Source organism: Scardinius erythrophthalmus, assembly GCF_964197995.2.
Source record: "Scardinius erythrophthalmus genome assembly, chromosome: 16".
Taxonomy (NCBI): domain Eukaryota; kingdom Metazoa; phylum Chordata; class Actinopteri; order Cypriniformes; family Leuciscidae; genus Scardinius; species Scardinius erythrophthalmus.
Window position 1 is genome coordinate 12,429,985 of NC_138236.1, and position 59,695 is coordinate 12,489,679.

The following is a 59,695-nucleotide window of genomic DNA, read 5'->3' on the forward strand; positions in this document are numbered from 1 at the left end:
CTCACTTCAAGTTACTCTTTAATCATTTAACACTGTTAAATGTACTCTTTAGCAAATCTCAAAATCTTTAATGTTGTGATTCCTACACATCTTTATTTAGAAAAATATAGAATTTTATTATTAGTCAGCTAATGGTTATTCACAATAACATAAAAATTATTTTCAGCGTACCATATCAGCCATAATTTAAATATCCCTAATCAGTACCATCTAAGCTCTACGTGAACACGTAAACCCTGGAAAATGCAATTCTGCACTAAGTACTGCCTTATTTGAACAATTTGAGTATACTTTGTTCTGCCACCACTGCTATTACATAATTATCTTATTAGCTAAAAAGCCTAATAAGACTAGCTAGGCTTCAGTGTTGTATAGTGCATAGACTCACAGATTTATTGTATTTATTCCCACTCACACTGAGAACAATCACAGTTGGTCTATAGTCAGTGATCAATAACACATCAATTAACTATGTTGTTGCTGTGATTCAGGCTGTCGCATTATAACATATACAACATGCCACATACGCACATTTAACGTTATTTACTATATCTGGCCTTTTAGTGTTAATCTTCTGTGCTGAATGCATTTATTTGCAAATGGGAAGTTATTATACGTATATGCACTTCAAAAACAAAAAACTAGCCTTCACCTCACCAAATTAACAAACATCTTAATTTTCCTTTTCACTACCAAGCATGTTCATAATGTTCCCAGTATATTTCACGCACAGACTACAGCTGAAGCTGATTGTAAAGAGTGTTAATGTGTTTATATGGAATGTGCGCTGACACATCTGTGCATCGGCAGGAATACATCCACTGAGACTTGGAAACCACTGTGTTGGCTACAGCTGCACATTAAACAAAACTGCTCGCTTAAGAATACATGAAACTACAGAGGCAGTTGTAAGATTTCACATTCACATGAAGGTCTCATAAATCTTGAATGTGAAATCGGAAAACGCATTCATAAATGCCCAATTCAATAAAGGCAAAAATGTTGATTTTGGCACAGACCACATTTTCTGCATGCCAAGCAGATTTATATGCTTTTTATATTGTTTCGCAACCGTTCAGAGATTAAAATGTGCTTAAATCAAACTCATTATCTCCGTCCAGAATGCACGTAACCTTTTTTCCACAGCTCTGTCGGATTAATGTCAATCAGCGCACCTACCCTCACTCCTGTCAATCAAATCATTAGCCTTCTATTTTTACACATTAGGTCAGATTGCAGCAATTGACCAAGTGAATGCAGTGTAACCAAGCACACATGCTGCAAATACATATTTGAAGCACAATTAATCAACAAGCAAATTGCAATATGGCCAAGTGCAATTTATTAAACCACAAAGGGTGGGATTTATTTAAACAAAAAGTCGGTTTACTTTATTTCATAATGGACTATTGTCAATATGAACATAAGTCAATAGTGTTTCAAAAAAATAATGCCAACGACAAACAGAAACTCAAAGGTTCTTTAGTTTCCACCAATGATTGAGGGTTCAACCGGATCGCCTTGCAGTGCATGTGAATATTATGATATTAAGATGATGCCAAGTCAGGTTCACAATTGCATTAAAAACCTACATTTTATGGTTCAACTGTACATCACAGCCCAAAGCACAAGGTGCAGTGTGCAATCATGACATGGTTATGATGATAATGAAAACAGCCACAAAGTCCATGTAATGACATGGTGCCGTGGCAAATCATTAGGTTTAAGGAAAACGACTAAGACTGAACGAGCGGCCATCTTTTGTCAATTTTGCAATGGCATGTGGAGGCTGTGCAATAAAACATCAAAGTTGTTTTTACAGATTTTCCATTAAATATAATGGGCTTCCTAGTTGGGTTTTATTGACAGGACATTACTATCCGTTCAAACCCAGGCAGGTGGTGTATTATGTAACAGAGATTGTCAAAAGCTTGACCATTTATCACAGTCTGGATCAAAGGAGGGGAAACTGACAGATTCCACAGTTCATAGTTAGTTTCAATCTTCATTTAATTAGAACCAATAGGCTAAGGGCCAATCTTAGGCCAGTTTCTAAGATCTAAGAAATGTCACTGTATTACGCATTTTTGAGAACACTGAAATAAAAGATGTCAGATGTACATATATGATTAATGGGCGTATACACATTTTCTGTTCAACTGCAAGCACATTCTCCCTAAAGGACTTAAAACAAACCCTCTCTTGTTGGATGAAACCATACTACAGGAAGTTATCTGGAGAAAAGATCAATATCTGCTTGCATGTGTAGATGCAAACCCACACTGCTTGTGTATGAGAACAAGAATTCTTTTCATTGAAAAGGGGGGCATTGGTGCAGGTTATCACTGGACTAGCTCAAGCAGTGTTACACTGCATGGGATTAAGGTCGGTTGTGAGTCGCACTCAGTGTAGGATTCGTGAGAATGTCCAAGTCATTAACAAGTCACTTAAATTTGCTAAGTGCACAGTTTTCTGTATCTGCTGGAGGGCCAAAGGCTAAGAATGTTTTGCTTATCCTTGGGGGGGTTGAGACATTACACCAATAGTTGGCCATGCAGTGACAGGCCAGAGATTGAATTTCAGTTATCAAGATCAAATTTGAGTTTTTATTTTATTTTTTATTCTTTAAAATTAACTACTATCTATTCTTTCTTAGACTATGACTTTTTTTCTACAAGTAATCCAATAGTGACTAGCATCATTTACAATTGCACTTGTATTTTTTATTATACTTCCACATATTACTTGGCTACTAAACTATCAGTATAGTGAATAATACCTATTCCATTGCACATTTTTGCCACTGAATTCTGTGTGCATCTGTGATTCAGATATTAACTATTCACTTTCGATTATAGCTAATGTATTTAAAAAAAAATACTAGTAACTCTTCATTAGGTTCTAGTAGTCCCCGTAGTATTATCTATTCCAGCTTTACTTGCATTTATGAGATACTAGTATCCATCCTAGTTATAACTAGTTGCTTTTTACTTTATAGTTCAACTAAAAATCTTAAAAAACTGATTTAAATGTTAGCAACACTTGAAATACACACTAGTGGTCTAATATAGGACTGATAGGACTGAATGAATGTATATTCATTTAGTACTGGGACAATTAGTTACCATAACTTAGTTTTCAACTAAGAAATACATACTATTAGTAAATGAAAAGTTAGCAGTAGCCTAAAACTGGAAGGTACCGGTTATGCAACTAGATCGAAATGAATAGTTAGCTGATATTGACTTGTCACATTGGGATAGTGACTAGCAAGAGTCCTAGTGACTAACTGAATAGATATTAATCACTACTGGAATACTAAGTACCAGAATGTAGCCTAATGAAGAATAATAGCCAGTGAAACAGAAATAAGCAATACTAACTTACTCACTTTTGATTACTTGCTAGTAATTCAAAATAGGTAAGAGTAACATAAAACAAAAGCGTGCTAGTTTTAAATAATACATTTTAAAAGAATGTTAGACCCGTAAAAATGTATAGGCCTAACTAAATTAGGCTATAGTAATGTGCAGAAAAGGTATTCAGAGAGATGTGCTTTCATAATAACCTGAACAATCTGTCGCGGTTGCACCGAAAGCGTCGGGAAGTTTCCACGTCCGTGAACTGGAACCGTCTCGCCAAGAATAGAGTCCAAACGTTGCACCTGCTCCCAAGACAACACGCAAAACCGCCGACACTGCTCTGACACATCACCGGAGGACATGTCGATGGAAAGAACAACTAGCTTTAAAAAGGCAAAAACTTCTGCTCTACTCCCGCACAGATATCGCTGTCTTTCCAAACAGATGAAGCTCCAACGCAAAATCGTCTGTGAAAAGCTCAGTTATTTCACAGTTGCTCGCGTTATCAGCTATTTATAAATCGAGACGGCTCGTGAGGTTATCCAGCTGCGTTAGTGATTCACTTTTCCCAATCCACGCACAAGCATGAGTCGCTGTAAATAATGCAGTTATGCTACAAACGCACCATCCGAATGGTCTTTATACCTATTAGATTTGCATACATGTGTATTATTGGTTGAATATCTGCTCATGAATAATGTCATGACACCTTTGGATTGGATTGGCGGAAGCGTGCAGCTGTGACACACCCACCGGCCTCGGTTATCACATCAGTGCGTATGAGCTTTGTAAGAGTCAATGACTCACTTTTAAAGAGATGAACCAGAAACAAAACAGCAAAATAAGAAGAAATATATATATTTTTACTTGTAAGTTATCTGTATTTGTGAATTTAAACCTAGTCTTGCTTGGTACATTTATATGATGCAAAATTGGTAAATTTATATTATGTTGTAGTCAATGTATGTTTTTTCCCCTCATTTTTGGCATAGTAAAATAAAATCTGTAGCTGTAATGTGCTGAGTAATTTTGTCAGATAATTACATTAACCAGGTTTACCTAGTGTTTTGTTCTTCCCTCATATTTAAAAACTATATAAAATACTATTCTGGAGGTTTGATTGAACTTGTAGTTCTTTAAAAAAAAGCAAATATCTCCACCACACATCCCTTTTGGCCACTAATCTCTCTGTATGTGTGTGTATGTGTGTGTGTATTTGTTTGGTACATTTTATATTGCTAATAAAACACACTACTACTAGCATCGAGCAAATCTACAAGACTGAAAAGCATACTATTATTTGCAGATTCCTAGAGATTTTTTCACCTCAGAAAAATATTGCCATGCATGCCTTTAGGCCATTATTAACTATAAATGTTTTACATTTTATTTTTTATTATAGAAACATTTACAATTCTTATATTTTTAATGATATGAGCCAAATAATTGAATTAGCTTTTTTTTTTCCACAATAAAATAAATTGACATGTTCCAGTGGCATAACTAAGCAAAGATTAGAACAGGATTTTTCTTCACTGGTCTCAAATGAGAAAGAAAAGAGAAAACATAAACCCCATAAATCAGGAAGAAGCATCTGAACAAAAAGATGTTTAGTGAACCAAATCAGACTCAAACATCTAAAAAAAAAAAAAAAAATACATCTGGAACCATTAACTCCAACTGATGTTAACTGCAAATACACAGTTTATTACAACTGGCACTGTCCTAAATCTGAACTTATGAGTCTCCTCTGTATTAGTGAATGAAGAATACATGGTTAAATATGTCTGTATTCCCAATTACATGATAATGATTACTGTATAACGTTAACAGGATGTTGGTGTGGACCGCCTAAGAAAACATCCAAACATCTGTTCAGATTGAATTTATTTGGCTACACAGAGGATGAAAAGAAAGGCTGCTACGCACGATTCTCTGCAGCGTGGCATTTGTGGATGACTCACAGCTCGCAAGCTGTTGATCAGTCTTGGGGGCAACAGCAGCGGGGGTTTGTCATAATAGATTAATGTGTATGTGATCAGAGAGCTGAACTACATACCATTTCAGTAGGGGAGGTCCTGACGGTGTGTGTGTGATGTCAATTTCAGTTCCCCTGGCAACAGCATCCCCCGTCGCCAGGCAGCGCGAAAGAGGGAGCCCTCATCTGTGTTCTGAGCGGGTGGTGATATGAGACACCTGCGTCATTGGCCTAAAAATAGCTTGCCTTGAGGTAGGAAAGCATTGTTGGTGAAAATCCAGGGCTGGAATGATTTAGAAGGGTCCTGAACATTCAAATAGAGAGAAAGCAATTAAGGAAATACTTTAAATTCACCTCGTCATCAGCGAAGGCCCTGCTAGGTGGACATGGTTCTGTAATAGCAATCCGTGAAGCACACTTCTGGGTGTATCCATTCTGCATGTAGACAAATACCTTTAGCTTAAGTATCTTTTTTTGCAAACAACCAAATAGGCTGTTCCCAGTTTCACACCCAAGTAAGTGTGCATCTAAATCCCGAAACTGTTTATAAATGATTCTTAAGTAGTCTTTTTTGTTTGCAATGCAGTTCTTAGAGCATTCTTTACACATCGCCCATCACAGCTTAAGGTCATATTGAATTTTACAACCCGCATTTTGGTGTAATTGTGCTTTTCATGGTAGGTTCTGACAATGAACTACTCAAATCATCAGAAGAATAAACACAGATGGCTCAATACAGCACCATAATGTTGTACCATAACTAGTTGCAGTATGGAATGCATCAGACCACATCATTCACTTGATTGGTGGATTGATTGTTGTCATTACAAGCGTCTGATAATAAAGAGAAAATATGAATATGGCCATTCTTGAAGGCAAAAGGCCTATAAAAGAGCATACAGCTCCCTCACTAGAATGACAAATCCTGGAGAATGTCACAAGACTGACATCTCAATGTGACTAAGCAGGGTTTGACATGATGATCATGAGTACATTTTGTCCATACTTCATTAGATCTCGGGTGAGGCAAGGCTTTGTGAATAGGATAGAAACAATAGAGTTATGACGTACATTACATTACACTGCAAGAGAATAGTTGGCTGAAAGAAAGAAATTCATACAGGTTTGGGACAATTTGAGGGTCACACATCCGCTAAAACTATTTTGGAAACAGTGGACTATTTCCACATGCCAATTAGTTTGGTAATTAAATTAATTTGCATATTTTAGCGTGAATTACGTGTGGCTTAAACACGTAACAGTGAATTACCTTTCAAAAGTTTCGATTTTTTGAAAGAAGTCTCTTATACACTTAATAAGTCTGCATTAATTTGATCCAAAATACAGTAAAAACAGTGATATTGTGAAATGTTATTACAATTTAAAATAAGCTGTTTTTTATTTTGATATATTTTAAAGTGTAATTTATTCCATTGAAAGCAAAGCTGAATTTTTAGCATCATTCCTCCCGTCTTCAGTGTCACATGATCCTTCAGAAATGATTCTAATATGCTGATTTGGTGCTCAAGAAACATTTCTTATTATTATCGATGTTGAAAACAGATGATAAAACAGCAAATATTTGAAAATGGAAATCTTTTGTAACATTATAAATGTTTTTACTGATGTTTCACAGACTGACGCCAGTGGAACAGTAGTGTACTTTTGAACAGTATTCTTTTTGTAGATTATTGGTGCAGACACTTTTACCTCTTAAAGGGTTAGTTCATCAAGCAACGAGAATACTTTTTGTGCGAAAAACAAACAAAAATAAAGACTTTATTCAACTATTCATTTTCTTTTTCATTTGCCTACGTTCTGACGTCCAACCCAGAAGCGCTGCGCTGTTACACTACGTTAACTCACTCAGAGGCCCACACAAAAGAAAATGAATAGTTGAATAAAGTCGTTATTTTCGGGGGGGGGGGGGGGGGTTTGCGCACAAAAAGTATTCTCGTCACTTGATAAATTTAAGGTTGAGCCACTGTAGTCACTTGGACTATTTTAACGATGTCTTTACTAACTTTTCTGGGCTGGCAGATGAAATTACAGAGAAGCCTATGAAGAAGTGAGCCAGCTCTCAGATTTCATCAAAAATATCTTCATTTGTGTTCCGAAGATGAACGAAAGTCTTATGGGGTTGGAACAACATGAGGGTGAGTAATTACTGACAGAACTTTCATTTTTGGGTGAACTACCCCTTTAAACAGGTTCCTGAGAGATTCCCTATGACAACAATGCCATTTGTCTTTTAGTTTTGGTGTTATTAGGCCATTCTTTTAACTATTGTTGGGCTTGCTCCTGTTAATGTTTGATAAGATCCACAGGTTCTTATCTAGAAGTCCCATGAGACTGTTCAATTACTGGAATCACGTTATGTAAGCTTATCTGTGATGTAAAAACATTCTTGCTGACTGAGGGACTTTTACGTAACATAACGATGTAGTTTAAGTCAAAGTGAACATCATTTTTACACATTTGCTGCAGAGCTTATTATGATCAGTCTGAACGTGTATCTTATCTCAGGTTTGCTTTCATTTCCATTTTGTTACATTTCCAGATGTCATAGCTCATTGTTGCATAAGTGCAGTACACACAGGCTTCTTGTCTACCTGGTCATGGTGTACAAAAAACTAATTCTCCATGAACCACACAGACAAAGGAACAGCCCAACCCATGATAATCTCCCTTCAGGCCCTGTAACACTTTGCACTTAAAGTGGCCACTCTATTTGATTGATTAAAAGCTTATTTTTTTGTCATGTTTGCTTTACATTTGCGTCAAGGCAACAAGGTGTGTCGCCTGCAAATTTCCTTCAATTAACTAAGCTTATGCATTTATTTATGTAACTAAGAATTATTCTCTATAATTAACAGAATGCTTAGCACTGGTTTTATGAAAGATTATAACTTGTAGTTCAGCCCTATATAATATTCAATTTAGGTGGGAGGGGTGGATGCTGTAACAGTTGCTCTTTTAAGCACAAGTGTCAAATTTACTTTAGGCCACTTGTTAAGTAAGGATATTGTCGCTGGAGAAATGAAAAGTGTGGGTGGATATTCACAGATGAAAAAATGACTAGTACAACAGTCATTCTTGAAGGATTTATGAGCATTGTTCTTCTCTCACGGCAAACCATATGTAAAAAGATTGTTTATGTAATACAGTTTAGGAATCCAACTGGTTATATACCATTCATAAACCGTAAGACTGCAAATCTCAAGAGTGGCATGAATTGATTATATACCACATATCACATTTTACAGCACACTTCCTAAGAGAGAAGGAAAAGCGAACCTAAGATTACAGGACCTCCCCTGAATGGAACATCCCAGATCAGGGAGAGAACCCCAGCCTTAAAAGGAACCATTTCAGGAGTTACACAACAAGCGCACATCTGTCCTCATGTATTCGAGCTGGTTCTCCGTAGCCAGCCTACCTCACCAGTGAAACGGAAGAAGCAATGATGCATACTAAAGGCCAGAATTGTGCCCTGACACACCAGAGGAATCCTCTAGCAGGCAAGAAACTCTGCCAACTGTCACTGCCAGTGCAGACGTCATGTAAGCTCCTATCTCAGCAATATTATCCTGTTAAAAACACAGCAATATGTTCAAATTTGGTGCTTTTAGAAGATAAACAGACCGATAGACCGACAGATGTTATTCAGTGTTTCTTCTCAAATCCTAAAGGGCACATCCATCTTTGTGCAGCTTCCAGTCTCAGCGCTACTGCCAAAGTCCATAATGACAACGCATTGTCTTCCAATAAAAACAGTGAGATGCTATGATTATAGAACTATGTTCCATCTTTAGTGCTCACAAGTAAAGAGCAGTGACAAGAGATCCAAGAAAAACCACCATGATCTACAGTAGTTGCTTGGCCAATTGAATGCTTAGTAAATCTTCATAAGGCATCTATTTGTGTAGATCTGTGCTATCTGTGCTAACCACCATGGATTGAATAAATTAGATAATATATACCTTCATAATCTTATTCCTGAAATCATGAGCTTTCCAAGACAACAAAATATAGATTTTTAAATCCGAATTTTTGACTTTAGTAATTGGCTCTCAAGTACATGTATCTTGTTTTATGGATTTTTAGATATAAACGAGACAAAAACACTTTGTTTTGCAGTGAAGTTTCAGGTTCGGTGAACCTATGGTATTTCCATTGATAATTTTATACCATGCTAACCTCTCCAACCAACATCACATACAATTTAATCAGGAAGATATGATTATGTGACTCAGAATCTGTTTGCTATGCCATGAGGTCATTTTATGAGTCCTGGTAGACATGCACTCTATTTAGATTCATTAAGCATCCTTGCTGGCATATCAACCTCTGTTTTGAATGAATCAGATACTGTGTGCATATACACAAATAGAGCTAAATACACTCACCATGTGTAAGACATGTGGTTGTACTTTTTTTGGGATATTTGTTCATATATTACACACAGGGATTCATCAACCACATTACTGAGATAGCCTGAATCTCCCGTTACCTAGATAAACACAACAAGGTTTATGGAAACACTTATCAGGCCTTTCTTTATTGTTATTGCACCTGCTATGACCTATTTAACGTGTAGTCCGTTACATAACCTTTAATGTCTCTTCTCATGAAAACATACCTCTTAGTCACTGTAAACAGATGTGCTGTAAAAATGATTTTATTGTATATGTCCTAAAAGTAATAGGGAAATAACCAGATAAACAATGATACCATAATGCACGTTGGGGAATTCACTGTGTTTGTGGACGCTGACCTTTTAACTGTGGTTTTATAGCGATTTTACATGGTTTTATAAAGATAAGCAAATTGGTTTGGACGTCAAAAGGAGCTTGTTGAATAAGTCACTACAACTCTCAGGTTTATGGGTTCTCATCACAGAACTTTTTTTGTTCTCCATGAATGCACTGGAGAAAAATTCAGGAGTTTATCATCCTGATCATTTGCTGACATCTCGCACCCAAAAATGACAGTCTGTAATTTATTCACCCTCATGTCGTTCCAAACCAGTTTGACTTACTTACTTCTGTGAATCATAAATAATGATAGGAAGTGAGGGGGTGTCAAACTCCAAAAATGAAAAAGATATCTCATAAAAGTACCAAAAAAGTGTTCAGAAGTCATTTGATAGCTTTGTATGAGTAACAGACTGTATAAGTACTATGTCAGGTTGGGAACAAAAAGAAGGTAAGTAAAATATGACAGAATGTTCATTTTTACATTCAGAGACACAAATTGTAACAATTGTATTTACAGTTACCATGCAGAGAAATAAGTGCTAATGAGTTCAAATGAACGTTTAACCAGGGATATTAAGCCATGAACCCATTAGAGATGGAGGGAAAGCATATCAGCAGGACCCTGATAAGATCTGACCTGCTAACAAACCAAAGGTACGTAGTCACGATTCTGCTGAGAGCCATTTCAAGTCATGTACAATGGATTACAGAACCCTTTGTACTTAAAACACTTTGTGTTTTTTTGCCAGAATCTTTTTTTGTACTCTCGTTTCAGTAAAATTCCACAGTCTATCACAATTTATCACAATCACACATGATCGAAATGCCATTTAAAAATATTCGTAGTGACATCACACAAAAGCACTTCAAACAACAGTACACTTAAAAATTAAAGGTTCTTTTTCCACTTTCGGGCTGAACGGTTCTAAGAATATATATTCACATTTCCACTAAAGCTTGGTTCAGCACGGCACGACCGCAAACCGTTCTCGGCCCAATTCTCAGCTAATCATGCTGGTAGAATGCGTGTAATGACGTCGCCACTCAGGACTGGTCACTTGTCTTTTGCCTGGCTACCAGTTTCTCTGTAGCTGGCCAAGAGTGCTATTTTAGCAAAGTAAACAAGTTAATAATAAAATTAAAATAAATATCTGATCATCATAATGTAGTCACTATTTACATTCCATACTCTCTGTGAACTCTTGAGTTACACCAAGGCAACAACTGACACATTTGTCTTACATTTCAAAGAGTTTTGTTTTCAGCCCCACGATGAAACCGGATCGGCACAGAATGGAACAGTTAAAGGATTTGTTCAAATTCTGTCATCATTTACTCACCCTCAAGTTGTTTCAAACCTGTATGAATTTCTTTCTTCTGCTGAACACAAAAGATTTTGAAGAATGTTGGTAACCAAGCAGTTGATGTACCCCATTGACTATCATAGTATTTTTTTCCTGGAAGTCAATGGGGTCCATCAACTGTCTGGTTACAGACATTCTTCAAAATATATTCTTTTGTGTTCAGCAGAAGAAAGAAATTCATCAAACAACTTGAGGGTGAGTAGATGATGACAGAATTTTAATTTAAGTGAACTAAAAGTAGTCGATTGCCGAGTTCACGCGCGTGATCATCATAGGTAACTAAACCTATGCGCGTGAACTCGGCAATCGACTACTTTGGGCTTCAACCGAAAACAGGATGTAAATACAGGTATTTGCGCTGGCTTAAATAACATAATTTTTATACATATCTTTCACATCTACTGCAGTCAGATTCACTCGTGTTCACTCTGAAGGAATCACTCACATTTTCTGTGCACTTGTAATGACACATCAAGGATGTTAAGAGGCTAAAAGCAGGTTTAAAACTTGCCCCATTGAAGTAAACAGGGTGCAAATTTTAAAAATAGAATAACTCGGTGTAGGCAACATTGATTTTTGTCGTTGTTCTCTGTATTGACAGCACTCCAAATGTACAAAAAAATGAGCTCAATGTTAAAATTGACCGGAGTTCTCCTTTAAGCAATGAGAACAGTTTACTAATGGGTTAGGATTAGATTTAGATTAAATGATGCATCATTTGCAGTTATTATTGTAAAATAAAGATTTCCACTGCATTACATCAGCTGCATGTTCATATCAGGTGAAACCTCAATGTAATTATTTGACTTAAAACAAGCCTGGAACCTTCACCCTTGAACAGTACATCACAGCGGGATGTGTGTACATGGTGTGTGGGTGGTCTTTAGCGCTTCATGGAGTAAAGGGTTCACACTTGATCACACTTGGGGAAATTGATCAGTGATTCATGGTGAATTTATTTGTTAACAAGTTTTCCATTAACATCCAATATTATTTAAGGGTCTGTTTAAGTTTGATCGTCACTGCAACATTCGAATGCAAATGATAACTAATTGTGAGTAAATGCAACTCACAGTCTATTAGCGAGCTTTGTCTAATCCTTCACCTGTCAGGCTACTGATCCAATTACAAGTGACGGGTAATTTGGATTTACCTTTGTCCCATATCTTGTCAAGTCAAGTCAAGTCACCTTCATTTATATAGCGCTTTTAACAATGTAGATTGTTTCAAAGCAGCTTTACAGAGATAAACGTATAATTTAAGGTAACAGAGATTGTTTTGGCTTTATAGCGGTTCTTTAATAAAGTTATTTTCCAGCTAAAGTTAGTTTTGATTGATTCGCTTCCGTCGCAACAATCATTTGTTATTAAATTTGGGGCCGCTAAGACAACACCATTCTCTCTACACAGACTTTAAACGCGAACCTGTGAGAAACGCTGATGGCGTTCACATGCGCATTAAGAATTGGTTCTGTAGTTATGTGCGTTTGAATATATGTGCGCAGGTTTGGAATTCCCTACAAACCAAGTCTTGTCCCATTGATCAGCATAGACAGCTGATTGAGCAGAGACTGAACAACTTCTCATGCAGGGCACAGAAAATGTGAATTGAATGAAAACTGCTTAGAGTAACGAGGCCATATTTGCCTTCTCTGAGGAGAAAATAGAATTAGGACCAGTTTCAGTGAATGATTTGATAAGCAACGCAGTGGCTGTAACTGTGAGGAAAGCGCACATTCCCTTTTAATTTTCACCATGTGTTTGAAGTGAGTGCTCTCCAAGCGCTTTTAACACACACAATGAAGTGATACTTTACCCTTCTGTGATTTATTGTATTTTCCTCTAGGCACTCTCAACTCAGGGAAACTAATTTAAAACTCTTCAGAAAAAAAACATGCCTGAAAGCAATGGTATAACAATATGTTGCTACAGTAAATGAGAGGGTTGTAATAGTTTTTGAGGTTCTGGCAAGCAAAATGCTTTCAAACAAACAGTTTTACTTTAAAATAAATAAAAGCTTCATGTTTAAAAAAGAAGCATGAACATTCTTCAGAAATGTGTTCCACAGAAGATATGATTACTACAGGTGAAAGGACATGGTGGCACAATTTTCATTTTTGGGTCAATTTTGTAATACACCCTGCCATTTTCATAAGCTTATAATTTATGTAATATGTCTCGACTTTGGATTTCCTTTCACTAGACTGGCTGCTGTGCAGTATTTCTTGTTTGCATGAAGTTCAATATGTTCTAACTTTTTGAGGATTTTTATTTCAAACGTTTTTGGGGTCTGCAACATTTTTTATAAGAAATCAATTATTTTATTAAGCAACGACACTGTAAATCAATCACGTGCAAAAACCCAGAACCTAATTTCACAAAGTAGTACAACATGTTCCTGCATCAACATCTTTGTTTATCTTGGAACAACATTCCAATCAACCAATCAGATTTAAGGGACAAGTTTACAGTTTATGCCAAGTTTCCGCAGAAAAAGCATAAAAAACTACTACTGCTGCTGTTATAGTTAAGCAAACAATATGATCATATTAGTAGTTTACCCAGGCCAGCAAAAACGCTAGAGCACCAAAACAAGCCTGAATCTTGAATATTCAGATACATAAGCCATGTCTAATCAATGCAGGCCTGTTTTTCTGGCTCAAAAAAGGAGCGCATGAACTCAGGTCTTTGAAGAATTATACCTCCAACCCTCTGCATATAGGACAAGATGTCCATCTGAAGAGCATTATGTTTTTGCCTTATCAATCACTGGCCTTGACATCTGCAATAAAATGCTGCCCTATTCCTTTGACCTGTGCCAGCAAACCCTTTGTAGTACTCAAAAGTCTAATACCATCACGAGATGAAGCATAAAAGCACTGGTATATGATTTCTTGACTGTTGATTAACCAAGAATAACCTTACATGAAATCCAACGTGTGAAAACAGAAGAACCACTTGCAATGACAAACTTTCACAAATGAACAACTCAAACATAAATGGATATTCCAAATATAGGAATTGAGGAGCCTTACTGGCATGATTAAGCTAAACTGATACGAGAAACAAAAAAATAATTACAAAGAAACAGGAACAACACAAAAATAAACAGGTGAAAAAATATGCAAAGATTAATGCAAAAAAGGCTCTTTGTCAGATCAATCTGACATGTAGTACTTTTAATATTGGACACAGATGCTGACTTCTGAGAAACCTTGGCTTCATCTTCTTCTAGACTAATAAATCTAAGACTGTAACCTGCTTTTATAGCTAAGGTAAAAATAAAAATAAAATAAAAAATAAAAGCTTTTGGGGTGATTTTTTTAAGTCAAAATGCCAATAAAAAATGCGTCACTGATACAAACACTGACATGCTAATGAGATCTGTAATTAAAAACAACAACAAATAAACTAGATTTGTACTTGATTGATCTAAAGTTCAACTTTAGAAAATGTGTTTATTCAAAACACCCTGGAACATCATCCTACACAGATGAAGCTACAGTAGTTCCAGAGTTTGAGGTATAATGACATAATATGCTTATGTAAATAAATGTAATATAAATGACCATGCTTATATTTAATATACATGTGTACATAACACATGCACGTGTATGTGTATTTGTATAAATATTAAGTTAATTTTAATTAATATAAATTGTCATGTTTGAGTGTTAAATTGAGTGATAAATGTCTGTTACTGTAATTAATATGAAAATTAATGTCATTTAGTTATATTATGTGTATTTTAATTCATATAAATTGTCATTTTTGATAGCGTTAAATTGAGTGATAAATGTCTGTTAGTGTAATTAATATGAAAATGAATTTCATTTAGTTATATTATGTGTATTTTATCTTTTTTAGCAATAATCATGATAGTTGCACTGCAACAAATATCTGCGACCAGTACAAAACACCTGGGACTAATAAAAAGTGGAGCCTCAACTCATTTTCAATGCGTTCATTTTATTCAAACCTCTTTAGTACCAGAGAGATGTGCAGTGACTAGTGGGTAATTTTCCCTATGCCAGTCGCAGTGCCTTTCAGATTGGAATCTCATTCAAGATGGCGAAAAACCCAGTGAAGTCCACTTCGCAGGGCACTCATGGTCGAATAGAACGCGACTCTAGTATCTAGTCCGTTCAATGTTCGATGTTCCTTCAATTTTTCTTGCCCATTTTATCATGTCAAATGAAAACTGTGAAATGTATCACTTAAAAAATTAAATTGCAGTCCAATTTGAGATATATCTGTAGCACAAATGGATTTGTTCAATCCTTAACCCCAAGTGTAAGCAATAGTAAAGGCCTTAACAAGCACCACTAATGTGATATGAACAGTCGTAACTATTTCCTGTTTGTCTAGCATCTACAAAGAAGATGTAATTTCCACAATATTAAAGTGGCTGAGGAAGAATGTTTTGCGTCTGAGATGCAAAAGAAGGTACAAATTACTACATGCTGACAGTGTTCATTTTTGCTTAATTGAAATCAGCGTAGGTGGAAAAATAGCAACTTGTGATATCTTCAAGCCAATGTGAAGCGGTCCAGACAAAAGCCGCCGTCTACAATGTGATGCTTTTGACTGTCTTCCAGTTGGATAAGAGGATGTGGTCTAAGCCAAACACCATTTCATGGCTTTGCAATGATAGACACTTTTCTTTCGCTAAAACCACATTTGATGTTGCTTTTAAAATTATCAGTCAAAACGAGCGGATTTTTTCAGTTTAAAGCAAATTATTCAAATAAAATCTAAATGACTTGGACAGGACTGTTGTGTTCAAGTTGTCAACAATTAATTCTATGTACAAAGGAAGAGTTTCTTAAAACATGCCAACCATAGTCGCTCCAAATGACAGCTTGATGGCACTGTGGGTAAAGCCAAATATCACATCCAAAAAAGCTCAAGTACTGTGAATGCAAATACTTGAATCAATCAAACAGGCAATCAATCCACAATGCCTCCAGGAGAAATAAACTCCTCATCTGATGCATGCAAACAAGAAGTGGAAAACTGTGCCATCTACTGTTTAAATGAATGAGTCCTGTCTGGCATGCAGCAGATCATACGGTAACAAAAGACGTTATGATTGTGTCCCTCAAAATCAGATGAAAGCATTCATACAAATAAATAACATCTGGAAAGAACATTTGTTTATTACTTTAAGTCTTCAGGTGAAAAACGATAGTAACACAAAACACAAGAAAAGTTATACATTCTCTTACTTTCCCTCAAACACTGCTGGCAGTGATAAACTTCTATTTAAGGTCTAGTTCTTAGATGTGCAAGACATTTCTGCAACTTGTACGGTCAACTTTATTAATGTGCCAGACTCTTTATAAAAAAAAAAAAAAAAAAAAAAAAAAAAAAAAAAAACGGCTTAATGATGATGCACATAAATGACTCATAATTCATCACTAATCAATCTCAAGGCAAAAGGTTTCAGTTATAACAGTTCTTCGAACAAGCTTAGTAAAAACACTTTAATAATAACAATCAGAAAACAATCTTTGAACCACTAATGAAAAGGGTTTTTCCTAAATTAAAAAGATTTTCGGTGGTATCTTACATACACATGCAAATTTGATTGATTACACTAAATGCAAATAACTAATTATAATAATAAAGCATCATAATATGTATTCTAATTGTCATTATATTTACACAGGATATAAAAAGCATCTGGAACTTTATGAATTTCACCATTTTTGGTAACACTTTACAACAAGGTTCAATTTCTTAGGCTTAAAATTAAAAACTTTTCACAGCATGTATTAATCTAAGTTGTAGTTAATGTTTGTTCATAATACATTAATGTTAGTTTATACAACTCGAAATGTTAAAGTATTATTATATGTAGATTTTAACATTAACCTAGGTTAACAAATGCAGTAAAAATATTTTTCATTGTTAGTTCATGATGCGTTAAACGAATGCATTAGTTAAAACTCTACAACAGTGTTACCAATTTTCCTACCTCAAAATGTTCAAAGTCAAATTAAAGTTTAGAACTTTCAGAATTGTAAGAAGAAAAAAGAAGTTAACTTCCACATTTGCATCCCAAAGATTATTAATTATGAATTTAGGGCTAACTAGTTATTTAAGGTGTTTGACGACTCAATGGGTCACACAGGTTGCATGGTCTGTGGCTCGTGTTGTGCAGAAGCTTTCCATTTCAAAACGTAGAACTCAGGATAAAGAGACAACGATCTTACGGGGAAAATACCGCGTCAAAGGCTAACATTATTTGCTTTAGGAAACCCAAATTTTCATGTTGGTGGCCACCGAAAAATGTTCAAAGAAGGAAAAACCCTGTATTAAAAGAGCACAAAATAAACAGAAATATAAAAGTTGTTAATTCACTGGAAGTCGCAACATTATACAGGAGATGATAAGCTCTGGATCAACAGTAACAGTGTATCATGCACATAGATAACCCTAACACTCAAATCCTGAGCTCTCCGATACTGTTGGTGCAAAAATGTTTAAACCAATGACTTTATAGTAGAAGGTCTTTAACACCACACAAAATAAACAGAAATGAACGAGTGACTCTGAAGTAAGACTTTCTTAGACCCAAGTGACCTTTCAAAGCATATAATTATTGCATAAATGGCAAAAGGCTGAAAAAATGGCTTGAAGTTCCGGAAAAAAAACACTGACCATCTGCTGATATTTCTGTGCAAAAGGACTGAAAACCAAAAGCATCTACTAAAGATGTTTTGCAGTTCTCTTCAACAAGTGTATGTTGATGATAACGGAACAAAAACTTGAAATCCCAGTTATCTAAAAAAAATAATAAAAAAAAATCAATGCAGGCTTATTCTCATTTGTTGAAAGATGGCATGTTTCCTGAGAGGATCCTGAGTATAGTACGTCACAGTTTCTTAAAAGGTGTGATGCTGTTCTCAAAAGGGATAACAGAGAGGAGAATATTTGCACAAGGCTGCTGGTGGGAGAGATACTGCGCTCAGTTCAGTGGGATAAAGCCCATGTCAGGAGCGTCACTAAAAATGAGTGGACTGTGGCCGAGGGAGTACGGGGAGCTGGGTAGATGCAACACGGGCTTATGGGTGTGAAGAGCAGCCCGTTTGTTCCCTCTCTGGGGGCAAGGCATGTCTGTGGGGCGTCGGGCCTGGCGGCCTGAGCAGCCGGTAGAAGGCTTGCTGGGGGGAGAGACCATAATGGAGACTGTACTTAGTAGACTCTCTTGGGTAACCGGGGCAGTTTTGGGTGTGCCCGGAGTGCAGGTGCTCTGGATCACTGTAGAGTGTGCCATTGATTCTATAAGCTCCTTTGTGCCCTGTGTGCACTGTAAAAGAATGGAAACAAAAAAGGGTAAGAGGCTAAAAACACTAACAATATTAGATCACAGTCATACTTATGGGGTAGCTGATGTTGATGTTGATGTTAAGACAGCAGAGCAAGTATGAGTATGAGAAGCTAGCCAAATCAGAATAAAGATGAAAGTAGGTTAGTACTGCCAGGAAAATAATGAGAAGAAAATGTGGAAATCAAGCATCTCGTTTTACAGTTTTCCAATGAGCTCAGGATGAAGTGGTGCAGCTGATTTTATAAGGGGTTCTCCAGGGGTTCTCCATGGGTCACCTCAGGATAAACATCCATCATGAGAAGAGGTGGAAAAGAACATGTGTGCATGATAACTAGCATGACCTCAGTCGACAGAATCCCAAGACTGGATGAAAGTGAGATAAGCACAGACGAATCTTGATGATGATACATTAATTAGGAAACAATGACATAATGGAGGAAAAACAAAACAACTGCAGACCCCTGGCGAGCACTAGTATATGAACACATGACCATTATAAAATGGAGTAAAAACAGATGTCAGCTGAAACACTCAACTCATCCAGGAAAAAGAAGGAACAGGAGAATAGACGACGATATCAATGATTTCCGCTCTCATGACGGACATGTTATATGATAGTGGTTTGAATGCAAAGAAATGGAAGCCAAGCAGACGGCCAACGAGTCATGAGAAGGTGGTTACGAATGGCATGCAAGCAGCCCCATAACACACCCTTACCATTGAACGTCACTGAGCTGCAGGAGCCTTCAGGCAGTGCAGGAAAGAGCAAACTCCTCACAGTTCTCCTCCTGTGTAAGGTTTATAACTTCAAACATCAGGGCTTGATGCAGGTCAATATCAAAACAGCACAATAAACTAATATGATTTGTATTTGTATTTGTGGACTTCAATATTTTCCCAGCTAAAAGCATTAAAAACATTTCTACAATACTATCCTCCTTGGCATGATTTTACACCACTTGTAATTCAGAGATTTTTCCATGTGCATTATCATATCTTCACACATCAGGTGCAAGCCTCATTAACTATAACTCTTTCCCAGCAAGACATCACTAGCCAGGGTTTACATTAAATATGATTAAACCTGGATAACCTCACATGCATTTTCACATGCTTTTCTGTGTCAAAGCTTAAGGTTTCAGATCTGTAAAATTGTGGTTTCGGTTTATATTTGCACTACTGTTTAAAAGTTTGGGGACATTAAGACTATGTTTTTGAAAGTAGTCTCTTATGCTCACCAAGGATGCATTTATTTGATAAAAAAAAAATAAAAATAATAATACAGTAAAAACTGTAACACTGAAATATTATTACAATTTAAAATAGCCGTTTTCTATTTTAATATTATAAAATTCCATTTATTTCTGTGATGGCAAAGCTCCAGTGACTCCAGTATTCAGTGTCACATGATCCTTCAGAAATCATTCTAATATGCTGATTTGGTGCTCAAGAAACATTTCTTATTATTATCAATGTCGAAAACAACAGTTGTGTCTGTTTTTGCATTTTTAAATTGTTTTTTTATTTTTTTGTAACAATGTAGAAGTCCAAGTTAAATCTTACTGAACCCAAACTTTTTAACGGTAGTTCATGGCTTGAAATGCCACAGAATGCTTTTTGGTGGATGGCGGATGCAGTCATGCATGAGGATTTTATACCATAGCTACCAGGGCTGTACAGGGCAACATATATGTGACACATGCTAAGAAAAATATAACCTGTTTTATACCTGTGCAACAAATGTGTGGCCTGTGCTACAAAACTTTCAACCTCTGTAGCACCAGTACTATGTAAAAAAAATAAAAATAAAAAATAATAATGAACATACAGCCCCGGCTACAATGCTTTAACTATAAAAAAAAAATTTATGTTATCATGATCTTGGAACTAATGCTCCGACTTGAAGATATCACATGACGAGGCACTCTTACCATGTTTGTGTCATTCTTGGACATGAAAGGAGGGAGCTCAGCATCAGAGGTCACCGTTTGAGGTGCGTCATCTGGAGGTAAAAAGCCTCTTCTGTCAATCAAGCTGTAAAAGATGAAAAGGATGAGTGCGTGACCTATTTTGACTTTCAAAACACAGCATAGACTGAACTCTGAAAGAAGTCAAAGAATTGCACAATTAACATGTCATAGCTGAGAAACTGTACATCAGTCTGAAGCTAAATGACAAGCAGTTGACATCCTTCACTTACTCATTAACAAACTCTGATATTTATCATTTTTAAAACATCAGCGGTACTTACCTGGGTGGCATCGGCCCACACAGCACCATGCAACAGTTTGTGAAGATGTTGTTATAGGTGTAGGGATTCCCTGAATCTTCACCTCTTTTACTGGACCAAGAGCCTTTGATCTGCAATGTACAAAACACTGCAATTAAATAAGTATTGACTACATTATTCAATAATTAATTATATAGCTTTTTGATATTATTGATTAAATGTATGCATGCATGGTGATATTTACATCTTCATTGGTTGTGAGGTTGGAGGCCACAAGATAAGTATGGAAACCTGACAGACCCAGAATGGACCAGATGGAGAAGAAGCAAATGACCAGCTCCACAACAGTGCAGGAAGGGTTAAGGGTGCAAATTTGTTGTAAATGTGTCAGTGTCCAGATAAACATTATAAAGACCCATTCACAACAGGAACAAGATGATATCGTTTTGTTTATTCTAAGCATGAGCTGCAATTTTCTTTTTAATCAGTTGAGAAAAAAAATTCTGAAAAAAGATTTCAGTTTATCTTTGCCGTTATTGTTTATAGGTGTGATGTAGACTCTGCCACAAACTTAAAAGGGGGCTGGACACCAGCGGAATCTGTATCTAGCGGCAGCTGTTGCTGTCCTGACAGGAAAGCAGAGTGTGGTGGAATCCTTGAGCCGATTAGGGATGAATGGGATTAGGAAATAGGCGGAACCAACAGCAGTTTAAACATATAGTGAACTCTGTCAGCCCTGCTATTGTGTGCTTTCTGTTAACACAGTAAAAAAGGATATCTGGCTGGCGTGTCCTGTATTGCCTTGATGATACCGCCGCCAACTTGTGATCCTGTTGATAAGAGTAACTGATCAGAGAACAAAACTGCTTCAAAATTGCATCACATAAAGTCAGTCAAAACACAATCTCAGACGTATCTACAGTACTGTTAAAAAGTGTGCATTTAACTGATCCAAAACACAATAATAACTAGGGCTGGGTATAGAGTTCGATACTTTTTAGGCACCGACCGAATTGCCTCGATACCATAGAGTATCAAAAAATGTCCAAATTTCGATACCTGAGGGCCATATCTTGTCAACATCAGTGAAACAATAAGTATGCAGCATGCATGATGTGCCCAAATCAAGTGCTGGCTGTGGCGAGGCATCAAAGAAAAACACTAGTTTATTTCGACTTGATAGCAACAGCGTGATGCAATGAATGGCACAGACGAGCACCCCGCCGTTCATTAACACAGAGACACGCAGAACATGCAGGATTCATATTTAAATAGTCCTTTTGCGGTTTAATATTCTCACTTTGACAACATTTCATTTGAGAGAAACGATCATCACATCACAGAAGAAGGTCTACACAGCAACCAGTCAAAAAAAAAAGTTTGGTTTAACTTAAACGGCAATGAAATATATTACTATTTAAAAACAAATACCCAGCTCTAATAAAAACTGTAATAATGTGAAATATTTTTGCAATTTAAAATAACTGTTTTCTATTTTAATATACAGTGGGGAGAACAAGTATTTGATACACTGCTGATTTTGCAGGTTTTCCTACTTACAAAGCATGTAGAGGTCTGTAATTTTTATCATAGGTACACTTCAACTGTGAGAGTCCAGAAAATCACATTGTATGATTTTTAAATAATTTGCATTTTATTGCATGACATAAGTATTTGATCACCTACCAACCAGTAAGAATTCCGGCTCTCACAGACCAGTTAGTTTTTCTTTAAGAAGCCCTCCTGTTCTCCACTCATTACCTGTATTAACTGCACCTGTTTGAACTCGTTACCTGTATAAAAGACACCTGTCCACACACTCAATCAAACAGACTCCGACCTCTCCACAATGGCCAAGACCAGAGAGCTGTGTAAGGACATTAGGGATAAAATTGTAGACCTGCACAAGGCTGGGATGGGCTACAGGACAATAGGCAAGCAGCTTGGTGAGAAGGCAACAACTGTTGGCGCAATTATTAGAAAATCGAAGAAGTTCAAGATGACGGTCAATCTCCCTCGGTCTGAGGCACCATGCCAGATCTCACCTCGTGGGGCATCAATGATCATGAGGAAGGTGAGGGATCAGCCCGGAACTACACGGCAGGACCTGGTCAATGACCTGAAGAGAGCTGGGACCACAGTCTCAAAGAAAACCATTAGTAACACACTATGCCGTCATGGATTAAAATCCATGCAAGGGTCCCCCTGCTCAAGCCAGCGCATGTCCAGGCCCGTCTGAAGTTTGCCAATGACCATCTGGATGATCCAGAGGAGGAATGGGAGAAGGTCATGTGGTCTGATGAGACAAAAATAGAGCTTTTTGGTCTAAACTCCACTCGCCGTGTTTGAAGGAAGAAGAAGGAGGAGTACAACCCCAAGATCACCATCCCAACCGTGAAGCATGGAGGTGGAAACATCCTTATTTGGGGATGCTTTTCTGCAAAGGGGACAGGACAACTGCACCGTATTGAGGGGAGGATGGATGGGGCCATGTATCGCGAGATCTTGGCCAACAACCTCCTTCCCTCAGTAAGAGCATTGAAGATGGGTCGTGGCTGGGTCTTCCAGCATGACAACGACCTGAAACACACAGCCAGGGCAACTAAGGAGTGGCTCCGTAAGAAGCATCTCAAGGTCCTGGAGTGGCCTAGCCAGTCTCCAGACCTGAACCCAATAGAAAATCTTTGGAGGGAGCCGAAAGTCCGTATTGCCCAGTGACAGCCCCGAATTTTTGTTTTAGATTCCGTCACTCACAGTTGAAGAGTACCTATGATAAAAATGACAGACTTCTACATGCTTTGTAAGTGGGAAAACCTGCAAAATCGGCAGTGTATCAAATACTTGTTCTCCCCACTGTATTTCAAAATGTAATTTATTCCTGTGATGATAAAGCTGAATTTTCAGCAGCCATTATTTCAGTCTTCAGTGTACTTACGTAAAGTGAGGTTAGTAATCACACAGCCAAAGATAAAGGAGGTCAGAAATGATAGTGACACTATGAAGGCATAGAAAAAGCGATAGTTGCGCTTTCCAACACAGTTCCCGACCCAAGGACAGTGATGGTCGAACCGCTCTACAAGTGGATCAGAAGAACAACATTCTGAAAAACAACGCTTACAAGAAACCTCTGTGCATTCTCATGCAATGATTATAAGGAAGGGATTTGTTTTATGGGTTATAACTATTACACATTCATTACCACAGCAGATGCAATATGACATTTTGTAGCTTTTAAAGAAATAGTTCACGCCCCAAAAATCTGTCATTATCTCATCCCCACGGGGTTTCAAACCAGTATGACCTCCTTCCATGGAATTACAATAAATTGGCACTTGAGTTTTTAAAGTTCAAAAAAAGAAAAAGCACAGTAAAAGTTTCATACAAATTAACCATATGACTTGTGGTTTTTTTGTTTTGTTCAGCACTTTGGTCAGCTATGTTTGCTGTTTCAAAATGTGCTATATAAATAAAATAAACTTGAAAACAAAGACTATTCTTTGGACAAAAAAACAAACAAAAAAAAACAGACACTTCTCAAAATATCTTCTTTTATGTTCCCACAGAAGAGAAAGAAAGACATACAGGTTTGGAACAACATGAGGGTGAGTAAATCATGACCGAATATCCATTTAATAACTGCATGAAAAAACAGCAACCAAGTCATCGTTTCATTTGGGGTTGAGAATAAAATGCAGGTGAGTAAAAGATGACCTTTTTAATCTCTCAATGAACTATTAAAAATGATTAAATATTATTTAAATGTAGAAACTTTGTATGCTGAAACTCCTGCCTTACCGACACAGTTGTCACAAAGGCTGCAGTGGGATGTCCGGGGCGGACGGAACATCTTGCATGTGAAGCAATATTTAAGCTTTACCACCTGGTCATTTATAAGTATCTCTTTAGTGCGGGGGGGTGGACGGTATGTTGAAGATCCAGAATTATCTTGAAAGAAACCCACAACTTTATTATAAACATTTACAAGTTAGGAGGCAAAATGAAGACAAATAACAAAGTACATATTCAAAGCCTCACCAATCTGTCTCTCTATGTCCACAGCCTCATCCGGCAAAGCCCTGGGTAAGATCCCTGGGTCTGTAAAACTGGTTTGAAGGAGGGTGAAGATGACAAATACAAATAACACCCCACCGATTACTGGAATGAAGATAGTGAGGTGATGCACCAGAAAGGGGCAACTGTTATGAATCAAGCACAAAGACAAGGACAAAGTTACCAGCTGATAAAAACATGGTTTAAAAAGCTTACTTTCTGATGATAAACCATGACCATGTGGATGCAACTCTTTCAGACTGGCATGATGTCAAGAAGGGCGATGGAGATGTCTCTATTGTCAAAAGTAGTAGTATTGTCTAGCAGTGTGAACACTGGTGTCTCTGTGAGTAAGTGCATTCTACTCACTCAAATGTGAAGAATAAGCCACAGGTGATGACAATAAGGACGATGGTCAGCGGGAGCACACCGCACTGCCTGGCCAACATAATACGACCATCACAGTAGAAGCGATTGTTCCCAGGGAAAGTCTCCCATTTTCTCCGCAGGCGCTGGGAGCTTTTCCTCCCACAGGGCAGGGTGGAGGACGTTCGGGTAACGTTAGTTGATGTTCTGAGCGCTCGTGGGTCTATTTGTTGATACTCACAGTTTTTCATTTTCAGACAATGTAACTGACGGTCTAGAGTTCGGAGAGTAAGTTATAGATCTAACCTTAAGAACAGGTTAAATTAACTTGTTACAAACCAAGCCCTAAAAAAGAGGAAGCTAGATCGAAACTATATATCAGCTGTGAATCTCCACCACATATCACTAAAGATACCGTCAGAAATATACTGACAATTCACTTGGTAATATTAATATTAACGTTAATATTAATATAATGCTGATATTAAAAGGTCAACACAACTACTGAACTTATTTAACGTTAACTGAAAGTCCACAAAGCACATAATACGTTGCTCAATGCATTCGTTTGCAACTAAACATCCCCTATAGGGATTATACCGACGAACAATTATTATATTATCATGCCATGCTGTTGCTTTCAATAACATAGGAGTCTCTTAGCTAAGCTAATTACGTTAGCCTTTTGACTAGCTGTCAACTATCTCAGCGGACGACATTACTCCTCACGCGCTGTTCAACCGTCATTTGAACGACACTCGGCTCCTCGCGCTGCCCAATCGCAATGAGTCAGCTGGGAATTGAAAATTAGATCAGACCATGTTGTTTATAATTTTCTAAGAGCTAATATAACACATCGTTAAGCTACGGTTGAGATATAATATTTACCTCAGTACGATCACTTCCCTAGCCGAGGACTACCTTAAGAAAGCGACCAATGACTCGCAAGGGATGCGTCATCTCAGTCAGACCAATGAAAGATCACTTCCGAGACACTATGCCACGCCCTCTGTGTATTTTTTTGCAATTTGTTGTACACAAAAATTTCAAATGTAACAAATATATGCATTAATATCCACAACCATGAATGTAACACAACAATATGTATGCATTAGGGGGTGAACATACCAAACTTTATAAAATATTAAAGAAATAACACATTTATTTTAATTACTCTTTGTGGGCCAAAGTGATCCAACTTGGTGTTCTCCTTTAAAAAAAAAAAAAACAATAAAGAAAAGAGCACTTTTTTTCTTTTTTCTTTGTAAAGCTGGTCCAGTTTTTTTTTCTTTTTCTTTAATCAGTAAGTTGAAATAAAACCGAATATAAATATTAAATAAAAAAATACGATAATTAGAACTGCTACTTTGGCAACTAACTGGAATAAGTTAGGGTTCATTTGAAGTACTAAAATTAGATAAAATAAAGATAATAGAAATAAAAAAAAAATATTAAAGATGGCAATTACTAAAAAGTATAAAAAATAAAAAGGCCAACTAAAAATATGAATCAATACTATAACAGTAAAGAAATAATATTAAAATAACATTGGAACTGTCACAGACTGTTATTAATTTTACCATTTTTGTATGAACAGACCACTTATGACACTGTGTACCCACTAGATGGTGATACAACACAATATAACAGGGGTCTTGTGATGTGACCATGTGCAAGCCATGCCTTGATGAACCTTTTTTTTTTTCATACAAAATACAAACCAATTTTGAAACCAAAGTTTTTGCAGTGTTTCTTTTTTCTAATAGAAGTGAAAAAAAACAGGACTAATTTCTAAATGATCCAACAAGGATATTTATTAAATATTTATCTAATACAAAAAAAAATATATATGAGCCTTTTAAGGAACACCAGAAACGTCTTAAAATAATAAAATGCTTTAATTACAACAATATTTGCCAAGCAGCAATAATATTATTCAAAACCAGGCCAGAGGAATGTTATGAAGACTGAAACAATAACAGTTAAGTCCAGGGAAGGAAGTTACAGTGCAGAGCCAGACCTAAAAACCAATATGATATGAAATACCCTAGGATGCATCTTGTATAAAATGAGCAAGACTGCCATTGCATCAAGAGGTAAAGGACTTGATTATTTCTGCACATTCCCACAGCACATTTCAGGCCAGGTTTGTGAACCTTTTGTTGTTGTATTTGGTCAGGCCTGAACAGCCTTTCATTTTGCAGCAGAGGTTCATTCTGAAAAAGCAGGTGGCCACTGATCCAGTAGAGCACCGGCGAGGAGGAAGCAAGAAACCGTGTCAACACCTGAGAGGACACAATAAAACAAGGCATGTTGAGCAAGTATACTACACACGTCACATGATAATGATCAATTTCAAGAATCTTACCTGCACATGCATAGAGAAAATTCCAAACAGAAGGAGGACAGAACTGTGCACAATGTAAACAAAGACTTTTGGGTTACAGAAGCCATGCGTTTTTATGTCTTTTCCTCTGTGTCCCAAACCCAAATACATACAAAACACTGGGTTAGCCAATATGTACATATATGAGGCGATGAATCCCAGAATTGCAACAGGCAGCGCCAAAATAAAGTTGGGTATCTGCTTCCATTGAAAGTATCGAAGGAAGCCCACATCCCAATAAGCATCTTGTATGTACGAATACAAAAGTGGTATTCGCCATTGGCACCAACTTGGTGTTGGAGATGCTGCATCAGCCACACGGTATCCTTTGTCCTGGGCCAAATTAAGCAGCACAGGGGGAACTTCAGTAGCAGTTGGATGGCAAAATTTTTGGTAACCATAAAACTGAAACAGGCAAAAAGGTAGCACTACAAAAGCTGCATAAAATGCTCCTGTGAGCACAAAACGAATAAGCTCCCAGACATAGTGATGATATCGAACGCACCCTTCTCCATTGCTAAAGGCCCGGGTGCGGGCAAGAGCCCATTGCAAAGAGAGATACAGCAAAAAGCCAGCATTCACAAGGCCATTGGCACGAGCACCTGTAGCAAACCCCAGCAGAAGACAAGCTCCTATTGTGAATCTTTTCTCTAGTAACCAGAGGCCTGAGAAGGTGAGAGCTGCAAAGAGAGTCTCTGAATAGCCTGCAACCATAAAAACATTAGCTGGTGTCAGACAGTACATCAAGACTGCAACAAGGGCAAGTTTTCTGTTCTGCACCACCAAACGACTCAGTTTGTATAGTGCCACGGCACTTATGACAAAAAGAATACTATTCACTATGGCCACAGCTAAAACTAATCGGCCATGCATTGTGAGAAATCCACACATAGGCCACAGAGCCGTGGCTGCCAGTAATCTCAGGATGAGAGGAAACAGAGGAAAGAATGCAAAATTGTGTTCATATATGTATCCACGTTCTGCAATGAAGATGAAATGCTCTGCATCCCAGTGACTAAGGCCGCCAAATAATGCTTCAATGACAGGGTCAAGCAGGAGAGGAGTCTCTGATCGCGGAGGGCTAAATGCATCAGCCACATGGTCTGGAATCACTGCATTCAGTACAGCCTGCAAAAGGGCAAAAAATAAACAAATAGCAATTTTTCATATGCCCAGTTCTGCAGTAGGTGTCACTCTAATCTCAATTTCACACAAAAAGAGCAAGCGCTTATTTTATGGAGCTTTATATCAATAAGTAATAAAAAGAAAGAAAAGTAATATAAGTATAAACACATAATTTTATTTTTGTCAATTTCAGTCGTTCATTTCAGTTGCTTAACTTACCTGTAAAAACAGGGAAAGCAGTCGCGTGAACGTTGCAAACTGTACAACTGTCCACACGTCTTGATTTACACAATTGTTTGAAGGTGACATGTTTTACAGAAACTTTCATCAACGAAAACAGAACATTTCCCTCACTGAAAATAATAATCAAATTAGGAACAGTAAATTAGCAGATACGATAAGCGAGGCATCCTTAAAACAAAAGGAGCCAAAAAAGGCAGTATGCTTTTTTTCATTGAGTTTGTAACAGTAAAAACATCGCTGTCGAAGTCGAATAACAAAACAAAGTAGTAATTCGACAAAACAAAGTTCCGTCTCATAAAGCCACTAAATGGAACGATAGAAATAACGACACGCACTTCCGTCATACTGTCTCATAAATGTCAAAATAAAAGTCCCAATATCTTAACCGATACAATAGACCTGCTTTATATAAACCATTTATATTATATTATTTTATTAATCTTGCCCTGGAAATGAACACTTTCAAAATAGGTATCTATTCAATTATTTTTCTACTGCATAAACGCAGAAAATATGTATATTTTACTGCAGCTTTTTATGGTCTCCCTCTCAACTATTTTCATTCCTTTCAACTGATATTATTAAACACTAGTATTAGAGTAATATTGAATATTGCTCATTAAACTAATTTGTTACGTACAAAGACAACGTTATACAAAAAAAAAAAAGTTTAAACTTTGATTTGATTTAACCTTCCATTCATAATCACATTCTAGGATAAATGGGCTGTACTTTATTGAATAAAATAAAACATCTAAATGAAAATAATCACAAACATCTTACCAAGATTTAATGTACATTTATTCTTACCACGTGGAACATATAGTATAAAGATTTCATAGTGAATAAATGATATTCATTGAGCCAAAAAGGGGAAAAAACAAGGAATTTACATTAAGCTACATAGTCTGAAATACAAATATGCAGAATTCATATCACTGGAGAAAAAAAATATCTCAACTGTGTTCTTCATCTAGAGTTATTTTGTTGTACCAGGAGACGAAATTAAAATATTTCAGTTGTTTGCTGCACTATAGAGGAACCGTAGAGGCCAAAAGATGGTTCAGTTTATATACCTAGGGATTTTGATGCAATTAACCCAACTTGAGTGTCCGCTCTTATTCTTCAAGGATAAAAAGGGATAAGAAGCAAGAGTGTGGAGAGAGAGAGAGAGAGAGAGAGAGAGAGAGAGAGAGAGAGAGAGAGAGAGAGAGAGAGAGAGAGAGAGAGAGAGAGAGAGAGAGAGAGAGAGAGAGAGAGAGAGAGAGAGAGAGAGAGAGAGAGAGAGAGAGAGAGAGAGAGAGAGAGAGAGAGAGAGAGAGAGAGAGAGAGAGAGAGAGAGAGAGAGAGAGAGAGAGAGAGAGAGAGAGAGAGAGAGAGGTGTAAATGTACAACATCTTATATACAGTACAGCCTCGGCTGCATCTTAAGTTGAAAACCAGTCCTAGGAGGTGATTTCTTTATAGGGGTCAATTCATACAATCAAGGGTTAAAGAGAAGAGGTCAGGGTGTTGTACGTCCTTGATACTTTGGGGGTTATTCTCCTCACCAGCAAACTAATGGTTTAAAAACGGTTTAAAAACGGAGCTGACTGAGCCAACATTTTCCCCACGTGGAACAGTGCAGTACGTTTGCAGTATGTTTACAGTTGTGGAGTAATGTACAGAAAATGATAACTCATTTCTGCTGTACACGCATCCAGAAAGTTTGACCGTGTAGCATCAAAATACAACCACCAAACAATGAAGAGTCTACCTGTTAATGTGAACAAGAGCTGTGTATTATTTGCACCCTCTGGGGGAGAACAAAAGAACAATTAACCCCAAAACTCACTGTAAACAAGACAGCAACTTTGGTAAATAGTTTGTTTTTTCAAGCTATTTATTTTATTCATTTATTTGTTTTATTATAAAAAAGTTATTTCACCTCAGACAAGGACACAAAAGTTGGGGTCCCTGTCCATGTCATCTAGTTGGCATCAGTGTTACAGTTTGTGTCAGTGTGTTGAGGCTCTGGTTCATGAACCACAGCAAATTCGTGACAACCTTCCCAAAGTGAGACGCAGAGAAAAGGGGGACCATTGGGTGTAATATGAAAGGGCTTGCATAAATTAAAAAAACAAAACAAGAAACAGTCAATTTTCTCTGCTTTCAATCCCCACTCGCAAATGGGGAGGACAGGCAAGGGGAAGTACGAAAACCAGAGAAGGTGGAGCCATAGCTCCGCACAGCTGTCATGACTGGCCTATCAAAAAGAGTACATCACAGATGACATGGGACACCAATGAGTTCATGAGTGGGGAGACAGAAAGGTCCAGTAGCCGCGATTCATAGAGCGTAAACTCAGAGTGGTTCTCCTCCACCTTAGCGAGGGCAAGCAGAGCCCGGGCAGCCCGCCGCATCATGTCCACACTTGTTGGCTCAAAGTGTGACCCCTGCATGTGCAGTAAGGAACCTTGGCTCTGCTGGAACTGTGTAGCCGCTAAGCTGTCCTCCAAGAAACCCAACAGATTCCCTACACTGGCCTTCTGTACCGCAATGGCACGGGCCGCCAGGCTGTCACCCTGTGCAAGATTGGCCAGCAGCACAACCGCCATCTCCCGACAAACAGGCACCTTTCGCTCTCCAACTAGACGCACAAGGTTCCCAAAGAGCTTCTCTAATCTACTAAAAGGTGGCGTCGCCAGAATTAGGTCCACATTGTTGTCCTGAATGCTGAGCTTACAGAGGGTCTCCAGGACTAGTCTCTGGGGGGACAAGGCGCCATTAAGCCCGAGACTAGGGAAGGGGTCTTGGGCTTCGGCTGAAGGACAAACAGCCCAATGTAGCAAGCCATCCAGCAGAGGCAGGCAGATGCTCTCAGTGTAGACTGAGAAGTCAAGCTGGCCTGAGATGTTGGCAAGAGTGACTAAGCAATTTTCCCGCAGTAGCTCCAGACAGTCCCACCACCATTCGTCTTTCTTGCTACCAAGACTCTCATCCAGCTCCTCTTCTTTTTCGTAGGTTAAAGGTGCCTGCTTTCGCTCTGGATGCAGATGGTGGAGAAGCAACAGGCGGCCCAGCAATAGCAACAGCCCTGGGTGCTTGGACATCTCAGAGTCATTGCCCGGGATGAACGAGAGGCTGCGGACGATGTTGGAGACACAAAGGCAGCGACGGGCAAGGGAATCTTGCCAGTCTGAGAGCGTGACAAGAGGAGCTTCATCCTTGCTGTGTGGCTCATCTTCTAAAATGGCAATGCAGTGCTGACCCTGTAATGATGGGCTTGGAGGTGTTGGCCTAATGCTTTCTGGAGTTGTCGCCTCTGACAATTTTTTTTCTTGATCTTTCTCTAGGTGTGATGTCCCCTCAGAGGCAGTTTCTAAGCAGTCAGCAGGTCTGTCCTCCCTCAAATCTGAAATTCCGTTGGTCACTTTCTCAGTTGATGACTCTGGAGAGGCTGCCGGATGACTCTGGGGAGACTGCCGGTCCACTTCTTTTCGGTGCTCTTCACTGGATGAGGGCAGTGAAGGTGCCTGGCTGTCCTTCTGAGCTCCTCTCTTCCTGTCTGGGAACTGGGCAGGTAGATGCTTCCGTTGGTGCAACAGGTCCATCTTGCTTTCAAAGTGGGTCTGGATGTGTTCTGTTGTATCACCGCCACCGATACTCCAGTGCAGAAGGCCACTGTCAAATTCCTGCAATCGGCCAAGCTTATTAGAGCAGTCCACCACAAACGGATCCTTCTTTCGCACAATCTTTAAGGGAAGCTTATCAAACTTGCTAGCCTGTTTAGGCTTCTCTTGAGCCACAGCCAACTCGAGACAAGGTGGCTCCGAAGTCTTGGGTTCTGCAGATGACTCCCCTTCAATCCCATGGCAATCTTCTTTCTTCACAGAATCATCAAGCATCCTTGGCTTTTCTTCTTGTTTTATCTGGAGCGGTGCTGAATGTTGTTCTTGATGTTTTAACCTGTGCATTTCCTCTCCTTCATCTTCCTCCTCCGTTTCTCCATCTTCCTCCATGCCCTCCACCAATACCTCATCATCCACAGTGTCTTCATCTTTTTTGAGCACGCTGGGATCCAACAGAGCTCTTTGTCCTGGATTACCAACTTCATATTCCCTCAGAATCCCAAAGATCTCAATGAGACAACGGCGGAAATACTCAACGATTAATTCCAGGAAACCAGGGAGCTACAAAAGAAGACATTAATATGTTATTTAGGATGAAAACTTAAGTAATGAAAAATATACTTGTCATTACCCAACAACAACTCACCTGTATAAGGTTGAAATTCGAAATACTGTTGTCGTCATATAACAAGATGTTGATGGTGTCTAAAGCCCATGTGCTCTCTGCCAACAGTCCTGATTTAAGGGACATCATGACTCTCCATGCTTCTGGAGTGCCTACAAAAGTCGTATACAGTTATCTTTCCATATCTCACAGGTCTAAGACATATAAATGACCAAAATGTAATTCACTACAACAAATAATGAACTCTTACCAATTTCTTTCATGGTAAGACGCCTGCGCGATTTGAGAACTGGCGGCGTAGCCTCAATTGATCCTGGAGGGAAGGATAGGTCTCTTCTCATCATTGGAGGCTGTACTGAGGGAGGTACAATGTGAGATGCAGGGACTGGAGGTCCCACCTTCTGCATTTTGATATTGCTGGGCATGTAGGGTGATTTGCTGGGAGAAGTCCTGCTTTCCATGGGGCGAGGCATGGGCGTGGGGCTTGACACCTGCGGAATGTGATTTTGCATGGTTTGAGGAGACTGGTAGTTGGACTGCAAGGGTCTGCTCATTGGTGGACCTGCGCTACCAGGACCATATGGGGGCTGTCGTGGCCCAGGCCACTGCCCATCATGATTCATGCGTGGTTCAGACGACATCATGTCTTCAGATCGGTTCATTGTATGGTAGCCAGGTCCCTGGCCAGGACCAGCAGGTGGTCCTTGACGGTTAGGATAACTGGGGTAGCCCATATCACCTCGGCCCGGCCACATGCCAGCTTGAGGACCGTCAGGACCAGACTGCATTGGACTGCCCATCATTTGAGGTGGCATGGAACCCTGGGAGTTTGGGCCTGTCCCTGCTTGCATCCGATCTCTTCCAAAAGGGAAAGGGAACTGATTCTGAGGACCGGGTGGACGGCGCTCCGAACCAGGGTAAGAACTGTTATACTGGTTAAACATTTCCTGCTGACCACTTGAGGGACCACTAGGGGGAGCCTGTGGTGGTGGCTGTGGCTGCTGAGCATTGTAAGGCCCACTGAACATCTCACCGTCATGATGCCGTTTAGCTGGTGGGTAGCTGCCATCACCAGGCCTTTTGTAGTTCTAAATGCAAACAAATTATATAAAATATATGTCAAGGCTTTTGGTAACATTTATTCATTATACTAACGTCAAATAGAAAAATACCAACTCATTCTATTAACTGCTTTCCTACCAATTGTTGTTGCGGGTACATTCCAGGCTGCTGATTTGGATAGGAACCACCAGGAGGCGCACCCTGCCCAGGATACTGATTACTATAGGAATCATGTCTGCACAAGCACCATACGTAAGAGAAATCAGTATAAAAGATATAGCAGATATACAAATACAATCTTCATAAAAACAAATGGAGTAGTCGACTGACCGCTGCTGCTGTGGAGGGTAGCGATTTGGAGAGTACATCCCAGGTTCAGCATTGGAAGGCATTATATTTGGCTGTGGCACTCCAGGCCCCATGCTGCCATCTGTGCCCATCCCTGACTCTGGTCTACGCAGAGCAGGAAAGGTTAGAGTTTATTGCATCATTTACATAGCACCAACAAAAAAAAAAAAGGATGAAGGTTTATTTACAATAAGTAAAGATTTAGTATACCTTCTGTCATAGCCGGGGCCATATGGATACTGGTGCCGCTGGCCCATAGGTATGTTTCCCATTGGGCCTTGTGGTCCCCTGTTGCACTGATCACCGAGACTGCTGTTGGGACCCTGTCCACTAGAGATGAACTGTTCTCCAACTAGGACCACAAGCACACAAATCATTAGACCATGTAGCTAACCATGAACTATAATGCCTCGTAACACTATTATAAAAAATGAACTGATATACAAGGTGTACAGGACAAATTATGTTACAGAAATACAACAAACAATACAAACCTTTACGCATACCACTAAAGTGGTCTTTATTGGGTTCATAGGGTCCCATGCGAACAGGCATTTCCGGGGTGCTCATGCCAGACTGGTAGCCAGAGTTTGGGGTCATAGTACTTCTCCGTGAGAAGTCGCTATCAGCAAATGGATCTTGCAAGTTCACACTGCTCCTAAGAAACAGGGCAGGTAAGAAGCGGTTCACAGTCAAATGACACAGGCAGTAGCACAAGATAAACAAACAAAACTCACCTGCCACTTGGAATTGGGGGCATCTGGCTGTGTGGGGTGGAGGCAGGAGTAGGGGGCTTCAAGTCTCCGCTTTCCGCCATGGAGCTGCTGGTGGACTGTGGTGTCTGGGGCCCCTGGAGAGACCCAGATCCAGCTGTGCCATGCAACAAAAAAAGGAGAGAAGTTTTGGAACGTTATACTTCTATGTTCTCGATTTATATGCAAGTACTACAACATCAATAGTACCACATCTTGAATCTGTCACCCATTTGAATCTGCAATCATATCTGTTAACATCTAAAAAAAAATGTGTTTTAAGGTTTCATGACGCTTTAAAGGTATAATTTATGACTTCTGCAACCAGTCATTAGTGATAATGCTTAAATACATTAGTTCAAACAAAGAGCTTGGATTGCAACTGCAATATTAATTGATGAACTTATAATAGTGCTGCTTCAAATAACAGTAATTTTTTTTAACTATAAAAAATTTAGCAAAAAATGTATTATACCTTGCTTCCTTCATTTTGGAATAGGGGTTTTTGTTGCAGCAGTTTATTTGTTAAGATTTACCTGTACTTGCTTCAATACATGGCATGAGACAAATCCAAGTCACCAGCACTCACCTGGGGAGGGAGGCTGAATTTTGGCCTGGTTCTTTTTGCTATCTCCAGATATAATTTCAGGAGGTGGGTCCTCTCCACGCTCAATCTTACATTCAAAAGCATACAGACATTGGATGTACTGCTTTTTCAGAGAGCTGGCGGCACTGCTGGAGGTCCCCACGTTCAGATTTGTGGCCAGCTCCCTCCATTTTTTGTTTTTATTAACCTGCAATTACAACAATGCCAAAGCATATAAGCAAACACCCTTGAGAGAAAATGAGTTGAGACCTTCAACATTATCAAAATGTGTATGGACAGGCTGTATATACCTGTGTAAGACCTCCAATCTCCTTGACGGACATGTAGAGGCGGAAGAGATCAAGGGGCTTACGTCCCACAGCTGGCAGGTTACTCATGCCCATGGCTTTTTCCTCTATGAAAGCCAAGTAACGGTCTACCCACATCTTTCTTTCTGGCTCTGGGCCTAGCTCATACAACCGAGTGATCTTCTCATTGGTAGTTGTGGAGGAACTTGACTTCTAGAAAGAAGCAGTTTATATGGAAGGAATTACACATGAGGTGCAACAAAGGATGACTGATTTCTGCTGTAAAGGCATTATACTTGCATCTAAATGTTAAGCAAACCTTGGATTTTGATTCTGTCTTGGGTGTGCCCTCAGCTTTGTTATTTATTTTCTGGGCTTGGTTAAGTTTCCCTTCCATAGCAAAGTCCGGACCAGGGGACATGCCTAAGAGAGAAACATATGTTAACCGTGATTTTAACCTGGCACAAGATTTAACTTTACAATTGAAGTATTTTAATTTCTGCTAGGTTATGTAGTATACAAAAATAAACTTTTATTATTATCTTACCACTAGTGTTGTTAGACATGTTACCACCCATGGGGTAGGGAGAACCCTGAGTGTTCATCATCCCAGGCATGTTGTTCATAGAGGAGCCATACGGAGGTCCTGAGCCCATCATACCAGGACCAGGAGACATATTGGTGTAACCTGGTAGTCTGAGAGGCAAAACGCAACATTTCAATTCAAATAGGCTCGTACCACCAGTTTGTATTAAAAAAATGAGAAAAGGCTAACAAAACAGACATTTAAAATGTAACGGTACGTTTTCATCCCGAACCGTCACGGTTCGGTGCATACAGTCAGACGACGAATAAAGTCATAGGCGATCCACACTCCAATCCAGAAGGGGGGCACGTGCAGTAGTTTGCTAACTGCCACAACAGGAAAAAGACCAGAAGAAGAGACTATCTATGCACCAACCCAAAACAAGAGTTCAGATGCCAAAGAAGAGCTTGCTAGTTGCCTATACGTGGAGGTTTTTCTTTTTTGTGACACGTTCCAATAATTTCATGGAAAGGAAACCGGGACGGCAGAAAGCGACATCCTGTTTGCTTTATTTTACAAATGCACAATGTTTTGTGTTTTATTGTGAGTACAAAAAAAAAACCTTTAGTTTCTAATGATGTCTTCTAATGATGATCGCTGGTGTTTCTTACGTCACAAACTACTTTGCAGCCAATCACGCCAACGTGTGGGCAGGGCTATATCATTAACTATGCTGCAAAGCAGGGGAGTCTCAAGAGAAGCCAGGTTATCCCGATATATTTTTCTGTTGATATGAAAAATTGGATACTTTTAGCAATATTAAGTGTGTGAATTATGTATATGATGTATATTACGACGTTATGATGAACTATATGCCTTTCTCCAGTGACGTTCTAAGTTGTTAAAAGCGTTTCTATTTTTAGAAGGCAGCTGTCTGACTCTGAGATGGCGAAAGGCAACATGGTTTGTGTAACGTTAGGAACACATTATTAGCAGTTTGATAAGGTAGTCAAGCAAAAGGCTAATCATATTAATTACCATTATGTGTCCGGCGTTGTAAAGAGTGATACCATTGTGCAGCGTTTACTACAGTAAGTTGAGTAAAGTTACGAGTAAAGCGAGTGGATCTCTGAGCTCATGTGAGTGAGTGGAGGCAGGGCTGATTTGCATATTGATGGTTCCACGTATACTAAATGAAACAAGGGTGTAGTTACATTCAAGCTATTTTAAGGCATGAAGAATTTTTGTTCCACTGGAAAAAAACTTTTAAATATGTAATTTGGGTGATCAAAGATGAGTTTTAAGGGATAACATTATTGACTACAGGGGGACTTTAACACACTACCTCAGGGGGAAGGCTACCTCAGGGGGAACTAAATGCCGCTAGTTGGAACAAACTGCAATTTGTTTCCATTACTGTCTGTACAAAATAATTTAAAAGAAACCTTGCATTGGGGATTTGTTTTTGTTTTTCTGTTGTACCGAACTCGTATCGAACCGTGACCTCAAAACCGAGGTACGTACCGAATCGTGATTTCTGTGTACCGTTACACACTACTTAACACTACTTGTTAATGATATTGTGAAACTTCGGTTGTATTTCAGTTCTTGCGTACCTGTTGTGTATTGAGTTGGAAGGTCCGTGCTGCATTGCTGCGGCCTCCTGTGGCTTCCTGTTGAGGCCTGGAGGTGGGCACATCCCGGTTCCCACTTGAGGTGGTATGTTGCCCATATTAGGGCCCATACTGGGACTCATGTTGGGGCCCATGTTGGGGCCCATGTTGGGGCCAAAGGGGCGTGCACCCATCTGGCCATGAGGCATCCTCCCAGAAGCCATGCCAGCAAACAGTGGCCCTCCACCTTGCCCAGACATGGGATTCAAGGATCCGCCCATGCCAGGGCCTGGGTAATTGGCATTAGGCATGCCACTGTAACCAGGCTGCCTGGGGTAGCCTGAAGAGGAAGATGGGAAGTTATAAACAATGCTATATAAATAATAGTTTTACAGTGACAGTAAAGCCAGTTTTACAGCACATTGCTTATGCCATCTTTTTGTAGAGAAAAATGTATATATTAAATAAGAAATCTAATCCAGGGTTACATTTTCTGCAATGAAACAAAAAGTCTGAAAACCACAATAACAGAATAAGCAGTTTGGTAAATTAAAAGTCAGCATTGGACAAATGTGGTGGGGTCTGGAAGCCTCATTGGTGGACTTCCAGGCCCTTGAGTGCTTTAACAGCATGTAGCGCTGCTGTAAGCCACAGTCACTGTAGCTGCTCAACTGACGTGAGCCATGCTACGTCAACTCCCTTTTTTCACTAATGCTAAAAATAACCACACTGTGATCCACTGGTCGCACAAAGAGAAAAAGAGGGAGAGTGAGAAGGATTTGGAGGGACAGCAAGAAGAGAAAGAGAAAGACTAAAATAAAAGTCCAATATCTGCACCTCCACTACAAATCACTTCTCTTAACATAAGACCCTTTTTAAAATGTGCAGTTTTCTTAATTTTTTTAGATGGTGTGAAATGTTTAGCACTATGCCACATACCTTGTGGTCCATATTGACCACCCTGAGGCCCATAGTTCGCCACAGAGTTGTTCTGCTGATAAGGAACCATTCCAGCATGCACCTGGCCTCCAGATGACTGACGAGGAGACAAAGCAGAGCTAGACTGTGGAGACCCATAGGGTGCCATCTGAGGGTTTCTCTGTATATATCCTGTGCAGACAACAAGATTGATGTATCGATACAATAAATAAAAAGTGAGCATAAAGATGGAAAACGAGTCTTGTCATTGTAAAGTAGGACTTAGACTGAGCTACCTCTCTCTTGGCCCATGCCGGGTTGATTCATCGAAGAGTGCATGATCCCATCAGACTGTCCACTTGAAGGGCGGGGAGGCATCTGGTTCACTACAAATGAGAAATGCACAAATTGTGAAAAAAAAAAAAAAAAAAAAAAAAAAAAAAGAACCACATTCTACAACTGAGATCAAGACGAAAATATTTTGTGTGACATTGTGCATTTAAAATTTAACATTTTGTGTTAAAACTGGAGGAAAACAGATTGCAAATGAGACTACAAAAATACATTTTATATTTAATTTCGGTAAATATTCCAAATCCTCTGCATGATGGCTCAAAGTGGTTTTAACACATTTTAGGATTTCTAAATAATTTAAAGTTTACTGGCTCTACCTGGCATCGTGGCAGGAGACAGAGGCCCAGAGCGAGATGCTGAGGCGCTGGCAGGCGAGCCCACCGGGGGAGAAGTGTGGGGGGAGAAGGGTGACTGTGCTGGATTGCTCTGTTCTCCTTGACTGCTAGATACTCCAGATGTGCTGACTCCAGGACTCAGAGCGCCCTCCGTACCAGTAGGTAGGTCATCGATAGAACCGGATAGGTCCTAAGCAAATAAACCGTAAAGGTCAGAAAATCAGAAACTAAAGCAGCGGTGGAAGAAATTATCTGTTGGTACTTCTGTTACATGTTGTGATGTACATCCGAGTAAAACAGATTATTGAAAGAAAAAAAAAGTAGTGAGGGGACTTGGTTCTGTCAAATAGTTTTTGATTGGATGGAGGCAGATATGAATGCAAGCTTGCAGTCGATCGTAAAAAAGGGGCGGGATTAAGCGCACTAAATGATTGGAGAAGTCTGGCATGTGTCACCAGAGAGAGGTCTGTCATTTCACCGGAAGATCAAGTTATGATATTTAACAAAAAAAAAACATGCATAGATGAATCCTTCACAGTAAGATCAATGACATGCATTTATAGGGTAAATTTCCATTTCATGCCAACTTCAAAATCACTGCTTATTAATATTTAAATTCCCTTCGGAGGACAAAACAAAATGTAAGAGTACAACAAACAAACAAAACAGACTCTGCTAGGACTTCAAAATTGAAGCTGCCAGCTGACTAAAACAATTCTTCACATCATTATCTTCAGCTTTCACAGATTTTTAAAGAATAATCGCTAAAAAAATAAATCCACATTCAGCAGCACAAGAACATATTGCAGCCTCTGGCTAAGTTTTGTTGCTTAATTGTTAGGAAAAGGCAAGATATAGTACAAACACTGTACTGAAAATTTGCCCAAGGACTCACAAAAACAAAAAACAAAAAAGAATCTTAAATCAGCAGCACAATAGCCAATTTAATTGTACAACAAAACAATTAAGTTTCATCTTCTTTAGAATAAATCTCCCAGTGGCAGCTTCTTCCACTCTGCAACAATGAACTCTGGCACACATTTTTTCTCTCTCTGGGACACACACACACACACACACACAACCAAGTGCTCTCATACACATACAATCACACAGCCACAGGCTGCTGGCCTTATTTATCTCATCTGGAAAAAAAAGTAAAAAAAAAAAGTGAGATCACAGCGTCCCTGAGGTTGCCATGGCTACGGCGGTTGGCTGCACGTGTGCTGAGTCAGCGCAGCTGGGTGTCTCTCCATGTGTCCTTTTCAGACACAGTCTCGCAGGTCATAACACACTCAAATGCAATTATATCTCAGCGACAGAGGCAGAATTCACAAGGAAAGTAGATAAAAGGTACCGAGAACCATATATTTTCGTGAAAGACCACATGAAGTTCTCCATTTAGTAACAATCTCAAAGGTCCAACTAAGGCTGAATTATGTTCACATCTTCAAGCTAATTACTTTGAACTAAAAGTCAACATAAAATAGAACGCTTTTGACTGAAACAACTTGATTGTGCATTTGTGAATCCGCCAAATTCACAATGCATCTTTAAATGCGTCTGGACGCAGTCAACAGCCTGTGTGAAATGACAGTGTCAGACTCACTGGTAGGCTGGAGGGTCTGCCCTGCATGTCCTCTGTGCTGCTCTTCGATGCCAGAGGCGGGCCGGAGGTTGGAGCGCTGGACTGGGAGCTAAAAGACTCCTGGGAAATCTCCTGTTGGGGAAAAAGTCATCCCAGGTCAGTCGATATAGGTATTTAGGACAGTGGACGCATGCATAGATGCTTTTGCTTACAGATGTTATGGGTGCGTTTAGGTCAGTCTCAGTGTTAATAATTAAAGTTTCTGTTTTTGTACTTAAGAATAACCAGTTACAATACTACTTTTATTACTGTATAAGTCTGTGAATGCGGTGGCACTGTGAAATGAAATGCATCCCAGATTTTAAAATAACTGCAAAAGCCGTCATCCAATTTAGTTCAAACACACAAAGTGAATATTAAACATGCAATTCACATCCCACCTTTACATAGTAAATAAACATAGTAAATAGGTTGACAAAACATCATTCAGTGTAGATAACATATGCATTTACACTTGTTATTGGCAGACACAGTCAACACTTTACAATAAGGTTACATTTGTTAATGCATTGTGTATAAACTAGCAACCATTTTCATGTTGTTTTTTTACAGCATTTCTTAATCATTCTTAATTCATGTACGACTTGTACGTTCATAATACATTATTATTAAAAAATACAGACTAAAATTCTAAGACTTCTTTTTGCAACATTTTTGAAAGTAGTCTCTTATGTTCACCAAGTCTTATCAAAAATACAGTAAAAGGAGTAATATCGTGATTTTTTTTTTTTTTCTTTTTTTACAATTTAAAGAACTGTTTTCTATTATTTTAAAATGTAATTTATTTCTGTGATGAAAAAGCTGAAGACTGGTGTAATGGCTGCTGAAAATTCAGAGTCCTTTCATTTTCATCCACCACTTAGATAAAAAAGCAGAAAACTTAAGTTACCTGAGGAGGAGGAGGAAATCGCTGATACGGTGATTGTTGTTGCTGCTGCTGCTGCTGCTGCTGTTGTTGTTGTTGTTGTTGTGGGGGATTCTGGGAGTATGACGTGGGCTGTCCCTGCGGCATCTGTCCGTGTCCCGCGGGCTGCTGAGAAGCAGGTGTTGGCGTCTGCGGTGGCTGCTGTGATGGTGGTGGTGGTTGCGGCTGCTGCTGGGGACCTTGGCCGGGCGGGTAGCTGGGCTGGGGCTGGGGCTGGGATGCAGGAGGGGCCTGGGAGCTCCCCTGCTGTGAGGGCTGGGACTGAGGCACCTGTTGCTGTGGATAGGGAGACTGGCTAGACTGGGATGCTGCTGAGGACTGAGAGTACGGGGAGTGGGACTGGGACGGGGCCGGCGATGGGCCGGGCATTTGCCCCTGAGGCTGCTGGGGCAGGTGGGGTTGTTGGTAAGGAGGGCCAGTCTGTACATGAGGGCCAGATGACTGGGGTGCATGTGGTTGCTGTGAATAAGGTGCCTGACTTCCTGGTTGCCCAGGGGAAGGCTGGGGGTATGACGACTGCTGCTGCCCGGAGTGAGGCCCCTGACCATGCTGGCCATAATAAGGCTGCTGCGCCTGCTGCACGTAACCCCCTGGTCCCTGCTGTCCGTATGATGGCATCTGCGAAAACAAGTAGGATGGCACTAAAGATCATTACACTCATGGCATTTCCTACACTGATTTAAATCATGCGGGTAAATGGACAAAAAAGAAACTTCTTTTCACATGCAATAGACAAGGTTCCCACTTCTTCTGACAAATGAATTTGCAACACGGACACTTTTATTCCTGTTAATTACTGTAAAGCTACTTTGAAGCAATCTGTAGTGTATTAAGCGCTATAAAAGCAAACTTGACTTGAATTTCCATGACTTTTCCAGTCATTCTTGATTAAAGGATTAAAAGATTTGAATTGCTACTTAAAAAAATAATAATAAATGTACAAATGTCATCAGTGAGGCCAAAAATGTCCTTAGATTTGAATGTAGCAAAGCAGAGAATAGCTCAAAATGTTTTAACACACAGCATAAGAAAAATGGATATTTCCACATCAGAAATTTCCATGACTCTACCAGGCCTAGAAATCATAATATTAAATTCCCTGATATTGTTAATATGAGTTTAAATGGACAAATATCAACACAGGGACGGAGTTTATTGCAAAAGAAACAAGATCAGATGAGTTTTATTTATAACCTGTACATAATGAGCCCAACAACATGTTATCCTTCATATTCCCTAAATAATAAGAAATTGATAAAAATTTAGCTGTTTTTTTACCAGAAAGTGTGACCTTATCTGGCATCACATTTGTAATCATTTATTAAGGCTAGGAATGGCTAGACATCCCATGTCCCACCTGAGATCCCACCTGGGATACAATATGCTACATATTGCTATTTTTGTCATGTTTTGTAACACCAAAAACCAGCCAAGAATTAAACCATTTTAATTCAAATTAGGTGAATCTTAAGGTGACGATACACAGGGCAACTTTTTGAGCAATGTTGCTGGGCAATCTTGCTGAGCGATCGTTGCTTGGGCACTTTCCCATTGAAAATGGGCAATACATTTCTATCTGGAACATTTAGATCAGTCATGGGCCCTGTGTCTCATCTGGCCCAGCAACTGCCCAGCAACATTGCTCAAAAAGTTGCCCTGTGTATCATCACCTTTAGTCTTTTCCTCACAAGAGCATGGATTCTGGGAGTTAAACATTTTTTGTTTGGTGCTGCTAAACTAACTTTAGAAGCTTAAAAATCCTGCTAAAGTACTAAAAAAATATTACATAGATACCAGTACATCGAAATCACAATTGAAGAACACTGCACAATAAACCAGTATTTCCCCCAACATAATTTTTTTTATCCAAATGAGCGAGGGCATTGCAGTGTTACAAAATACGCATTATTAGTTGCAACGTTTCCAGAATATTGTCATTTAATAACAAGAGTGCAGCACATAAAGCAAAAAGCAGTATCAATGGGAGGGAAAAAAAACAGTATAAATGCCGTAACATACGCCATCCCTGAAAGCCAAGTCAAAGTGTTAACCCTTAAAACACTGAGAAAGAGCAATGACCTGTTGGCCGTACTGCATACGTCCTTGCATGCCCATAGGGTATCTCTGAGGGCCAGGGGGCCCATAGCCCTGGCCTGGGTAAGCAGGGCCCTGCTGGGGCCCTGAAGGAGGCCCTTGATGGGGCTGCTGGGAGTAAGGCCCACCTGACCCATATGGCTGACCGCGCATTTTCCCCATTTGATCCATGGAGCCTGGAGTCTGTGGAACGAGAGTGACAAAGAGGTTTTGAGCAAAGGAAACTCAGATAATGACAGAAAAGCATAAACTGAGTTTTACACAAAGACATCTACAAAGCCTTCAAAAACTCAAGGACACATTTTCCAAAACCATAAAATCTAACTATTATACTGTGCTACTGCACTCCCACACTGGAGAATTTGATTTTAAAAAGCCAGGGTGGAAATGAAAGAAGAGCAAGGACAGAATAAAAATGCAAGAAACCACAAGAGAAGAAGAGAGAGAAGAGAACAGCCAGAGGGGGAAACGATAGTGGAAAAAGGAGAAGGAAAATGAGAGACAGCAAATAACCCTCTGCTGCCGATTCCCACGGTTATTAACCTGACCGTTACCTTGCTCAGTCTTAGTTAAGGAAGTCAACAGTGCTATATATAACTCATTTCAAATGGAGGGCAGTCTGCCGAATATTTAACACATCCCAGCTGTAGCTCTGCTTGAGCCGCGGCCAAGCCAGCTTTTCCTTTTTTCGGAAAAAAGACGGCAATCTTGGCACCGAATGAATGACACAGGGCTTAATGACATGAGTGGAGAAGTCCAGCTTGACTTGCAATGAGATGAGTGCTGTTGCATAAAAGTCCAAAATGAGGGGTCATGTAAATATTGGAGTTGGAATAGCAGTCATGTTTTTGTAAACTAGCAAATATTGGGAACAAAACAACTGCACAAACATGGCCAAAATATTTCAAGTTTATAGAATATATATTGATATATCGTACAAACGACATAGGATGAAACAATACAGTTTATATCAATATACAGTAGTATTATGTTACAAGCGTATCTGGAAAAAGTGTGGAGGACACGCAGTGAGCTGCTGTGGGGAAAGTGCATAATCCAATTTGTCCCAAACATGAGACATGCTTGATGTTAAGGCTTCAAAATAACTCGTAAGATACAGTTAACGCGGCTTGCCCCATCAGATGCTCTGACAGATACGTGTGCCGTTTAATGCGTTTGAGATGTAGTGTGCGCAACTTACATTTCACAGGTACTTTTGTTTTTATTTTTAATTTGGGGATTTTAACTTCTGTTTTTAGATTGTAATGTTGTTACAATGTTAGAATGTAATGTGATTCTAACCATTTTTTGCACATAACATATAGCATAGCCTACGTGTAGGGCTGCACGATTATGACAAAAATCATAATTGTTGATTATTCCCTTGAAATTGTAATTGCGATTATAAAATTACAATTATCACAATTTACATTGAATAGCTTTATACCAGTGGTTCTCAACTCGTTTGGCCATGGGACCCATATTTTTCCATGGTCATCAAGCCATATATATATATATATAGGCCTAGGCCTATTGTAATAAATTAGTTAACACAGAAATTTTTGACACACACACGTATGTACTGTCCCCCTTTACTTAACATACACAGAAATTAAGAATATGACTAATACTGAAAAATAAACAGTAGGCCTATGAGGTTAAGTTATTAAACAGCAGTCCCAAACTAGTTTTTGTTAATACGGTGTGGGTATGAGGCACCACAGTCATGTAAAAATAAACAAAATAACCCAAAGTGAAAATAAAGCATTTTGGGGTTACGGAAACAACAGTTACCATGATGAATTGAACCATTAATGAACCATGGAAACTGCTCCTGATGAATAGAATGAACATCATACCTACAAACAAATCCTTCTCAGCTAACACACGACGTACAAGTAACGTGATTTATTGGTATTTTACTTTTTTTTCGTGACTTTCTAATTTACAACGTAACCACATTGCATGCTTGTGGTTTCTTTTGCGCTTTATAGGCTATATTTCCTGACAGGACAGGATAGTCAGTTTTTCTGAGGTGAGAAACTTTTTATTTTAGCGTACACTTACGTCCTATTGTGCTAGGTGCTCTGAAGTAGTCGTGATCCGCCTCTCATAACGTAACATACTTCAAACACACCTCTTAAGCAAGCAGAATAATGTAAGTGAACTTTTTTTTGTAATCGTGGCATCCGTAATCGTAATTAGAAATTTGATTAATTGTGCAGCCCTACCTACATGGTTACATTAAATCGGTTTTCATAAAATTCAACACGAACATCATTTGTAGGACATTGTGCAGGATGTGAAATTATTTTTTTTTAATACAGAATTTATCTAAACAGAAAGAGAAAATACTGAGATATATAGCCTACTGTATATCACTATTCAGCAAAAAAAAGAAAGAAAAAAGGATGAACTACAGGATGCCCTAGGATGAACAACAAAATACAGCCAGTTTCCAACATCCATTCCTTCTGAATGCAGAACATGGCAGTACGTAATAATAATCTGACTGATTCAATCATTGCTACCTAACACTTAACGCAAAAAAAAAACGATTTTACTACATGTATATTAACATTTTTTTAATAATAACAACAAGTGAATGTTAATTTAATTAATAACATCCTTATGACTTAACATTAGTGGTCAACAATCCTGTTCTCTTCCAAGGGGAAAATAAATGCCTTGTTGCATTCAATTATAGTACTTCATACTAGTAATAGACTTACTCAACTCTTCAACAAACTCAATCACATCAGACAGAAAATCACATCAGACTGTTTTTTCTATCATAATTCTCCCTGTACATTTTCAAAAAAACAAAAACAAAAAAACAACAATCAGAAGCATGAAATATTAAGCATACATTCATCCATATCGTCTGTTGTATTTTCATAATGTGAAATCTATCCAACATGAAAAATTAAATCCTGAAGGTCAGCTTAATACATGATTACAAAGCAGCCAAATAAATACTCCTCCTCACCTACACAATATTTGTTATAGTACACAATATACAGTATGAAATACAGTTCCAAGTTTGGAGTAAATAAGACTGTTTTTATTCAGCAAGGATGCATTAAATTGCTCAAGAGTGACAGTAAAAGAATTTTTTTTTAAAGAATTATGTTCTGGTTCCACAAAAATATTAAGCAGCACAAATAGTTTCAACATTGATCATACATTTTTCTTGAGTACCAAATTTTAGAATGATTTCTGAAGGATCATGTGACTGAAGACTGGAGTAATGATGCTGAAAATTCAGCTTTGCCTTCGCAGGAATATAGGACATCAAATATATTAAAATAGGTGATCAAATAAATTTAGCCTTGGTGAGCATGAGACTTCTTTCAAAAACATTTTTTTAACAATATTATTTACCCCAAACCTTTGAACAGTAGTGCACCATATTACAGCATGTAAAACATATGGCTGGGTGACAGATTGAATACACAATAAAATTAAGCAAATGTGTGTATTATGGTGATGGTTTTAATGAGCTTTTTAATTGGCCATTAAGTTTCCTAAAGAGTAGAGTCAAACAGATTCATGATCCCCTTTTTAACTCCAAGGCTGAAAGTTATGAAAGATATTTTAAACATGTCTCTGACACTTTAAATGGATGCATAAAACATCATCAAACGGCTGAAAAAATAAAAAATAAAAATCAAGAGATACCATGACAGGTGTGTAGCTATAATTGCCAAGATCCTGTCATGCATTACGTTTTTAAAATTTCAACATTTATCTTGAATCATGCTACTGGTACGATTATGACACTATATTAAGCATCAGGTGATGATAACTATTACGATAATAAAATATACTCAAGTCCATTAGGCAACAGATCAATCATTGCAATATTAATGTGATTTTTTTTGGCATAATTACATTTTAGCTTCCTTTTAGAAGATAGGTGAGCAACATAACTGTAGTGCACCATAAGTGTAGTTGCACACATTCATCATATTACATTTGAATCTCACACTGATATCACAAAGCCCTTCTTTTCATCTTGTATCCGATGACCCAGAACATAAAAACAAACACTGATTTGGGTTTCACAAAGTCAAATGACAATGTACAAATGACGCATTTATCCCTATGAGAATAAAGCGCTATTGTGACAAATTTGAAATGCATATGTTGATATAAAGTGTTAAATGTCTGATGGAAGCAAAACTAGGAAACAAATTGACAACAGTAACATTCAGGGAACACTTTTAAAAGACCCTTTGTTTAGTCTTATTTTTAATTTTGCTTTTAAACACATAGCCTAATTTCTTCTAGCGAATTCAAGTCAGATCTTGTAAAAATGGATGGCACAATCTGTTTCTTCTTCACAGATGACCACTGACTCAAACATGACCAACGCTTAAACATCATCACTGAATGACACATGAAAAATAAATAGACAATAAAGTACACTGTGTTGTCCTATCAAATTTGGACCAGCGAAACAAATTTGGATGCTTGTTTTGAATTTAGCTTTGAACAAACCTTGAAAGGTCTACGGCTGTAAACGCTCTGGAGTGTGAAATGACTGAGGGCAAGCTGCTCGACAGTTTCCAGTGTCCGAACGGAAAAAAATAAAATAAATAAAAGCAGCACATGGCTAATCTGCATAAGATAAAGTGAGGGCTCCCTTGGCAGGAGAGGCTGCTGGACGGGCGCTGTGATTGGCCACGCGGGGATGGGGTGGACACTAGAAGACTTACAGATCGACTGAAGCTGCAGTAAGCATAACTCTGTTTGAGATTCAATAAGACCAGTATAGAGTCAGAGTTCAAACAAAGCTACAGCAAAATGAATCAAGCAAAAATAATCAAGTTCTGTACAAATTCTAAATGACCTACACTACTGTTCAAAAGTCAGTACGATTTTATAATTAATGCTTTTAGTCTGCATTAAATTGATTAAAAGTGAGTGACAATACTTTTACATTGTTGCCAAAAAAATATAGGCTATTTCATATAAATGCTGCTCTATAAAAGAATACTAAAAAAAGTAGCAGTTTCTACAAAAATATTAAGCAAAATAACTTTGATAATTATAAGAAATGTTTCATGAGCAGCAAATCAGCATATTAGAATGATTTCTGAAGAATCATATCATACTGAAGACTGCAGTAATGATGCTGAAAATTCAGCTTTGCGTCACAAGAATAAGTTACATTTTAAAAGATATAATATTATAATATATCAAATAAATGCATTACAGACATATTTCAAAAACCTCTCTTTTAAATACCAACCCCAAACTTTGTGAACGATATGTATGATCTGGGTTTTAGTTAGTGTGGTTAGATGGTTTGAAAACTAATCAACAGATTTTTCATCATGATACGGAAATATTTTTGGCCCATTTACAAATGCTGTGGAAATTGAGGACCAAACCATCAAACAGCTCTTCTTTGGCAGTAACTTAAACCCACAGATCATACTTCACTTTGACAAGAACTTGTCTAATAAATTGATATTTTCCAAGAAAAAAGTGAGCAAACCCATAGAGATCCAAATCTAGTTTGCAAAAAGCATGGATAATGCTCAGATTACTAAGGACATTCGTAAAAAAAAAAAGGCCCATTGATTTTGGTATTTTTTCACTGGTTCTCATACTTCACAATATCATAATATTACTAACTTCCGATTAATTTTCTTCAATGAAGAAAATTAAGAAACTGAGCAAAAAGAAAAACTTGCAAATCACCAAGTTTCAACCCCCTTATCAGATGCACAGTTTGCACAGCGACAAAACTGAAGCACATGTAGCCTCAACTTAGCATTAGAAACTAAGTTAACTGTGGTAAACAGATTTAGTAGTTCAACCTTGAAATTGCACTTAAAAGTGTTTGGACATATCCAAGACAAACAATCATGATGGGGACCACATGAACAAGAATTTAGCATGCAGTGAATGACCAGACAGGAAATAGTGCACAGCATCATACTGTAAACAACTGGCATGAATTAAAGAGTTCAAAAAGGGTTTCTAGCTCAATATCTAACAGGCTAGAGAAATAAGACAGGCTATTCAAGTGTCTTCAATAACCAAAACTTAAACTGCACTAAAGCTTCCCAGTCGATGAGTGGCAAAGTTTGAAATACAATTTTTGCTGTTACTGACATTTTAAAATTCAAGTTGTGAAAAAATATCTTGGTCTAGTGCACCATCACAACAGATACAAGCAACAAGATTTGCAAAAATTAGAAATTAATTACTATTTATATGATCTTTTCCCATACATGAAATATTATTAAGGATAACTGACATGAATCCTTTATATAAATGCATTTTATACGCATATTTTATACACGCATCATATAAGTTGTATAAAAGTTTATAAAATATTAACTGACAACATGCTGTTAAAAGTATCAGTGTCTGAATACAACCCTCAGTTGTTAAATTAATAAACTCCTACTTCCCAACATGTAGAATTCACCCTAAATATACGCATCTCATTAATTTTACATAAGTTACATTACATGACTGAAAGAGTGAGGGAGGTGAGGAACATGAACTAATCAGCAAGTGTTGCTGTTACATCATATGCAATTATAAATGGCCAAGAGCACAGGATGCAGAGCCAATCAGATCTCAGCGAGCATGTCAACCCAAGACCAACTGTCTCCTGCCTTTGACAGGAGGATTTTACCTCCACAATTCAAATCCCACTGCAAACCAATCTGCACTTACTCAAATCACTGGGCTTGTGTTTACAAGCTGCGCGCATAGACACCGACATTCAGTTGGAGTCTACGCTTCAAAACTAAAGCTTTTCCTCGTCAAATGTACTAGTAACGTCATTTTAAAGTGCGTTTAAATACATTTTAGTGCAAAATAAGGTTAATTAGTCTGTTTTTCTCGACCATAGACGCGTGACACGCACGTATCGGTTTACACAACACGGGTTTTTCCACATGAAATATCCGCTGATTTTATGATAATAGCTCTCCTAATTAACATCAAAACTGACAAACAATACACCAATCGGATACATCTTACATATTAGTTAGATATACAGAAGAATAAAGCATATAAAACACAGAAAGGCCTAAGAGGGAAAAGCTAAATGCGTTTAAGCCTCCTTGATGGAGAAGTAGCTTGCGCTAAATGGGCATTTTCAACCGGAGATCTACCTTCAACTCATCCAATAATAGCCAACCGTTTTCGTCTCACAACACACGTCCAGCCACGAACCTAGTGGATTTTCGAAAGTTTCGTCATTTAAACTAAAAATAAAGAGTTAAATGATGAGCTGCTATGGAAAACCAAGGAGGCAGCCATTTTATAGAGTCTCTTGCTTAGACAATAGCAAGCACAGTGCGTTTCAACCACTCATATGACTTGAGCAAAGCCAGAGAGATGCAGTTTTACAAGGCATTAGGGTTGTAATTTTACCTGATTTCTACCCAGGGGCTGCCCGGTACTTCCAGGACTCATGGGTGGCGGGTGATGGGTCCTTTGTTGCCAACCCGGATGGCCCCCACCGTACTGCCCGCTGCTGCTGCCTAACGTTATATCTGCTGGTCCCTTAACACCGTCCTGGCTGTTGAAGTCGCTCGGTGGGTAATTCGGGTAGCCCCTACCACCGCTCGGGGAGGTGAGGAGCTGGTTCAGAGTCGGGGTGGATGTTGGCTGCGGGTTTCCCATGCTATACCGCTGATTGCTGTAAGATGCAGCCGCTGTTGGCTGCTGCTGTTGCTTGGCTGACTGCCCCCCTACCGCCTGAGCTTGAGGAGCGCTGCGCGGAGAGTTCATGCCGTAGCTCTGGCCCGGGTACGGGCTCCGGTTCCCGAACGGACTGTAGTTGTTGTACTGGTGGTTCGGGAAGCTGTGATCATGGGAGTTGGGTTGATATGAGTCCATCATGCTGCTCGACAGCGCGCCTGGCCCCGCTGCAGCTGCCATGCCAGGGCTTTGTTGTCCGCCATGTTGATGAAAAGGGGCCCGTCCGTAGTGCTGCGCGTAGCTATAGGAAGCTGGCTGAAACCCGGGCGCTTGATGGTGTACCATCCCGGGGTGGTTGTTCCCCTCCGGTCCGGTGGTCTCATTTTGATTATTGTTCACCCTCGACGGATTCCCGTTGCCGTTCTTCATCTCCGACTCCCCTCCTCCCCCAGCATTTCCCACATCGGCCCGGTCCTGCAGTTCCCCGCGAGCCGGAGATCCGCTGTTTAGTCCCGGTTCCTTATTTTCCTGCTGCTTCTCCCCCGGTACCGACTCCTCCTTTGGGTCTCGATCCGGTTTTTTCAGCTCGGAAGGCGGGCTGGTGTTGAGAGAGGTAGCGCTGGCGACCTGAGCGGCCATGATCCCCCCCCCTCTCCCTCTCGGCGAGTCGGTCACAATCAAACGCGAAACATTGAATGTAAATACAATAGTTTTACAACAATTTACCCGTGTCCCGACTCATCCCCACCCCTTACGCCGGACCGAATCCGGACTCCACCGTCGGCCCCGTTTTTTAGACTCTCGCTCACCGAGTTCCCGGGAAATGAAATTTAACCGACACGGAATTTGTGGGGGTTCTGTTGCAGAAGTAGACTACAGCCGAGGAACGGATCACACCAGCACGAGGCTCACTTAGATACAGCCATTTTACCGAGGTGCGCTGAGACCAGTAAAATATGGCTCGGACTCCCTTCGGAGTGCGGAATGGATTCGGAGAAGGGGGGCTGGTGGGGAGGGAGGGGGGTGTTAAATTGACGTTGCATAACGGCAAGGTTGAAAACGGCTCCTAGAAAAGATTTTGGTGGGAAAACTGTGGCTGTAGTGAACTGAATGTAACCATATAATCAGGCATTACCATGGCATTGGTTGTATGCATTCTCCCCATGAAGTAAGCTTGTCTTACTGGTTTTCTCTAGTAATTACCAAAGTCTGCAGAGTGACACACTCGAAAGAGAAAATGCTTCCCATATCTTTTGAGGTTGTCAAAGACTGTGTGTCTTGTATTTTGGCACAAAAACATGAAAAAAAAAACCTATGCAAGATAAATGTAAATACACTCCAATTCAATTCACATTTATTTGTATAGCACTTTTCACAATCGTTTCAAAGCAGCTTTACAGAAAATGTGTGTCTACATTACAATTTTGTCCAATTGATGGATTTCAGAAATGTACATATACAAATTACACGGTTAGCTAACAATGTATTTAGACAGAAATGTAATTAATGAATACATGTTTTTAACAAAATGATTAGGATACATAGAAAATAATAATAATTTAATAATTAGGTTAATAATTTCCATATTGTAGGGCCTATACAGTACATGTTAATGTTAATACATTTAATTTATCAGTACATTTCATTATTATTTTATATATATATATATATATATATATATATATATATATATATATATATATATATATATATATATATATATATATATATATATATATATATATATATATATATATATAACTATTTTGGTTTTCACTTGATGCAAAAGAAAGGCCTATAAGAGTCCTGAAGTCAAACCGGTTAAGAAACTGTTTTAGGGGGTTGTGCTGATTGAAATGCGTTAGGAAAGTAAGAGAAGGGAGGGTTGGTGGTGGGTTGAGCTAGTCTGCAAGCAGGAAGTGAAAATGAAAAATGAGAGGGAGGGAGAGAGTACGAGTAAAGAAGAAAATCAGATAAACCACACAAAGTGGTTGAAAGGCAGAATACATTATCATCAGAAAATAAGCCCATCTATTTATACTGTGGTTCAGTTTGGTATCTAAAAAGAGATAGAGAAAGAATCTCTGGGGAAAATATCTTTTTAGGAGAGAATAACACACCGTCTCTCGTTCTCTGCTCTCCCCACCCCCTCTCTCTCTCCCTGCCTGCCTCTCACTCGAGCTGAAGCTTTGCTGCTTGCAAAAGCAGCACAACTCTGCTTTGGTATCTCAGTATGGGGGATGGGCAGAGCAGCACAGCACAACCTTAATGCAATGCAGAGCCGCTAGCATTGCTGGCCAACTCTAGTTGTGTCCTGTGAAGTAGGGAGATCCTCTCTGGCACTTTTTAAGAGTATATTTAATCTGGGAAATGTAATTCTCCCTAGTGAAATGTATACATATTTCATCTTAAGGCAAAGAATATGGAAATCAGATGAATAATTTATGGAAACTGTGATAGTGTTTCATATGTTTGATTTGGAGAGCTAAAATCTCTTTGTTAATATTTATTTGAAACCGTCAGTGAATGATAGAAAGGTTAAGTATATAAAAAAAAAGATGGTTAATATGGATAGTATAATACATATATAAAGCGTAAAGATATTATAAATCATGCTGTTATTTTATACAACACAATTGTGAAGATAAAGTTAATTTATGATAATATACATTTTTTGGAGAGAGAAGAACAGCTAATAAAAATGATTTCAAGTAAATCCCATCATTTTCTTTCTATACATTAGCAAATTCTTTTTACACTTGCACATTTTTTAAATTTTATGCCTTTTACCAGATGCTTTTATCAAAGTAGCATTTTAACAGTGCATTCAAGGCTGTCATTTTAGCATCACTGATACATACAATGAAACTGAAACACTGGCTGATAGTGTTGAAGGTTTTACGCCTATCTTCACTGATTTTACATTCCATCAATAAGAGCAGAGTGTGAAGGTTGAATTAGCAGAGCAATGGCACAGCTGTATACAATATTGCAATGCACACAACATAATGGGAGACATGTTAGAGTTCAAAAGAGGACAAATTGTTGGTGCGCGTCTCACTGGCTCATCTGTGACCAGGACAGCAAGTCTTTGTGGTGTATCGAGAGCTATGTCGGCATACCACCATGACGAACCCAGTGTTAGGGGTAACGCATTACAAGTAACGCGAGTTACGTAATCAGATTACTTTTTTTAAAGTAACGCATTACTTTTAAATTTACAACAAAATATCTGAGTTACTTTTTCAAATAAGTAACACGAGTTTTGCCATTTATTTAGCCTACTGACACCTCTCTTGTGGAGAGAAATGCAGAGGCATTGTGTGCGCTGGGTAAACATGATTTTATTGTAGTAGACTAAATGGAAGCAGGCCTTTCTACTCATCTCACAGGCACTAAAACAGATTCAATATTCCTCAAAAGGAATAAAAAAAAAATGAAAAAGTTTGCAAAAATGAAATGCAAACTCAGAATATTATGCAAATATGGGTTAAATAATATATTTAATCTTATTTTATTAACCAATGTCTTTGCTGCTGAGTGCTTATCTTTGATGATCCAATTCAACCATACGAATAAGCAAAAATTACTTTTATATAAACATCATTTTTGTTTCATTTTTTTATTTATTTCTGAAGATTGTTTTGTTTTTGTTATTAAAAAACAAACAAGCAAAAAGTAACGCAAAAGTAATGTAATGCATTACTTTATGTAAAAAGTAACTAAGTAACAATTAGTTACTTTTTTAGGGAGTAATGCAGTATTGTAATGCATTATTTTTTTTTAAAAAGTAACTTTGCCCAACACTGGACAAACCACATCCAACAGAGTAACTGTCGACACAAGAGGAAGCTGTCTGAAAGGGATGTCCAGGTAAACGACATAAAACCACAGCTGCCCAATTCACTGTAGAATAAAATACTCTCCTGTTTCTACCAAAACTGTTCATCGGGAGCTGAACCTTTGGTCACTCGTGCTAATGCCAAACGTCGCTTTCAGTGGTGCCAGCAGAGGAAATCTTGGGCTGTGGACAACGTGAAACATGTATTGTTCTCACTCTCTGAGTCTGAGTCCATCTTCACTGTCTTTCCCACATCCGTGGGAGTTGTGGTGTGGAGAAGCCTCAAAGAGGCTTAACATTCGGCCTGTTGCGTGTCCAAAGATAAGTGAAGGTTTGAGCTGCAATATCATGGCATTCCCTACTGTGCTTGATGGGCACGTCACTGCCAAGGACTACTGAACCATTCTGAAGAACCATGTGCGCCTAATGGTTCAATCGTCCTGAAAAGGATGCTGTGTATCAGCATGATAATGCACCAATACACACAGCAAGACTTGTGACAGAATGCTTTAATGAACATGAAAGCGAAGTTGAACTTCTACCGTATATAGTTTAGTTTTTAGTATTAGTTATTTTAGTACTTCAAATTAAAAAGAAAAATGTTGCCAAAGAGCAACATTTGGCAACGAACTAAAACATATTATGTATTGTTTATTTATTTCAGTTAATATTTATTTTATTTTAAGTAATAAAAAGGTGTTGTGGTTTTATTTTTGGTACTTTACAATAATAACCTCGATTCAAGGTATACATTTTATACCTAGTATTCCCAACGGCGATTCGGTGGCTGATTGGTATGAATTCGAATCTCATTTGTATGTTTTGGAATGATTCACATTGTACAGATTGATAGATCAGTTTGGTATTCCGGATCAAACCCATGACCTTAGTGTTGCAAGCATCAAGATCTACCAGTCAACTACAAAACACACAAATATGTTTCGAACTGTGATATTTACTCCAAGTAAACTTACAAATTTAGAAGATATTTAAAAAATCTTAACACTGAGATAAAGACAAGTAAATAAATCCAATAAATTGTGCTAAATAGTGGAAATTTAATGGTTGCAGATTTTCCGTCTAAACACTGTCATTTCAAATATGTCGCTCTTTGCCTAAAATGTTTGAATGAAATCTGAACGACATATAATGATTTTGCTGAGATTTGCAAGTGAAAAATGAAAGCCAAACAAGTGCAGCTTTCATCCGTTCTTGTTTGTCAACAGTTTTAATGAGGCAGAGTACAAAGTATGTCACATTTTCTGTGTAAACAAAACCATGTGTACTCAAACCCTTTCATGACCCTTGGTGCGCCAATAAGCCACATGTATACACTGCTGGTAAAGGGAGGAAACTGCTCAGCAGAGCCCTTCATTCAATCAGAGTTTCATTCAATCCCTTGTTCTCAGACACACCCCCACATGGGAATCCATAAAGTAGCAAGAGCAGACACAAGGAAGTTGGTCCTCAGCCAGCAGGTTGCTGGGCAGCCGTCACAAACACAAAATTACTCTGTGAAGTGTGCTAGGGAAGGAAGTGCCACTCCAGAGAGCCATAGGAAACCATAACTGTGGCATACACTCATGACATTAATAACAACACAAATATTTATGGTCACTTCATGATGACTTCATTTGCCTGAGGAAAAAACAGGCTTATATATACATATAATCAAAATATTTAACTTTTGTGTTGCTTTCTTTTTCAGGTTCTTGAGAAAGCTCCCAAGGATTTCATGTGATTTTCAGACCATTAATACAAAAATGTACTCATTTTTATTTGTTTATTAGCCTAGATCATGAAATCATAGACCCCAATTGAAAGAAAATGTGCAAAATAAAATATTTCCTATATAGCAGCATCTTTTCTTTTAGTTCAATAGCCACACACCAACTAGTTCCTGTCAGACTGAAATATCTAAACTTCTACAATCACCCTATGATGACTAGAGCAAATAAAGTGTCAAGCTTGAACACACTCAGAACCTGTTAAGCAGAAACAGATTTCACATTGCCAACTCCATTCCCTGTCTGTCTCCTGTTTTTACCCGGCGGATTCGACTAAAATGTGCACTGGATCATAAACCGACATTGATACCGCTTTGGCACGTGAGGTTCTAATGACATACACAGTGTGCAATAGCATAGTCCACTCCCCACACAAGAATATTGTAATATGTACATTATTTTTCAGTTACCTATAACAGTATATCACAGCATATATAGATATATAGTTAACTTATAAATTATACCAAGTCATCTGACTGACACAAGCGGTTTGAGCAGTCTATGTTTTTGAGACAGCAATGTAATTTCTTTACTCCATTCCGCGTTTTCCATGGCTCCCAAACCGAGTGCGCTAAGAGGCGAAGCACTTCTTTCTGGTTCCCGGAATACTTCCGTGGCTCGCACAAGTAGCCTCTATGTGTTAAGGTGACTGTTGTGTAGATTTATTCCTGCGACAGTATCCCTTTCATACATAAGCTTAAATTACTAGATCATATTGTACTGATATTAGCAAGAAACACCTGACCAAAAGACAAGTTCTACAAACACCGAGCACAAGTAACCTATGTGTTAAGGTGATTGTTGTGCAGATTTTTTCCTGAGGAATGCTGTGGCACTTTTTTATACATAAGCTTAAATTACTAGATCATATTTTACTGATATTAGCAAGAAAAACCTAACCAAAAGACAAGTTCTACAAACACCGAGCACTATTACATAGTTGTCATGTCTCCCTCTCGTGTACAATGCATTCCTGTATTCTTCCGCGGGTGAGAAGGCCTTTTCAAGGTCCAGACTACACATGATATGAAAGGTGTTCCGGCTCTGCCACAAGTTCGCAAAATACGCGCCCTGTATCATGAGAGCGAGTGAGAAAATCTGTGCAAATTATTAAACTAAATCTGAACCTTTTATACTGTTTTACGAGGGTGTAACCAATAATAAAATAACCAGCGTTCATTGATTTCCAAACGAATTGTTGCCAATTTCACACATTTAAGCACGACTATTTGTGTTAGTTTAATGTGAGCCATATGAATTGTACGGTTTTAATACTGTCAGAGTATTAAAAATAAGGCGACTGTAGTGTCCCAAAATTCAATAATAAAGGAAGAAAAGCTGACTTGTGTGAACCTGTAGCCGTTACGACTGTGACCTCTAGTGGTGATACTTTCATTGCGTTTACACACTGATCTTTAAGCTGCTCATAAAAGGAAGTCCATGAGTTTATTTATGGATCATATTTTTTAAACCCAAACACAAGATGTAGA

The 59,695-nt window shown here is 38.6% G+C and overlaps 4 protein-coding genes across 7 annotated transcripts in view; all 4 read right to left on the reverse strand.

Annotated features, from left to right (window-relative positions):
• Positions 1–3,977, reverse strand: part of tent5ba (terminal nucleotidyltransferase 5ba) — a 5,788-nt gene extending 1,811 nt beyond the window's left edge. Inside the window, exon 1 of the mRNA XM_081389579.1 lies at positions 3,569–3,977. Coding sequence (XP_081245705.1) covers positions 3,569–3,724 — 156 coding nt within the window. The 5' untranslated portion in view covers positions 3,725–3,977. The remainder of the gene's footprint in view (positions 1–3,568) is intronic.
• A 12,627-nt stretch (positions 3,978–16,604) lies between these two features.
• Positions 16,605–26,357, reverse strand: zdhhc18a (zDHHC palmitoyltransferase 18a). Of its 2 annotated transcripts, XM_081388553.1 has the most exons (10): positions 25,449–26,357; positions 25,065–25,225; positions 24,825–24,974; positions 23,965–24,102; positions 21,808–21,859; positions 21,274–21,376; positions 21,051–21,160; positions 20,731–20,833; positions 19,517–19,587; positions 18,639–18,778 (listed from the first exon to the last, which is right to left on the reverse strand). In XM_081388553.1, exons 1-9 carry the CDS (start codon positions 25,694–25,696, stop codon positions 19,546–19,548), a joined length of 1,107 nt encoding a protein of 368 aa, XP_081244679.1. In that variant the 5' UTR covers positions 25,697–26,357; the 3' UTR covers positions 18,639–18,778; positions 19,517–19,545. The 2 variants fall into 2 exon arrangements, with proteins under 2 accessions (XP_081244680.1, XP_081244679.1); XM_081388554.1 differs by lacking the exon at positions 19,517–19,587 and having other exon boundaries at positions 16,605–18,778.
• Positions 26,358–26,971: 614 nt separating this feature from the next.
• Positions 26,972–29,516, reverse strand: pigv (phosphatidylinositol glycan anchor biosynthesis, class V). Its single transcript, XM_081389519.1, has 3 exons — positions 29,176–29,516; positions 27,814–28,959; positions 26,972–27,730 (listed from the first exon to the last, which is right to left on the reverse strand). The coding sequence occupies exons 1-3, from the start codon at positions 29,263–29,265 to the stop codon at positions 27,428–27,430; spliced, it is 1,539 nt and encodes a 512-aa protein (XP_081245645.1). The 5' UTR covers positions 29,266–29,516; the 3' UTR covers positions 26,972–27,427.
• Positions 29,517–31,053: 1,537 nt separating this feature from the next.
• On the reverse strand, positions 31,054–53,497 carry arid1aa (AT-rich interaction domain 1Aa). 3 transcript variants are annotated; one of them, XM_081389521.1, is made up of 20 exons: positions 52,308–53,497; positions 44,886–45,083; positions 42,771–43,424; positions 41,843–41,953; positions 40,219–40,426; positions 39,844–39,933; positions 39,569–39,739; positions 38,633–38,969; positions 37,038–37,186; positions 36,810–36,913; positions 36,494–36,703; positions 36,186–36,390; positions 35,582–35,714; positions 35,339–35,496; positions 35,055–35,196; positions 34,827–34,949; positions 34,635–34,731; positions 33,685–34,522; positions 33,456–33,586; positions 31,054–33,370 (listed from the first exon to the last, which is right to left on the reverse strand). In XM_081389521.1, the coding sequence occupies exons 1-20, from the start codon at positions 53,214–53,216 to the stop codon at positions 31,433–31,435; spliced, it is 6,906 nt and encodes a 2,301-aa protein (XP_081245647.1). In that variant the 5' UTR covers positions 53,217–53,497; the 3' UTR covers positions 31,054–31,432. The 3 variants fall into 3 exon arrangements, with proteins under 3 accessions (XP_081245647.1, XP_081245646.1, XP_081245648.1); XM_081389520.1 differs by having other exon boundaries at positions 35,339–35,502; XM_081389522.1 differs by lacking the exon at positions 44,886–45,083 and having other exon boundaries at positions 35,339–35,502; positions 52,308–53,354.
• Positions 53,498–59,695: the final 6,198 nt, after the last annotated feature.

What these genes read in the sequence shown, in the direction of transcription:
- zdhhc18a (XM_081388554.1), bottom strand. Translation starts at nt 25,696, where the DNA reads ATGAAAAACTGTGAGTATCAACAAATAGACCCACGAGCGCTCAGAACA. An exon ending in GGCTTATTCTTCACATTTGA is followed by an intron (nt 25,226 to 25,448) that starts GTGAGTAGAATG and finishes GATTCATAACAG; the next exon opens with TTGCCCCTTTCTGGTGCATC. An exon ending in CCAAGAATGACACAAACATG is followed by an intron (nt 18,779 to 20,730) that starts GTAAGAGTGCCT and finishes ATTCTTTTACAG; the next exon opens with TGCACACAGGGCACAAAGGA.
- pigv (XM_081389519.1), bottom strand. Translation starts at nt 29,265, where the DNA reads ATGTCACCTTCAAACAATTGTGTAAATCAAGACGTGTGGACAGTTGTA. An exon ending in TGCTTTCCCTGTTTTTACAG is followed by an intron (nt 28,960 to 29,175) that starts GTAAGTTAAGCA and finishes GCCCTTTTGCAG; the next exon opens with GCTGTACTGAATGCAGTGAT. An exon ending in TTTTCTCTATGCATGTGCAG is followed by an intron (nt 27,731 to 27,813) that starts GTAAGATTCTTG and finishes GTGTCCTCTCAG; the next exon opens with GTGTTGACACGGTTTCTTGC.
- arid1aa (XM_081389520.1), bottom strand. Translation starts at nt 53,216, where the DNA reads ATGGCCGCTCAGGTCGCCAGCGCTACCTCTCTCAACACCAGCCCGCCT. An exon ending in CTTTAGTGGTATGCGTAAAG is followed by an intron (nt 35,197 to 35,338) that starts GTTTGTATTGTT and finishes TTGTGGTCCTAG; the next exon opens with TTGGAGAACAGTTCATCTCT. An exon ending in TGTACCCGCAACAACAATTG is followed by an intron (nt 34,523 to 34,634) that starts GTAGGAAAGCAG and finishes GTTTGCATTTAG; the next exon opens with AACTACAAAAGGCCTGGTGA.